The sequence below is a fragment of the Pseudorasbora parva genome, chromosome 1 (assembly GCF_024679245.1).
Source record: "Pseudorasbora parva isolate DD20220531a chromosome 1, ASM2467924v1, whole genome shotgun sequence".
In the NCBI taxonomy this organism is placed as follows: Eukaryota; Metazoa; Chordata; class Actinopteri; order Cypriniformes; family Gobionidae; genus Pseudorasbora; species Pseudorasbora parva.
In genome coordinates this window covers 68,354,117-68,426,205 of record NC_090172.1, presented here as the reverse complement: position 1 = coordinate 68,426,205, position 72,089 = coordinate 68,354,117, and the positions used below count along the sequence as shown (strand labels likewise).

Below are 72,089 nucleotides of genomic sequence, written 5' to 3'. Positions count from 1 at the left end.
TCATATCTCCGAAAAGGTTTTAATTTTATTATATTTCTAAAAGAAAGATAGGCTGTACCGAGTCTTTCCGGAAAAAAACGAGCGGCTGGAGGCGTATCGTGTGGGCGGAGCTAAAGAATGACGAGCGCGCACAGCTACTGCATGAGAGCGTCTGAAAGCTGACATCCTCAAGTGTGGAAAAGAAAACTTTACCCTTTATGTGGCAGTCCCCACTAGTGGGAAACTTGAAAAGAGATACATTTAATGAACCCGACTACGCCACACTGTTGGAGGACCAGGGAAATACTCCTAATAAGGACGCAGATACGTTTTATCACTGAAGGCAAAGAAATGTCCAGAGAGACTTGAGGGTCAATACAAAAAGAATTCAACTTTATTATAAAACATTAAAATGTTCTGTCTGGGGACATGCCCCAAAAAAACACAATTCTCTAGGGCCAGGGGTCACAGGGACAAGGCAGGCCAGCTGCTACTCAGGATAGTTATGCTAACCCACCTCAACTTTACACTGCATTGGCACCACACACACCTTCAAGCAGTTGTGTCAGTACACACACACACACACACACTGTGAAACACGCCACTGAATGGACGCAGCTAGCCTTCCCTCTTCCCCACTTCAAGTCCACACAGGCTCCTGGAGAAAAAGGAAATGTTAGCAAGAAGCACAACAGAATTTACACAAATAACACTAAATAATAAGGAAAAAACAAAACAAAATAATTACAGACAAGGTGCACCAGGATGGCACTAGCAGGAAAATAAATACATTTAAAACAATGATACAATTTAATAACAAACTGTATAATAACAATACACTGCAAAGAAAATTACTAGATTATCTGGAACTGAAAATCAAAACCAGGAATCAAACAGAAAAGAACAAAAGCAATATCCCCCAAAAAAAGAAATAAAAACGAATTAACAAAAATCTAACTAAGCGTATCGGATGGCCCCGCGAACACAAGCTCGTACATGGACAGCAAAGCCAGGCTTAATCAGCAACGCGGTCCATATCAGCACTGATCCACGGGAACAAAGTATAACGATAACCACAAACAAAACAGCAGCGGCATTACGGATAGCGCCTCGGTGAGAAAAGGGAATTTAACGATGATTTCTGACCCTCATTAATCAGGTTAGATAAAACACAAAACGCAACATTGTATGGTTACTCATTACCAGCACAGTGCATCAGTTCATTGACCAGACTTTACACACCTGCCATTGTCGCTATGCTGAGCGAACTCCGCCACTCGCCACAATGTGGACAGTGCAGCCACCAACTCTGCTCTGTATCAAGGGGGTAATCTAGCACTCGAAAAGCGTTCCACCCATAGGGGCGGCCATTGCTAACCAAGCCATCACCTGCTGTTAGCATCCCATTGACTCCCATTCATTTTTGAGTCACTTTGACAGTGAATAACTTTACATCTGAGACGTTTAAAGACTCCATTTGTCCATTTTTTATTTCTAAAGAAACACGACAATGCATAAAAGGCTCCGTTACCTTGTATCTTACACTATCGCCCCGCAGAAGCTGTTTTTGTAAAAATAGGCTAACGATTGCGTCATAACGATTGCGACTCTGTCGCACAGTTGAGAAATTACCATATAGACCTGAGGAGACGCTCGCAGGCAATCTTTAGCTGACTATGAGGCAGTCGAGTCTATACGATCGTGTTGTTTAGTGATGTTTACTCACGCCACGATATCCAACTACACACAGATAGTTGAAGCAGTTTTACTCACTGCCTGCTTCCAAAGCAGGACCGTGAACCTTTATCGTCACCGCTCCATCAAAAACACACTTCCCTGGTGACATTGTTGCTTTGGTGAAGTCCTGAGACAGCAGTGAGTGCAGTGTTTATGGGTGGCGTGCGTTTGCTCTCTCACTGACTCGTTCTGGTCGGGTCGCTCGCGTGCACACCCTTCCGGGAGAAGAGTCCGTACGGCCCATACAAGGACATTCCGCCCGGTTGACGTCAAGCGGACTCATACTCGGAAAAAACTCTCCGAAACTTGTGAGAAACCGGAAGGAGTATTTTTGACACAAAAATACTCCATCAAACGTCCAACTTATTTTTTTTTTAAACTTTGTCCATGTTTAGGATGGGAATCTAAGTCTTTAACAGTGTAAAGCTCAGTATGCATGAAACAGCATTTCACCCCCCCCCCTTTAAGTTATTCCAAACTTGTATGAGCACAAAAGAAGATATTTTGAAGAACGTCAATGACTACCATCAACTGGTTACCTACATTGCTCTCCCCTTTTTTGTAAGTCCCTTGGGATAAAAGCGTTTGCTAAATGATTAAATGTAAATGTAAATGTACATTCTTTACAATATCTTACAGGTCTGGAACAATTGAGGGTGTTATAAAAAGGGTGAAAAATCCCTATAACAAATGGCACCTTATTTTAAAGTGTTTTAAAGTCACATATTTAAGTTTTTTTGAATAAATGTTTTTAGAGAATTTGGCATTGAAAGGGAAAGCTGTCCAGTCGAGCACATATTACCACTGGGGAGCCGCATCCGCCATCGACGGGATCAGATACGCTCCAGGTGAAGCCTCATACTGCTCCATCACATTAAACCAGCTCAACCCGTGGTGGAGGCTGGACCTGCAGGATTATTACTACATCAACAAAGTGACCATCACCAACAGAGCAGACGGCTTTTCTGAGCGCTTGACTGGAGTAGAGATCCGCATCGGAAACTCTCTGGAAAATAACGGCAACAACAATCCCAGGTGAAATGAGTCGCTGAGGGCGTCCGCAGATGGGGATTTGAGCAGGTCACCTGATGTGTCCTGGGTTCTCGTTCTCGTTCTCGTTCTTTCTCTCTCTCTCTCTCTCTCTCTCTCTCTCTCTCTCTCTCTCTCTCTCTCTCTCTCTCTCTCTCTCTCTCTCTCTCTCTCTCTCTCTAGGTGTGCTGTCATTTCTTCAGCCGTTCCAGCAGGTGGGACTGTCAGTTTTTTGTGTGGTTGCAATGGGCGGCCGTTACATCAATATGTTCCTTCCTAACATCCAGACTTATCTCACGCTGTGTGAAGTGGAGGTTTACGGAACAGGTCAATTATTTCTGACATAATTCTACACTAAGATGTGGTCTCATTTACCATTGTTTACAAAGTAAACACTTTCACTTTCACTAGAAAACAGAAACACAGCCTGCGTCTGCTTGGTTTGTGCTTCATATATCACCACACTTATTGAAAATTAATAAATTTGCCTGCTAAATTTCGTTAACCGGACCGCTGTCCCACTAGGACGATTTATCAAACACAAGTTACCCAGAAGTGTTCATTTAAAAATGGCATTTAAGTGCTCACGTGTTAAACTGAGCTGAGAGTATAGCTGAAAGCATCATCAATGATAACAGAGTAACATATCCACATCCTGTAACATATCCTTCTCTCATGGGTCAAAATGACCCGAAGCCCATACGCTACTTATTGTTCGGTTATAATTAGCTAAATCTGATAGTACAATTTCTTTGTTATTTCTTGAAACATAATACGTTTTTTTCTCGAAGCACCACAACTTTATTCTTAAAAAATTTTATTTAGACTTTTCTCTAAATTTAACAAGTTTAATCTTGCACTATAATGACTTTATTCTCAAGAGGGTTTTTTATATATATATATATATGGGATATATTAGGCAGCAAGTAAACTTTTTGTCCTCAAAGTTGATGTGTTAGAAGCAAGAAAAATGGGCAAGCATAAGGATTTGAGTGAGTTTGACAAGGGCTAAATTGTGACGGCTAGAGGACTGGGTCAGAGCATCTCCAAAACTGCAGCTCTTGTTGGGCTGTTCCCGGTCTGCAGTGGTCAGTAGCTATCAAAAGTGCTCCAAGGAAGGACCAGTGGAGAACCGGCCACAGGGTCATGGGCGGCCAAGGCTCATTGATGCACGTGGGGAGCGAAGGCTGGCCCGTGGGGTCCGATCAAACAGACGAGCTACTGGAGCTCAAACTGCTCCAGAAGTTAATGCTGGTTCTGATAGAAAGCTGTCAGAATACACAGAGCATCTCAGTTTGTTCCGTATGGGATGGCATAGCCGCTGACCAGTCAGGGTGCCCATGCTCACCCCTGACCCCGCCGAAAGCACCAACAGTGGCACATGAGCATCAGAACTGGACCACGGAGCAATGGAAGAAGGTGGCCTGGTCTGAGGAATCATATTTTCTTTTACATCACGTGGCCAGGTTTTTATATTTTTTTGAACTAATAAAAAAAAACATTCTCTCAATCCATTCATTCCTATCTGGGTCAAATTGACATGAGATAAATAATTTGTTAACATTTTTATTGTGTAGATGTGGCTCTGCTCAGTTGTGTTTATTTGTGTATTTTGTCTTTTATGTTTTTGTTGTTTTGCATTTTTTTATTTTATAGGGAAAAAATATTTCTGAGGATGAAACTAGTGTCCAGTGTTGATGCAGCTGTAGTGAAGAACACATTTCTGCATCAGGTAAGAAAACGAGCAGATTGAAGAATTCAGGAAACGGACAAAATCAAATATAGGGTCAATTTATGGAATGATGATGGCACTTCCTGTTGTTGATGCTTTTGAATTCCAATCCACATGAACAGTGAACAAAACTACAAATCAATTTTGCTATTCAGTCTTTATCAATACAGATGGACTTTTTGTCTGGTGCTGGTTTTGGTCTCCAGCTGATGTCAAAACCTGATTTTGATTTGTTTCAGCTGCAGTCTGCTATGGGTTTGAGTTTGGTTTGACGAGACTCCCGCACCAGGAAGCAACGCATGAGGCAAAAAAACAACAACAACAAGGTAAACTTTTAGTACAGAGCAGGTTTATTCTGAAAGCTTGTGTCGACTTTAGTGTTGTAGTCAAGGCTACCTAATCAAAGACCAAGTCGAGAACAAGACCAATGTGTGTTGAGACCAAGACAAGACCAAGACTTGGAGGGGTTGAGACCAAGACAAGACCAAGACTTGGAGGGGTTGAGACCAAGACATGGAGGGGTTGAGACCAAGACTTGGAGGGGTTGAGACCAAGACAAGACCAAGACTTGGAGGGGTTGAGACCAAGACAAGACCAAGACTTTGAGGGGTTGAGACCAAAACAGGACCAAGACTTTGAGGGGTTGAGACCAAGACTTGTAGGGGTTGAAACCAAGACAAGACCAAGACTTTGAGGGGTTGAGACCAAGCAAGACCAAGACTTTGAGGGGTTGAGACCAAGACAAGACCAAGACTTTGAGGGGTTGAGAAAAAAACAAGACCAAGATTTGGAGGGGTTGAGACCAAGACAAGACCAAGACTTTGAGAGGTTGAGAACAAGACAAGACCAAGACTTTGAGGGGTTGAGAGCAAGACAAGACTTGGAGGGGTTGAGAAAAAGACAAGACCAAGACTTTGAGGGGTTGAGAAAAAGACAAGACCAAGATTTGGAGGGGTTGAGACCAAGACAAGACCAAGACTTTGAGGGGTTGAGAGCAAGACAAGACCAAGACTGTGAGGGGTTGAGACCAAGACAAGACCAAGACTTAGAGGGGTTGAGACCATGACAAGACTTGGAGGGGTTGAGAAAAAGACAAGACCAAGACTTTGGGGAGTTGAGAGCAAGAGAAGACCAAGACTGTGAGGGGTTGAGACCAAGACAAGACCAAGACTTAGAGGGGTTGAGACCATGACCAAAGGCAGGGCAAGACCGAGTCGAGACCAGCACTTCTTAAATCCATGAAGATCCACATTACCGCCTGAGAAATTACTTAATTTCAATCAATAAATGTAATTAGAATAAGACACTATATAGATCTGTTACCAATCAAATAACATTGGCCAATTACATTAATGATATTAATAAATAAAATTTTATTATTAAATAAATTTCAGTTGTGGTCTTGACTGGTCTTGAAACAAAATCCAGAGTCTTCTTCCAGACCGATACAAGACTGAGTACAAATGTGGTCGAGTACAACACTAGTCGACATATTTTCCAACATACAGACTACAAAAAACAAAACAAAACAAAACTTGCTATACATATGCAAACTTAAGAAAATATATTTTCACATGTAACATATTTTGAAGCATTTAACTGCAAAAAACATGTACTCTGATAATCCACCCTGCTATTATTAGTTTATCTACCCTGTTATTATCAGTTTATCTACCCTGTTATTATCAGTTTATCTACCCTGTTATTATCAGTTTATCTACCCTTTTATTATCAGTTTATCTACCCTGTTATTATCAGTTTATCCATCCTGTTATTATCAGTTTATCCACCCTGTTATTATCAGTTTATCTACCCTGTTATTATCAGTTTATCCACCCTGTTATTATCAGTTTATCCACCCTGTTATTATCAGTTTATCTACCCTGTTATTATCAGTTTATCCACCCTGTTATTATCAGTTTATCCACCCTGTTATTATCAGTTTATCCACCCTGTTATTATCAGTTTATCCACCCTGTTATTATCAGTTTATCTACCCTGTTATTATCAGTTTATCCACCCTGTTATTATCAGTTTATCCACCCTGTTATTATCAGTTTATCTACCCTTTTATTATCAGTTTATCTACCCTGTTATTATCAGTTTATCCATCCTGTTATTATCAGTTTATCCACCCTGTTATTATCAGTTTATCTACCCTGTTATTATCAGTTTATCTACCCTGTTATTATCAGTTTATCTACTCTGTTATTATCAGTTTATCCACCCTGTTATTATCAGTTTATCTACCCTGTTATTATCAGTTTATACACCCTGTTATTATCAGTTTATCTACCCTGTTATTATCAGTTTATCAACCCTGTTATTATCAGTTTATCTACCCTGTTATTATCAGTTTATCTACCCTGTTATTATCAGTTTATCTACTCTGTTATTATCAGTTTATCCACCCTGTTATTATCAGTTTATCTACCCTGTTATTATCAGTTTATCTACCCTGTTATTATCAGTTTATCTACACTGTTATTATCAGTTTATCCACCCTGTTATTATCAGTTTATCTACACTGTTATTATTAGTTTATCCACCCTGTTATTATCAGTTTATCCACCCTGTTATTATCAGTTTATCTACACTGTTATTATCAGTTTATCCACCCTGTTATTATCAGTTTATCCATCCTGTTTTTATCAGTTTATCCATCCTGTTTTTCTCAGTTTCTCCAGCCTGTTATTATCAGTTTATCCACCCTGTTATTATCAGTTTATCCACCCTGTTATTATCAGTTTGTCTACCCTGTTATTATCAGTTTATCCACCCTGTTATTATCAGTTTATCCACCCTGTTATTATCAGTTTATCTACCCTGTTATTATCAGTTAGTCTACCCTGTTATTATCAGTTAGTCTACCCTGTTATTATCAGTTTATCCACCCTGTTATTATCAGTTTATCCACCCTGTTATTATCAGTTTATCCACCCTGTTATTATCAGTTTATCCACCCTGTTATTATCAGTTAGTCTACCCTGTTATTATCAGTTTATCCACCCTGTTATTATCAGTTTATCCACCCTGTTATTATCAGTTTATCCACCCTGTTATTATCAGTTTATCCACCCTGTTATTATCAGTTTATCTACCCTGTTATTATCAGTTTATCCACCCTGTTATTATCAGTTTATCCACCCTGCTATTATTAGTTTATCCACCCTGTTATTATCAGTTTATCCACCCTGTTATTATCAGTTTATCCACCCTGTTATTATCAGTCTATCCACCCTGTTATTATCAGTTTATCCACCCTGTTATTATCAGTTAGTCTACCCTGTTATTATCAGTTTATCCACCCTGTTATTATCAGTTTATCCACCCTGTTATTATCAGTTTATCCACCCTGTTATTATCAGTTTATCCACCCTGTTATTATCAGTTAGTCTACCCTGTTATTATCAGTTTATCTACCCTGTTATTATCAGTTTATCTACCCTGTTATTATCAGTTTATCCACCCTGTTATTATCAGTTTATCCACCCTGTTATTATCAGTTTATCCACCCTGTTATTATCAGTTTATCCACCCTGTTATTATCAGTTAGTCTACCCTGTTATTATCAGTTTATCCACCCTGTTATTATCAGTTTATCCACCCTGTTATTATCAGTTAGTCTACCCTGTTATTATCAGTTTATCCACCCTGTTATTATCAGTTTATCCACCCTGTTATTATCAGTTTATCTACCCTGTTATTATCAGTTTATCCATCCTGTTATTTTCGGCTTATCTACCCTGTTATTATCAGTTTATCCACCCTGTTATTATCAGTTTATCCACCCTGTTATTATCAGTTAGTCTACCCTGTTATTATCAGTTTATCCACCGTGTTATTATCAGTTTGTCCACCCTGTTTTTATCAGTTTATCTACCCTGTTATTATCAGTTTATCCACCTTGTTATTATCAGTTTATCTACCCTGTTATTATCAGTTTATCCACCCTTTTATTATCAGTTTATCCACCCTGTTGTTATAATTTTATCCACCCTGTTATTATCAGTTTATCCAGCCTGTTATTTTCAGTTAGTCTACCCTGTAATTAGTTTTTACTTTTTTTGATGGCCAAAGGGCTGTGACTGAAATGACTCTTGTATAATAGTTTGGACAATGTAAATACATTTACATAGATCAACACGTTTAGTTCATGTTCATGATTATAAACAGTAATGTTATAAAAAGACTCCTAAATTAGAAAAAAAAAATATTTGAACACTAAATAATTGTATGATTTAATCAATATTTATGTTTCATTTACAGGTTTTGTGCTGATAAAAAATAATCTGGATACAGAGACTTGCAAGCAGACGTTTCTTTATTATTGTAATTGTTAATTTATGTAATTGTTCCTGCTTTACATTCATTATTACGACACTGTTCACATAATTGGATTAATCGTTCCATATAAATATGCACAAGTAAGAAGATAAATGTTTCAGTGTACATTTCATATTTCCATATACAATGGTGTGTATGGATATTATAGTAATTTCATCAATACAGTGGATAGATATAATTATTTACAGTCAATGATAACTGCTGACAACATAAGTTTTTTATTATTTAACTGGGTTTGTGTATCCTGTCATTATCTTCATACAATATATGAATGTTAAAGAGTGAAGGACTCTCTTTCTCTGTCTGCAACTATAAGCATTAAACGCTGATACGTAAAACAGAGTATTACAAAGGTGTGTTATAAGCTATTTATGAAGATAATACCTGATCCAAGTGGGATATTAAGCAAAAATAAAAGTGAAGATCTTGCCACACTACCAGACAAACATATAGTGAAAATCAGACCAAGGCATATTATATATGTGTAAAATGTATGTTAATTTTGTTTAAGCACTATTTAACCCTCTGATGCATGATGTCTACTATTGGCAATTTTTTAAACGTTTCAGTTTGTGATGTTACATCCTTATAAATATAAACTTCATATAAATAAACTTGCCTTGCCTTACTCATAAATCTATATCACTGGTCTCTTGTCCTTGTATTTATTTATTTATGACAACATTAAATCAAAATAGCTAATGAAAGTGGTTATTCATCTAGAATTTGCAATATAATATAAAAGTATTATAATATTATATTTAAAATATTTTCTGTTATCTTGATCTAACAATTTTAAGGATTAACAATTTTAGGAAAAGAAAGCAAGAATCTTTTTAATTTTTTATTATTTATTAAAATAATCATATTTTTGTGAAATATCAATAAACTGATAATTTTAATGTATTTAAAGCTTAATGTTGATATTTATTGAATTATTAAAGGACATTGCTTTCCTTTTCTTTCCTGATGTATTCACTCATGTTTCTGAGGGTTAATAAAATGGCATCTTCACTATAAAAAATTATTTAGAAAAAAAGTTACCTGGTTGCCTTAAAATTTTGAATTCATTGAAATTAAAATTTTGAGTTAATACAATGAAATTTTTTTGAGATTCAACAACCTTTATTAAAATATTATTAATATATTTTGTTTTTGGTAATTGTGTGTTTTATTTCTGATGACGCAGCCAAATTGTGCTATTTTCATGATTTATCAAATTTTTTATGTGGTTCAGATACAATAATATTTTGAGTTTCTATTTATTAAACAAATTTCCTTCATTGTATCAACTCAATTTTTTTTAAGGCAACCAGGTTACTTACTTTTTTAAGTTAAACCAACAAAAAACAAAAAAAATTTTTTACAGTGTTGTAGTTATAACTGACATTCATGAATGATGATCATAATGAAGCTCAGTCGCTGCAGAGATCTGCTTCAGGAGTCTAGAAATGAAAATCACAGAGCTTCAGGTCTTCCTCATCATTAATCACATCATCACTGAGGGATTTTACTGCATTTTTAATAGACTCACTGAAGACTCACCGTCTTTGACTTGTCTTCTTCCTGAGGTGTTTGAGACCAGCTCAGCGTCACATTGGTGATTCCTCTCACAGCCAGCGCTGACGTCAGCTGCAGTGAACGCTCATTAATATCATATTAATGCATCAGAACAGGATAAGAGACTCACATCACGCTCTCACCTCTTTAAGCACTTGCTCCGTTACTGTCGGGTCGGTCAGATTGGAGCTGCAGTTAAACGCTAGCTTCATAAACGATCGTCTTATATGATCTAAAGAAACACAAACATTCAAAGATGGCATCAAACACGAGTATCAGTCACAAATACTCTAACTTTATTATTATAGTTATTATGAGACAGCCAGGGGTGTCAAACTCATTGTGTTGGAGCAGGTGGAACTAAACTATGCAAGGCTCTGGCCCTCCATATACTGAGTTTTGCACTCTTTATCTAGGCAGAAGCTTCTACAGAAACATAAATCATGAATGATTGGGTTTGTGTGTGTTTACCTGTCTCATATGCCTCCACCTCGCACACGGATAGATAGCCCCACCATGTAAAAATCGTGACGTACCGTCCCTCATGTTCACCGCATGAGTAGGTGACAGTGAAGGCTGCTTTATTACTTGATATTATGGTACATCTACACAACCACACACACACACAACACACACACACACACACACACACACACAATGATTGAAAGTTTAATTATTCAGATTAAGACACAAGTACTGGGATAAAGTTATTAGTTCAGATGTAAACACTGAAGTCTACGGAAGTGTTCAAAATACATCAGATCACGTTTTAAAAAGTAACTTGATGCTTCAAATACAGACTGTATCGATTATGTATTTAAACTAGTAGGAGGCAACAAGTGGCTGCCAAAAAATAAACTGAATCATTAATTCAAGAGATTCATCCAGTAATGAGGCAAGTGAAGTCTGCTTCCAAAATCACATACTTCCCTATCATTGTTATGTTCAGTTAGTTTCTCTTTTCATGGGCATTCAGTTTGTTTTCCTTTGTCACGTGCCTTACTTGTTCAGTTTCTGCCACTAATTTGGTGGGGTGAGAAAAATAATCTTGTTTCTTGTTTGCATCCCAAACAGAAATACGATTATTTTTCTCACCATATTGGCAGATAATTCTGCTTGTTTTAAGCAAAAACTCAATTTATTTCGATTTTATTTTCAGGAAAACAAGAACAAATAACTTGTGCCATTTTACTTATCAAGTAAATGCATCTTGATTTAAGAATTTTAAGATATTTGGCCTTCCCGGAAGGGGCGTGATGCCAACATTATGATATAATTGAAGTACACTTTGTGTTGGAACCGTACTCTTTTGCATCTTAGTCTTCCTGCCTGCACACGCCGTAACAATTATATAGTAGGCGAAAAACATTATGCAACAAAGGAAGCATGTCAGAACTCACAGTCCTCATAAAGGAGTGTGTTAAAATTTCTCAAATTTAAAAAAAAATGGTGCATATGACGGACACTTTTCTACCCCGTGAGGCCACAGGAGAGGTTTTTATGAATGGAACTTAAGCGCCGCAACTGGTGCTGATAGCTCACATGATAATGACATGACGAATGTAGTACATCAGGATCACATTCATAATCAAATAAACTTGCCTTGCCTTGCCATTCAAAAAAGTACCTACTCATGAAACTATGCGATTTCAGACACAGCCTGCATCATTACAAGTGAGTCACTGAATCATCCATTAAAAAGTGAATGAATCAAAATGAAACATAAAAAAGACTGTAGCAATTAACATTTTGTCAAAACCTTAAGTAAATTACATGTGATTTAGTTTAGTTTACATTGGTTTACTTTTTACTCCTGTGCAATTTTTCTCTATTTGAATTGATTTATTCATTTTGATTTAATTATAGTAACACTTTAAATATTCTACTGACTATAAGAGACTTTGTCAACTTTTCTACTAATCCTAATCCTATCAGTCTATTAAAACTCTCAGTGCCGTTCCTCCCTATGCAAAGCATTCAAGTTGCATAGGGCCCTCAAGCCACCAGGGGGCCTCCTTGCTCTTAATAATGATTTAGGGCTGTGCTTTAATTGTTTAGGCTTCCAATGATTATGAAGACATGATGCCATTACAAAAAATAGAAAAAGAAACAAGAGAATAATCTTTCTGTTGTATTTGTCCTATTGTTCACATTTTTATTGTATTACTGAATGCTTCAACTTATCTGCTCTAAAACAACGGATTAAGGTTGGGGGGTCATTATTTTTTTGTTGTTGTCATTTTTAGGCCTCCCAGAAGTCTAAGTCTGGCACTCAATTCTCTAATGAGAGTTAGTTGACAAGATACTTATAGTACAATGTCTATTCAAAATAAAGTGTATCCAAAGCGCCTCACTTGTTACTGTCATCCCAAAAGTTATTTAGAGAGTTTCCGAAATAGACTGTGATCATTCTACTTATTCCTGGAAAGCTGTCGTCTCTGTAAGTGACAACCACGATGCTCGCTAGATGTGCTGATTGGAGATCCAGCCTCCACCACTGGTAACTGGCCAAAATGGTTGTGGCGCAAGAACTAGAAGATGTAGAGAAATCCTTCCCGCCGTCAATGGCAAGGTCCGCGGACTGACCACTGTATGTTGTTGACTGTGTGGCAGTTCCACTTTGAGCCAGATTCTCTGGAAAAGGCATATTATTTTTATGTGGAGACAGTCAAGGAACATTAATTTAAAATAGCTTTTAATTCCAGTGCATATTAAGGTGAAAAGCAAGCTAAATTAACAAAATAACGTTTATTTAGAAGAAGCTAAACGTGTCATGGAATCGGGGAATAAACAGACGGCAGGCAGAGAAGTGGGATCCAAATGCAGGGGAAATTTAATAACCAAAACAATCAAAAATCAGGAACAAAAAAACACTGAGCAAACGAAAAGAAAACACGGGGAACAGAGAACTGTGAAATACCTGCATAACAGCAAACAATGACCGACCGAGAACAACTGATTCACAGAGGTATAAATACACACCAGGGAACAAGGCTAATAAGATAACAAGGGGAGTGGTAAATGGGAAACACCTGGGAAAACTAATCAACATAAAAAACTACAAGAACTACAAACTCCACAGGAAACAGGACACAGAAAAATGCACAGATACCTTCAACATAAAAGTCCAACAGAGTGTCAGACACTGAACAGATGTGACAAAACGGTTGCTGTAAAAAGTTACTGTACCTTTAGCGCCATCTGCCTGTTCCTGAATACAAAACAGCCCTGCATGTGCAAACAATATATTAATGACAGATCAATACTATAATAATAAACATTTAGACGTACAGAGGCAAATGAGCATCCAAATGACGTTAGATTTGTTTTGTAAAGCAGTGAATGAACAATGAATCATGCACTGATGCACAAAAGTCAAAGTACAATATGCAAAATACAACAAACAGAAACACTTGAATGATGAATGTACATGATTTTATTTATTCTAATAAAAATACATTTATATACACAGATAGATGTGCTTATAAAAAATATTGAATGAGCTCATTATAAACTTTCATATCTTCAGAAAGACCAAAATCTGAAATAAATAAATACATAAATAAAATAAAAACAATACTATGGAAGTCAACAATACCCATCAAATGTTTGGTTACTGACATTCTTCAAAATATATTCCTTTTGTGTTCAGCAGAACAAAGACACTCATACAGGTTTGGAACAACTTGAGTTTGAGTAAATGACGAATGATTTTTAGAACTACATCTTTCTTGTTATAGTTATCGTCCTCAGTGTCAATGGGCCTTTATTATTTTATTGTCATCAATGAAATATTCTTACATTACCGAACAATAACAGCCAGCACTCGATGATCCCCATCATCTCACAGAGATGTCAAAATGTAAATTGCTCTGTAAAGTTGGGACAAAAGACAAAGATGTGAAATATGACTAGTGCTTACAAATTGTAGTCCGTTACTGATTACAAATTACATTACACATTTTTTTATTAGTAACGTAATGTATTCTGAGTAAAATTTCAATCTAAGTTTTCAACTAAACATCCAAATAAAATTAATTACTAATTTAACTGTCAACTATATCAACTATATTACTGATCTGCCCACATTGTCACTATATGATAATTGAAAAGAGCTGATAACATCACCGTTCACCGAAACAATCGTCATTGTAAAAAGAAATATATAAACAAAGTGGACTTAATTTGACTATTTTGACCCAACTCATTTATCATATTTATTATAAATGTATACATTTAATTACTCGTATGAATATAAGTATTGTTGTACCAAATTAATATAAAAATATAAAGAGAAAAAAAAACTATATTCCATTCTTTCTACATAAATTCAAAAACTGTAAGACTTTCCCAATTATAAGCAGTAATCCATCAAATTGTCTGATTGATATGTAATCATGTAATAAAAAATAATTAATCTGATTATGTGTAATATAATCTAATTGCAAGTGCTTATTTTTTCGAATCTGATCATATAATCCAAATAACATATACTCAGTTAGTACCCAGCATTGATTATGACAAAGATTAGTTGTTTTAACACTTATATGCTTTGTAATCATTGACTGTGGTCACTAATTATATCTGCAGCCATATGTGTTTGTATTAAAAATGAACCAAACTAACCTGTCCTGTGAAATCCGTCCGTTCTGGATCAGCAGCTTCTGTCAGCAGATGATGGAGTGGATCTACAGTCAGTTTATAATCTGATGATGATTCCTGACCACGACTGCTTTTCTTTCAGTGTTTGACGTCACAAGGCTGAAAAGATTTGGGCTGGGAGTCGGATTGAGAGATTCTGATCTGAGGGACCAGATTCCAGTAAAAAAAAAAATACTGGAATTATTATTGCATATTCTTGTTTATAAGTATATGTTCTGATTCAAATAGAATATATTCAAAGATATATTGAAGTTTTAAAAAAATATGCAAATTATTTTTGAGTTTTACATGAGAAATCGTTTAGGGAAATTTGCAAAGCTTTAACATTTTCCCATTTGCATGTGCATAAATGAGCCATGTGACCTGTTGGAACTTAAACTCAAGCATCTGAACACAATACGCAGTGAAGTGAGCAAATCAAGGATAAACACTCTCAGAACTTTGTATAATGTTTTGGCAAGGTTCTCTCAAACTTCTGAAAGTTATTCCATTAACATTAAAAAAAAATCTAAGATATCTGGTCTTTAATAATGTTCTTAAAATTTTACCTAAAAAATATTAGGCTATTAAAACTATAGTTTTTATTTTTAAATGTTTAGTTAGACATTCATCTAGCATTTTTTTTAAAATGTTACGACTTGTTTCGGAATGTGCACAGATCATTAAAAAGTAACATTCACATAATATTTGGAATGTTCCCTCAACATTTGCATAACCAAAACATTTTTTTCCCTTTAAAAAAACAACAAACTGGATATTTTGAATGGTCAGAGAACATTCAGAAATATGCTCTAAAACAACAGATTAAGTTGGGGGTCATTATTTTTTTCTTGTTGTCATTTTTAGGCCTCCCAGAAGTCTAAGACCGGCACTTAATTCTCTAATGAGAGTTAGTTGACAAGTAGTTGCAAAGATACTTATAGTTAGTAGAATGTCTATTCAACATAAAGTGTATCCAAAGCGCCTCACTTGGTACTGTCATCCCAAAAGTTATTTAGAGAGTTTCCGAAATAAACTGTGATTTTTCTACTTATTCCTGGAAAGCTGTCGTCTCTGTAAGTGACAACCGTGATGCTCGCTAGATGTGCTGAATGGTAGATCCAGCCTCCACAACTGGTTACTGGCCAAAATGGTTGTGGTGCAAGAACTAGAAGATGTAGAGAAGTCCTTCCCGCCGTCAATGGCAAGGTCCGCGGACTGACCACTGTATGTTGTTGACTGTGTGGCAGTTCCATTTTGAGCCAGATTCTCTGGAACAGGCATATTATTTTTATGTGGAGAAAAAAATATTAGGCTATTAAAACTATAGTTTTTATTCTTAAATGTTTAGTTAGACATTCATCTAGCTTTTTTTTTTATGTTACGACTTGTTTCGTAATGTTCACAGATCATTAAAAAGTAACATTCACATAATATTTGGATTGTTCCCATAACATTTGCATAACCAAAACATTTTTCTCCCTTTAATAAAAAAACAACAAACTGGATATTTTGAATGGTCAGAGAACATTCAGAAATAACATCTTCATGGGAATCTTAGCAAAACATTCTCAGAACAAGTTAGCTGGTGTTACGTTGTGATGTTTTAGTAGGTATTTTTTTCAGAATGTTTAATAGACCATAGTCACATGTTTTCTGGGAGCCAGAGCGCCTGACATCAAAGATAATTTAAGTGCTGACTAATGCTAATCATAACTTCTCGGCACTAATGATGTTAGCCATTGCCAGTCAGAGATCACTAAAATTAACATTAAAGAGGTGTGTGAACTTGCAAGTACAATGTCATACACTATAATATGCTCTGGCCCCCTTCCTATTTGCTGGAGTGATGAGATACAGTCATCACTCGACTTGGGCCAGTGAGTGAGATCCTCTCTTTCTGCCTATTCCATTATTATTGTCTAGTTTTACCAATTTTATCTTTCAAATCTGTGTGTGGTCAACCTCAGTATGTCAACCCTGATAAGGGAAAGGTGAATAAGGTTGGTAGAAAAATCATATTTTTACAAGTTTTAATGCAATTTTCTTTTTCCTTTTTTTTTCTTTTTTTGCTTTTAGGAAAACCCTACTTCAAAGTCATAAAATAAAGTAAAATTGTAACTGCTCGTACATGAGTGACACCCTGTTATTACCAGTATGTCCACCATTATTATCAATTTGTCCTCCCAGTTATTATCAGTTTGTCCATCTGGTTATTATCAGTTTTCTCCATCAGGTTATTATCAGTTTTTCAACCCTGTTACTATCAGTTTGTCCACTCTGTTACTATCACTTTGTCCACCCTGTTATTATCAGTTTGTCCATCCAGTTATTATCAGTTTGTCCATCCAGTTATTAGCAGTTTGTCCATTCTGGTTATTATCAGTTTTCTCCATCTGGTTATTATGAGTTTGTCAGTTTGTCCACCCTGTTATTATCAGTTTGTCCATCTGGTTATTATCAGTTTTCTCCATCAGGTTATTATCAGTTTGTCTACCCTGTTACTATCAGTTTGTCCACTCTGTTACTATCCCTTTGTCCACCCTGTTATTATCAGTTTGTCCATCCAGTTATTATCAGTTTGTCCATCCAGTTATTAGCAGTTTGTCCATTCTGGTTATTATCAGTTTTCTCCATCTGGTTATTATGAGTTTGTCAGTTTGTCCACCCTGTTGTTATCAGTTTGTCCACCTTTTTATTATCAGTTTGTCCACCCTGTTATTATCAGTTTGTCCACCCTGTTATTATCAGTTTGTCCATCTGGTTATTATCAGTTTTCTCCATCAGGTTATTATCAGTTTGTCTACCCTGTTACTATCACTTTGTCCACCCTGTTATTATCAGTTTGTCCATCCAGTTATTATCAGTTTGTCCATCCAGTTATTAGCAGTTTGTCCATTCTGGTTATTATCAGTTTTCTCCATCTGGTTATTATGAGTTTGTCAGTTTGTCCACCCTGTTATTATCAGTTTGTCCACCTTTTTATTATCAGTTTGTCCACCCTGTTATTATCAGTTTCTCCATCCTGTTATTATCAGTTTGTTCACCCTGTTATTATCAGTTTTTCCACCCTGTTATTATCAGTTTGTCTACCCTGTTATATCAGTTTCTCCATCCTGTTATTATTAGTGTGTCCACTTTGTTATTATCAGTTTGTCCACCATGTTTATTATCAGTTTGTCCACCATGTTTATTATCAGTTTGTCCATCCTGTTATTATCAGTTTGTCCATCCTGTTATTATCAGTTTGTCCATCCTGTTATTATCAGTTTGTCCATCCAGTTATTATCAGTTTGTCCATCCAGTTATTAGCAGTTTGTCCATTCTGGTTATTATCAGTTTTCTCCATCTGGTTATTATGAGTTTGTCAGTTTGTCCACCCTGTTATTATCAGTTTGTCCACCTTTTTATTATCAGTTTGTCCACCCTGTTATTATCAGTTTCTCCATCCTGTTATTATCAGTTTGTTCACCCTGTTATTATCAGTTTTTCCACCCTGTTATTATCAGTTTGTCTACCCTGTTATATCAGTTTCTCCATCCTGTTATTATTAGTGTGTCCACTTTGTTATTATCAGTTTGTCCACCATGTTTATTATCAGTTTGTCCACCATGTTTATTATCAGTTTGTCCATCCTGTTATTATCAGTTTGTCCATCCTGTTATTATCAGTTTGTCCATCCTGTTATTAACAGTTATTCACCCTGTTATTAACAGCAAAAAAGCCTACTCAAAAATGAATTGAGTATCAATAATCCAGTAAAAGGTTAACAAAAATATTTTTATTGTGTATCCTGTCATTATCTTCTTACAGTACAATAATCATTAATGCAGTTTTGATGTTCAAGAACTATTTTACTACACTGTATATTTATCTAGCACATACAACTGAAATATGACCATGATTGTTACATTTATTAACCCTGAACGCCCGATATATGAATGTAACTGTGTTGACTACTGAAAACAATGAAGGACTCTCTTCATATGTCTGCAACTATAAGCACTAAACTCTGATACTTCTGTGTTATGAGCTATTTATGAAGATAAATGGCAAATGCCTGATCCAAGTGTGATATTAAACAAAAACAAAAGTGAAGATCTTGCCACACTACCAGACAAATATATAATTAAAATCATACCAAGGCCTAAATATATATATCTGCACTATTCAACCCTCTGCTGCATGATGTCTACTATTGGCTGGTTTTTAAAAGCTTTTTTAAACTTTCCAGTTTGTGATGTTACATCCTTACTCACAAATCTATATCACAGTTTTTTGTGCTTGTATTTATTTATTTATGACAACATTAAATCAAAATAGCTAATGAAAGTGGTTATTCATCAAGAACTTGCAATATAAAATAAAAGTATTATAATATATATTTAAAATATTTTCTGTTATCTTGCTTTTACAATTTTAGGGATTAACAATTTTAGGGAAAGAAAACATTAATCTTTTTAATTGTATATTATTTATTAAAATCATATTTTGTGAAATTTAGATAAACTGATAATTTTAATGTATTTAAAGCTTAATGTTGATATTTATTGAATTATTAAATTACATTGCTTTCCTTTTCTTTCCTGATTTATTCACTTATGTTTCTGAGGGTTAATAAAATGGCATCTTGTAGTTATAACTGACATGCATGAATGATGATCATAATGAAGCTCAGTCGCTGCAGAGATCTGCTTCAGGAATCTAGAAATGAAAATCACAGAGCTTCAGGTCTTCCTCATCATTAATCACATCATCACTGAGGGATTTTACTGCGTTTTTCATAGATTCACTGAAGACTCACCGTCTTTGACTTGTCTTCTTCCTGAGGTGTTTGAGACCAGCTCAGCGTCACATTGGTGATTCCTCTCATAGCCAGCGCTGACGTCAGCTGCAGTGAACGCTCATTAATATCATATTAATGCATCAGAACAGGATAAGAGACTCACATCACGCTCTCACCTCTTTAAGCACTTGCTCCGTTACTGTCGGGTCGGTCAGATTGGAGCTGGAGTTAAACGCTAGCTTCATAAACGATCGTCTTATATGATCTAAAGAAACTGCATCAAACACACCTTTTCAGAGACACATACTCATTCGTTATTGTGCTTACTTTATTATTGTTTCTAAAAACTAAAATAAAAACTAGCATGGAATAATGGTGGGAAAAACTACATTTTCATGTCCTCAAAATTAATTGGTCATCAATTAGTTATAGTTGTAATATACACATGGTCTGAAACATATGAACAATAATACTAGTTCTGAGACATATAAGCATATCAGTTAGCTTATTAGCTTTGGACAAAAATAAAGACACTAAAACAATGATAAGTGAAAACTAATGACTAATAAGGTACAGCGAGGCTAAAGGTGCCCTTGATTTCATATTCCTCTAAACCACTAGATGGCTCAAAAATGTCTCAGCCATTTCCAAAATTTCAAGATTCACGTGGAAGTGTGTCTGATCCTTGCTGATTGTCAAAAGAAAAGCATAGTTGCTTATGTGCTAAACTGATGTTTTTTCAAATGTTGTAGATTTAAGTACTGAATGAGAATTACTAAAATTATTGACTATATCTTGTTCTTTTTAATGATTTACAGTTTTGTTCAAGCTAATTATAGTTCAAGCACCATTTTTTAATAACCGAAGAGAGCTGTATCTGCACAAAAAACAGGTTAATTCGTGTTCTGTGTGATTTATTACCTTCTTGTATCGTCTTGTATACTTCCACCTCACACAGCTGGAGGAGGACCAATGATCCATGAAGGAGGACGTTTAGGTACTGTCCCTCCATACCACCGCAGGAGTAAGTGACGCTGCTGGTTACTGGATTAACTGATCGCACAGCACATCTGCAAGGCCACACATGCGCAATCAACCAGTCTTTTACATTATACACATTAAATTCCCCTTGTTGTCAATGATTTTATCCATTTAAACTAATCTTTAAATCACAAAAATTACATATTTAAACAGGTTTTTACCTCTTTGACACAAATTATTCATGCCTTAAAATAGCTTGAAAGTAACACCCTTGCTTAATTCAGAATTAGGGGTGTGCGATATTGACAAAAAAGGATATCTCACTAACGATAATTAGACAATATTTTGCTGAGTTTGTTTATTGTGTTGGCAGGTTTAGGACTGCCACGAGACTCCTAAAGTTTTTGATGACACCATTATGCACACCATTTTATTGTTAAAAGGCCATTTGGATGGAAACGAAAAATTGTATAATCTTTTTTTACGCATATTCAATTTGTTGATAACAAAATGTGTATGGAAATTTGGCTAGTGACATTTGGTGTTGACCCTGTGAAATGTACAAATGTACAAGTATGTAAGAATTAACGTGATTAACTGGGAAATACATACAAGTTATGATTTGTTTAATGCTGATGCTATAAACATCCATGTAATATGCTGTTTTATTTATGATTAAAGATGTACGAATGTACAAGTATGTAAGAATGAACATGATTAACTGGGAAATGTTTAACATCCTATTCCCTTTAAGAAAATTTAGAACGTTCTGGAACCAAACATGGTCTGCTGAATGGACGTTACTTTAGTTGACCTTGAAGCGGTGCCGAACTTGGCCTCTAGGTGGCGAACTTTTCCGTAGCTAACCTATTGTTATCATGCACTAAAAAATTCATGTTACCTAACCTACGGGTACATCACTCATGCCTAACCTGGGATTGTCGTTTCCGTTGTTCTCCAGAGAGTTTCCGAAGTGAATCTCAACACCATTCCATCTATCAGGACAGCAGTCTAGTCTGTAAGTGACGACCACGATATCCACTTGATACGAAGCCTGGAGATCCAGCCTCCACCACGGGTTTGCCCCAATGCGGCTTACGGCACAAGAATTAGAAAATATAGAGAAATCCTTCCCACCATCGTGGGCTCGGTACGCAGACTGACCACTGAATGTTGTTGGCTGTGTGGCAATTCCACTTCGCGCCAGATTCTCTGGAAAAGGAAAATTAATTTGATTTTAAAATTTCATTTAAAATAGCATTGGGTCATAATGTAAAAAAACAAGCTAAATGTAACAAAACTTTAATTATAAAAATTGCATTTGTGTGTGTATTTGAAAATGTCTCAGTTACGTATGTAACCCTCGTTCCCTGAGGAGGGAACGGAGACGTAATGTCAGTGACTGATGAATGGGGGTTTCGCTTAGAAGCCTATCATCTCTGAGAACTAGAAAATGCCCAATGGCAGTGCCAATGCCATGGGCATGCGAGATTTGCATGTGTAACTCCGCTTACCCACGTGGGTATATAAGGAAGTAGCTGGCATGATCGCATTATGTTTTACCACCTGAGGAGCAAAGTTGAACTCCCGTTCCAGCGGTACAGCGGATGTGGCAGCAGGAAATTACGTCTCCATTCCCTCCTCAGCAAACGAGGGTTACATACATAACCGAGACGTTCCCTTTCGTTCAGTCACTCCGACGTAACGTCAGCGACTGATGAATGGGGTTCCCAATGTAATCACACCACTCGGCTCTCTTCCAGTGCCCTGTGCAAGCGTGAGTGCCCTGATGCAAGATAGTATGGTTGAAGGTCTTCACTTAACACAGAAATACCAAGGTACCCTGGGAGGCATATTCCAGGTGGAGATATGCACCATAGTGCCTACTCGTAGGGAGGACTTAAGAATATATATATGACCCTCTAAGGGCTGCATACGGAAAATCCCTGGGGTAACAGCCGCAAGTGGATTTTTAACCCCAGGAGGTAGCAGGCTTGCCAAGGGAAGACACCCACTCAGGGAGGCTTACGGTGGAAATACACATGTGGGGGTCACCGGAGGGGACCCATGCACATGGGGCACCTGGCCGGACACGAGTGTCTGGGCTGAGTAGGGAGTACTGGAGTCGGCGTCCTCAGTGCTGGAGCAGCTCAGGGCTTTCGGAGAAGCTCACCTGAGACCAGTATCCAGTCCGTGGAGTGGAATGGCGAGCAAGCGAAGACACCTGAGCCAATCCATTACCGGCCACTTGTAGAGGCGAGTACATAGTCGGATACATGCTCCACTCAATCGACAGACCAGCAGGCAGGAAGTATGTGACCACTGAAACGCGCCGTACACCAACACCGACTGGAAAATCCTGATCGTCTCGAAGAACTGACACTAACTCAGAAAGGCTTTAGTAGTGAAAGGTATGTAACCTTTGGCTCCGAAGCTTAAAAACATAATGCGGTCATGCCAGCTACTTCCTTATATACCCATGTGGGTAGGCGGAGTTACGCATGCAAATCTCGCATGCCCATGGCATTGGCACTGCCATTGGGTGTTTTCTAGTTCTCGGAGATAGGCTTCAAAGCAAAACCCCCATTCGTCAGTCACTGACGTTACGTCGGAGTGACTGAACAAAAGGGAACCTTAATTTTTGCCCAAGCTATACAGTTACTGTACCTTTAGCACCTTCTGCCTGTTCCTGAAAACAAAACAGCCCTGCATGTGCAAAAGACATTTAATGACAGATCATGATTCAATGCTCATTCACTGCTTTACTAAACAAATCTAACCTCATTTGCCTCTTTACATCTGATTGTTTATTATATTCATGCTCTGATGTACAAGTCAAAATAATATGCAAAGTACAACAAACAGAAATACTTGAGTCTAATTAAAAAAAAAAAAACATTTATATGCACTGATAAATATACTCATAAAAATATTGGATGAGCTCATTTTAACTGTTGTTTTTAAACTTTCATATCTTCAGAAATACCATACAAGTCTGAAAATAAATAAATAAATAAATGAATAAATACATAAATACATAAATAAATAAATAAATAAATAAATAAATAAATAAATAAATAAATAAATAAATATGTAAGTCAATGGTCCCTCTCAACTGTTTAATTACTGACATTCTTCAAAATATCTTATTTTGTGTTCAGCAGAACAAAGAAACTTATATAGGTTTGGAACAACATGAGGGTGAGTAAAAGATGACATAATTTTCAATTTTAGGTGAACTATCCCTTTATTGCAGGTTTACAAACAAGAATAACTATAACTATATTAGCATCCACATTAAATACTCACACTCATTAAAGCGAGAGTCATTCTGATTGGCTGTCAATGTTTTTATCATAAAACATAGTTCTGAAAGTGATTCCAACAAAATATTTCCCTCTGTGCTGTTATCGGTAAAGTTGTGGTGTTGACTCTGCTATATAAGAATGATTTTTAGAACTATAGCTTTATTGTTATAGTTATCGTCCTCGATGTGAATGGGCCTTTATTCTTTTATTGTTATTAATGAAAGTCTTACATTACCGAACAATAACAGCCAGCACTCGATGATCCCCATCATGCTCTGTAAAGTCGGGATAAGATTACATGACAACAATTGCAGTTAGTAACTTAATGGGGTTATGTATTCTGACTACATTTGACAAAACTCATTTATCATGTTTGTTCCACACACACACACACACACACACACACACACACACACACACACACACACACACACACACACACACACACACACATATATATATATTCGCGATTAATCGTAGTATGCACAAAATTCAATAATGAATACAAAAGAGCTGCTAAATGAACAAAAGTGCAATAACATATGGTTTGCAAACACTTTAAACAAATAAGGTGCTTTTTACAGCAGTTAAAAGTTAGTAACAGTTACAATATTTCTTGTAAATATATTTCTTGTAATATTTTAAAGGGGCATTTTTAAAGGGGGCATCAATACATTTGTTTGATTTGTTGATTGTAATCATGTAGTCAATAATAAAAACAAATAAATCACTGTAATCTGATTATGTGCATTTAAAATAATTGTATAATCTACAAATTCTTCAGTTTTTTTTATCTGATCATATAATCCAGATTACATATAATTGGTTAGTACCCAGCATTTACTATGACAAAGATTAAAGCCATGTAAAATCTCTGACAGTAATGACCGAGGGCCATCTGTAAGTGTTTCACATGACAGTTATGTCACAGTATCATTGAAAACCCATTAAAACATGTAAAACTTTCTGTAATTCAAGACATGGAACCACAACAACAACTATGAGAATGAAACATTTTTGCAAGTTTAATGTAGTTTAATGTTTTAACCATTTTTAACAGCTGCATTGATAAATGCTTGTTTATTTTATGGGTTTGTATTGACACTCATTAATTACTAATTATATCTGCAGCCATATGTGTTTGTATTAAAAATGAACCAAACTAACCTGTCCTGTGAAATCCGTCCGTTCTGGATCAGCAGCTTCTGTCAGCAGATGATGGAGTGGATCTACAGTCAGTTTATAATCTGATGATGATTCCTGACCACGACTGCTTTTCTTTCAGTGTTTGACGTCACAAGGCTGAAAAGATTTGGGCTGGGAGTCGGATTGAGAGATTCTGTTCTGAGGGACCAGATTCCAGTACCACACAAACAAAGTTAAATAAAATACTGGAATTATTATTCAATATTCTTGTTTATAATTATATGTTCTGAATCACAAATATATATTGATATTAAGAAACATTTTATATATGTAAATAAATTAAAGTTTAAAATATGTAAATGGATTTTAAAGTTTTACATGTGAAAATGTTTAGGGAAATTTGCAAAGCTTGAACATATTTGTTCCATTTGCATGTGCATAAATGACTCATGTGACCTGCTTGAACTTTAACTCAACCATCTGAACACATTTCAGTTGGACGTTCATCTAGCATTTTTTTTAAAACATCACAAATGTTCAGAAAACATTTAAAAGCAATATTCACATGATGTCTGAAGAAGGACACAATGGAATGTTTCCTTAACGTTGGCATCACCCAAAAACTTTTTCCTATTTTGTTTATTTTTAAAACTGGATGATTTGAAAGGGCAGAAATAACATTTTCACAATCAATCAATCAATCAATCAATGAATCAACTTTATTTATATCGCGCTTTTACAATTACGATTGTTTCAATGCATCTTCACAGTGTTAAACAGGATAATATTGCAACAAAATTTGATTGGGCTAGTTTGATTTGGATAGTTTATAGAATAAAATAAGACCTAATTAATACATTTAATTTGTATATTTAGTTGAATAAAATATTAAATATTAGATCACAATTTTAGTGTCCCCAACTGAGCAAGCCAAGCCAAAGGCGACTAAAGGAACCAAAACTCCATCAGGGCGTGATGGAGAAAAATAAACCTTGGGAGAAACCAGACTCAGTCGGGGTGCCAGTTCTCCTCTGGCCTATTATTAAACAGTGTATAATTCTTATTCTGGCAACCTTGCAGGTCATAAATCATATTAGATCGGAATATTCAAAATTTTGGGTATCACGCAAGAGATGGGTTCATTTAGGATGGGGCGTCGATTACACAAGAGTATGAATACTTGAAAGATCGGAGTTATTGCGCCGGAGACGGGTTTATTGAGGAGGACGTGCCGGTGAGGCAAATTCAGAGGACATACCAACTGACACAGCTCAGCAGACACACCAGGATGCGTTGGTCTTGTCCAGACGCAGGTCCGAGTACATCAGGTGTTATGGGAAGTGTTCCCGGTTCCGGCTGACCTAGTTGATGCAGTCTAACAATCAGTCAATTGATTTGAATAATGAAAGTTAAAAATGTTCATGCCATAGTAAAGAGATGTGTTTTTAGTCTAGATTTAAACTGACAGAGTGTGTCTGCTTCACGAACAATGCTAGGAAGACTGTTCCAGAGTTTAGGAGCTAAAAAGGAAAAGGATCGACCGCCTGCAGTTGATTTAGATATTCTAGGTATTATCAACTGACCAGAGTTTAGAGACCGCAATCGACGTGATGGAGTATAATGTGTTAAGAGCTCGCTTAAGTACTGGAGCTAAACCATTTAGTGCTTTGAGTAATTAGCAAGATTTTAAAATGTATGGGATGTTTAATAGGGAGCCAGTGCAGTGTTGACAGAACTGGACTAATATGATCATACTTCCTGGTTCTAGTAAGAACTCGAGCTGCTGCGTTTTGGACCAGCTGGAGTTTGTTTATTAAGCGAGCAGGGCAACGACCCAGTAGAGCATTACAATAATCTAGCCTTGAGCTCATGAACGCATGTACTAACTGTTCAGCATTTGGCATTGAGAGCATGTGCCATAATTTAGATATATTTTTAAGATGATAGAATGCAGTTTTACAGATGCTAGAAATGTGGCTTTTAAACAAAAGATTGGTATCAAAGAGCACACCCAGGTTCCTCACTGACGACGAGGGCTTGACAGAGCATTCATCAAGAGTTAGACAGTATTCTAGATTACTACTTGTGGAGCTAGTAAAGTGCTAGTAAAGAGAGAGTCAATAGTTTCTGTTGCAGCATCAAGTTCATCTTGGCTATCTGTAATGCTGAGGAGATGGAACTGATGAGGAAGATTATGTACAAAGCAATCTTTAGTCGCAGCGGTTATCGTCCTGCCATATTTGAAGCGAGGGGATGGCTTTGCAGCCTTAGGTAAATTAAGTATACATGATATTAGGTAATGATCTGAGATGTCATCGCTCTGCTGCAGAATTTTTACAGTATCAACATTTATTCCATGTGACATTATTAGATCTAAAGTATGATTAAGGCGATGAGTGGGTCCCGATACGTGTTGTCTAACGCCAATAGAGTTTAGAATGTCTCTAAATGCCAGTCCCAATGCGTCTTTTTCATTGTCAACATGGATATTAAAATCCCCAACAATTAGTACTTTATCTACAGCTAATACTAACTCCGATACAAAACCAGGAAATTCTTTGATAAAGTCTGTATTGTACCCTGGTGGCCTGTATACAGTAGCCAACACAAATGTCAGAAGGGATTTATCATTTACACTACACAGCGTTACATAAAGCACCAAAACTTCAAAGGGTTATATTAGAAACTAGACTTCTGAGTAATACTGAAGATACGGTTATGGTCTATAATCATATCATTAACAATAAGCGATTTTGGCGAAAGGGATTGAATATTCAGCAACCCAAGCTTTATCAATTGTTCATCCATATTATATCTGTTGTTTATTTTTTGGACATTAATTAAATTTTTACTGTTGAATGGTTTTGATGTTTTTTGTATTTACTAATTCGGGGAACAGACACAGTCTCTTTCTCAAAGTCACAGGAGATTTTTGATGGATGAGATGCTCTAGAAAACAGGAACTCTCCAGAAAATATATATTTTTTTTCATCAAAACTATTAGATTAACCCTTAAATGCGTGACTGTTTCGCCAAACATTCTTACATATTTGGGTCGTTAGCGACCCAGATCTATATTTAACGTGGATATACCTCTACCTGTCATGATAATATATAAAACTCCTGATATTAGAGTAACCCTTGCAGAAGAATAAAATCAAACCTATTTCGTTACCTTTTGGAGCTTGGAAGGATTCAGTTTGAGCAGATGTTTAATACCATCATCATGTGTCCTCGTCAGAGCTCGTTTACCAGTATATTCAGCATCTGCCTCATATTCGCGATCTCCAGCATATTCTCCAAACTCATTTTCAATGTCTTCAAAATCAATATTTTGATCACTGTCTCTTGATGATGGATGTGTTCAAGAAGCTGTCAGTGACACTAATATATGATTGTGTTTAGTTCTTCCTCTCTGCTGTAAATCACTGAGCCATTTCAAGTTTTGCAGATTATAATTATTGTTTCGTTTTCTGTCAGAGGTAACTATGAGTGAAACATCACTTCATCATTGGGTATCAGACATTGCCAACTTGTGGAATAAAGGTGAATTGCGCCGTATTTCGTCATTATAGATTCATTTATTATTGTGTAAAAAATATATACGTACAATCGTACACACCTCGGGTCGAGAGCCTATTCTATTATTTTTCTTGTTATATTGTTTAAAATGGATTGATTGAGGAATACTAAGAAGGTTGATGTCTAACTTTAAAAAATGAATGAGGAGCAGGATAGTGAATGACGTCTTGGGTCGCTAACGACCCGAGGTATGCATTTAAGAGTTAAATAATGTAAAATAAAGAATAATGTTCCTACTCAGTCCATTCACTCTAAAGCAGCATATTCACAGTGATGCAAAACATTTTTGGTTCAACAAAGAACCTTCAGTGATTAGATCTCAAAATAACCATTTTTTCCTAGTGGGAAGAACATTTTAATAATACAAAGAACCTTTTTTTCCACCGATAAAGATCATTTTGAGCAATGGAAAGATTCCTTGGATGTTAATGGTTCTAGTTTTTAATATTTTAAATGTAAAAAGCAACAGCAACGAATTCATATCATATAACAAGTTAATTTTAAAAGAAAAAATATATAAAAGTAAAATATAAACTATTAATAAGAATAATAATCTGTAATACAAGCAATCTCATACCTGTAATGTTATCTATGGAAATTCCTCAGCCGTTTTTACTCTTTTCTGTGTTTCCTTTATGTAGATGTGAGGTTCACTTTGCATGGCCATTATCCTGTGGCTGGATCTTCTGCTTCGCTTTGCTTTCACATGCAAAACTTCCCAGTCTGGATGGAATGGATAAATGTTTCAACCTGTATTGAAAATGAGGTGCTTTAATGAAAAGAAAGGATGCAAATGGGTTACAGTCCAGCGGATGATGCACAAACAACTGACATTGTTAGCTAGTTGACGAGTTCATTTCCAAACCAATCAACAGAAGATTTCAGCTGATTACCAATCGTCTTAGTTGCATTCACTGCATGAAAAGTGGGATTTTCGTCAGTAAGCGGCACTGTAGATTGTCGTGGAAGATCAGGTTTACGACTGTACACGGCAGTTTGCAGGCGACACCGAAAACTGCCGTGAATTGTCAGAAATTGACGTGGGCCTTGCTTGGCAGTTGTCCCCCCCAAGACCCCCCTTCCCTTAACTCCAGGGGAGGCTTTAACATGTAAATGAACATGCTGTGAGCTATACAAATGCAAATCAGGGTAGCAGGAGTTTTAACCCATGTGACATTTTTCTAAAAGGTATTAACTTCCTTCTAAGAAAATCTCTTAGATAGATCAGGCTCAGTATAGCCTAATTGTAAAATCTTAAACTTAAGCTTGAATTTATATATTTGATGAAAGTATTCTAGATTATTTATTGTGTGTCATTTGCAATCAGTCCCCGTGAATTCAGTGCGACTCGCAATTTTGACCAATCACCGCAACTTTTACCAATCATTGCGGTCTCCTGCTAATAAGCGGCGTCATACATCAGCAAACTTTATATATCATATATCATTGCCTGTCAAAATTAACGTGTTAACGCAAATTAATTTTAACGGCACTACACACACATATATATATATATATATATGTGTGTGTGTGTGTGTGTGTGTGTATATATATATAGGGGTTGACATTAACTTTTTTGCTCACCGGCCACCGTGGCTAGTGGTTTTCCAAAGTTACTAGCCACTCAGCATTTTCACTGGCCACAATTTTGCTGTTTGGAAATTACATTGTATATGTTTAAATTGAATTTGGCATATATAAATTACTTGATTTTGAATCATTTTACTTTATTTAGAAGATTTAAAACCCTTTCAAACTTTCAAATGCAGAATGACCCCCCAAATCTTGTATATCAGCTGGGATGTGCAGGTGGGCAAGGGTGGGCAATATAATAGATTATAATAGAATATAATAGGCTAATATGAGAAAGGTAATATGACAGGCTATGAGTTATTTTAGTTAGGATATATATATATATATATATATATATATATATATATATATATATATATATATATATATATATATATATATATATATAATTTAAAAAATACCCTAAGCAAATTACAAAAACAATAGTTATTAAAAAATAAAATAAAAATTCCGATACTAATACGACACAATGTAATTTAATGAATGTAATTGTCATTGGATACGACTTTCATCGAAAAGAATGTAACAAAATGTGGGCGTGGTCTGTGTTGTGAAATGAAACCAAATTAAAATTTCCCTTAAACTGCGTTTGAAACATACAGCAAAGCAGCGACAGAGGAAAACACAGAGCCTGATATTATGCAAACATTTACCAATAATGTGGAAAGCGTTTTAAATCTGTTCAGTGGAAAATCCGCTGTGACGAATCTGTCCTCGTCTAACATCTGCTGTAAATCCAGGTAAAACTAGCTGCGTGCACACGCCCGTCCCCAGATAACATGATCCCCAGTTGATCCGTAACACCGGCGGGAAGAAACAGCTGAATGCAATCAGTGGGCTATCTCGTCAGCTTGCTCAGTTTGCTACCGATTTTAACGAGCAGTTAACTTTAGTAATCTCCAGGTTGCTGTCCATAGATGATAGGTTGCTTGCTTTGGAGTCGAAAAACTGTGTGGAAGATACTAACTTTAAGAAGAGAAGACGAGTGCCTAAGAGAAGACCAGTCCTAAGTTTGCGGTAAGACTGTTATCTAAGCTAAAGTAACCTAAAGCAACGCTTTTTAAGTAGCACAAGCTGAAATTAGCCTTGTAAAAGAACAAATGTAAGTTGCTTTATAAAAGTGTTTTCTTTTTCTGGTCATTTTACAGGAAGCAGTACGCCGTCTTCACAACTTCGTCATAACACTCATTTAATTGTTTTCCAGCTGCATGTAAGACATAGAGACAGTACGCAGGAGGTACAAACATCCAGTTCTTGAAAAGCTGTGAAGAGTTCAACTCGGAGTCGATTGAGAAGAAAGGGGGTAAGATTTATTAGATTAGATCCGTTTTTGGTCAGTGTGACTATTTTTCAGGTGCATTTTACGCAGTACATCGCGCAATACTGATTGTCTTTATTGTTTGTTTTTACAGCTGCTACAAGCAAGAAAGAGTGTGTTAGCTGAGGATGAGGTGGGCCTTTGGAAGTGCGCTACCATAGACCTGATGTCTGATGATGAAGACGGCATCGTTCGCGCGGTGTCTGGATGGACTGTTCGCCGAGCTCTGTGCCACGCTGCAATCGAGATTAGAGGCGATTCCAAAGAATAGGGCAACGCACGACAGACGTCTGAAAAAGGACTTAAAACAGACAGAATGGCGCTAGTTACCTACAGCTCTGAAGCGGAAAACAGAGACTTCATGGTGCTGTAGGATTTTGGGCTTCTCGTGAGCTTCCTATTGTTGTGTGGGCAGATCTCAAACGTTTTGCATTTGGTTGTGTGTTTGTGTTTGTTCTAATAAAGCTCTTTCTTTGAATAAACTGCACGTCCCTGGCATATTTTCCTTTCCTCAATAAATGAATGTCCTTGATGGTTATAATAGCGTAGTCCATAGGATAACAATGACATGAATATAAAACATAATAGCATATCACATGAATATGAATATATACAATTAAAAAATAATATGCAAATCATAATTATATATATATATATGGGTGTAAAATTATTATAATTTGGGGGTTTAAATTTATTAATTTATTACCCAGGTTGACCAATAGTAACAGATCTGCCAACCAATCACGAGTGATATTTCTTGTTTCAATGTAGTAGTTTCAACCAATAGTGAGTGAGGAAATTCAAGCCATTCCGGCAAGGTGCCGCCCAGAGCTGCTATTCATATGCTAATTAGAGCCATTAGCGCCGGCGCCAGCATGCCTCCGCAAGCTCCACATACGTCATGGTTCGTTTCCGTCAATATGTGGCACAGACGAACGCGACGTTCACAGGCTGTAAACTGACGTTAATTGTCGAAAATCAGGGAGATTTCCGGCCGTTTACGGGGACGAAAATCCCACTTTTCATGCAGTGATTATCAATATACTTTTATCCAAAGCCAGATTTATTAAAAACATGGCAAAGAGCAGAACAGATGCGTGCATTTGGGGAAATATTCATGCATTAAAATGATCTGTATAGTTCCTTGTGTTTTCTTATTATTAATAACTATATGAACCCTCAGGCTGATTTTACAGTTCTTCAGGGCCTGTAGTTTGTCCTGTTTTACACTCCATCTGCATCAGCTCGATCACTGATAATTTTCCTGTTGTTTTGTGTGGATTTGAATGATGTAAATCAGAGCTGGAGCTCCGGCGACCATTAGCATCAGGAGACTCGTCTCAAACAGGATCTTAATCATTAGAGCTCCAACCTCTACACCGGTGAAGAGACAGACAGAAGACCTGATCTGACTGATATAGAGCACAAAACACTGCACAGATTCTGCAGTCTTGCAGCATTCCCCTTGGCCAATCAGATCCTGCCAATAGAGAAAGATTTGGTTTGGTGATTGACAAGATGGAAATAATGTGAATTCAGCAAGTCTCCAACTTCATGTGCACACACACACACACACACACACACACACACACACACACACACACACACACACACACACACACACACCCTAAACCTACCAATCACAGGAAACATTCTGCATTTTTCCTTTCTAAAAAAACTGTATGATTTACAAGCCTTTTGAAAAGTGGGGGCATGGGTAATGTCCTCATACTTCACCCTCTCCTGTAATACCTGTGTCATACCCATGGCATTATACACATTTGTGACCTGATATTTCACAAAAACAAGCACACACACACACACACACACACACACACACACACACACACACACACACACACACACACACACACACACACACACACACACACACACACACACACACACACACACACACATGCACTGTTCAGTATAGGCTACATATTATATAGTATTTGATATGTTCTTTCCCAAGGAACAATTTTATGTAAGATTTCTTAGTTGTTGTTTTTTTTGTAGCAAATATAAATTCCAGTAACCGATCATTTGAAGTGGAAAGAGAAACATGTGACGTCTGGCTTGAGCTTGTGTGTGTGTGTGTGTGTGTGTGTGTGTGTGTGTGTGTGTGTGTGTGTGTGTGTGTGTGTGTGTGTTTATGTTTATAAGCTCACCTCCACCTCACATCTCTCCATATAATCACAGGGGAAAGTAAATGGTGCCCACTGCTGGAGGACGGAAATATATACACAGAAATACACACAATGAGAGAGAAGGCGTGTTTTGAGAACATTATTAAAAGACCAGATAAATCTGAACCTATTCAAATAGTTACTGTGAGAATGTTTGTTCACAACTTTTAGAGAATCTTGCTAGAACATTCTGAAAATCTTTCGTTTGCTGGGAAACCAATGCCGTCTTTTTAGAAGAAAAAAAAAATTTATGAATGAAAATTAAGTTTCCATTAGCACTGAGAAATGTAACGTTGTAAATTAATTTGGACTGTTTAATATGCTAAAACATAGATCCTTCCTGCTTTGGAAGGACATGAGCATAAATACAGTATAACAATTTCGACTTTTTTGTGAACTATGACTACTTTTTTAAGAGCAGAACTTGGTACAGTGCACTAAATAATTGGAGATTTCTGCATACATTACCAGAAAGAAGTCTGACGTTTCACCAGCTGACATTTTTATTAAACATTACGAGGTAAAAAGGCTTTTCACAATAAGATCTTGCATGCATTTAGAAAATAGCTAGGATTTGTCCATGCACAAACAATGTGTTATATGAGATCACAGAAGTTAATAAAACGTCTCGGTTATGTATGTAACCCTCGTTCCCTGATTCTTACCGTCTTGTCCAGTCGCCATTTCCTCCTATTTTTTGTTTTTGTTTTGTATAATTAAAATGTGCAGTATTTTATTTAATTCATTGTTGCTAATAAACAAAGCATCATCTGAATGATATTGACATCACTAAACATCTGTGTGATGAGCAAATTGGAGGAAACATCTCAGGTTATGTATGTAGCCTATGTTACCTGAGAACAGGGAACAAGAAACTGCGTCCTAGAACGCTTTGGGGAGAACGCTTCAGGTGTCTGAAACTACTACCGAATCACAGCAATCCTATGGACCAGCAATCCTATTGTATGATGTCATCAACATGCAACCTGGATAGAGGTTAACTTAATATAGGGCGCAACAGGATAAACTATTTCCTGACACGCAGGCTCTTTTTTTAACAGTAAATGAGCAAAAAAAATGCATACTCCGAGAGCTCTCCACAAGACATGTTTGATTATACCATCTGGATGCTGAAAATTGATCGGGAGAATGCACGCTGGACCCAGTTTATATTAGGTGGCCTTAACTACTATGTATTAACATTGTAATTAATCATTTGATACAATGCACTTATTGTGTACATACATGTTTATTCATTGTACTTACATTTTAAAAAATACCTGCATGTAATTACGTCTGTAATTAATTTCTGTAGTTACATTTGTAATTACACAGTTGGCACTTCCCTTACACCTAACCCTACCCTTAAACTGACCCTCACCACCACACCTGACCCTAACCCTACCCTTAAACTGACCCACACCACCACACCTGTCCCTAACTCTACCCTTAAACTGACCCACACTATCACACCTAGCCCTAACCCTACCCTTAAACTGACCCACACCACCACACCTGTCCCTAACCCTACCCTTAAACTTACCCACACCACCACACCTGTCCCTAACTTTACCGTTAAACTGACCCACACCACCACACCTGACCCTAACTCTACCCTTAAACTGACCCACACCACCACACCTGTCCCTAACCCTACCCTTAAACTTACCCACACCACCACACCTGTCCCTAACTCTACCCTTAAACTGACCCACACCACCACACCTGACCCTAACTCTACCCTTAAACTGACCCTGACCACCACACCTGACCCTAACCCTACCCTTAAACTGACCCACACCACCACACCTGTCCCTAACCCTACCCTTAAACTGACCCACACCACCACACCTGTCCCTAACTTTACCCCGAAACTGACCCACACCACCACACCTGTCCCTAACTTTACTCTTAAACTTACCCACACCACCACACCTGTCCCTAACTTTACCCATATCCCACCTCAATATCAGCTCAAGTGTTTTGCAATACAATTTGAACACAGTAAGTACAGTACTTAAGGCCACCTAATATAAAGTGGGGCCTGCACGCTTATTGTACAGGTAAGTTAATCATTGCGCTCAACTAATGCGTGCTGCATTGCAATGCACACACATAGCCGATCGCACATCACATGGAGATCGCACACGCCTCACACACTACCATTTAGTAGCGCAGAAATGGATTATTATCAACCCTGTTCTGTGATTCTTCAATAAAATAGATTAGAAACGTCTCAGGTTACTCACATAACCTATGTTCTCTGAATAGGGAACGAGAAGCTACGTAATGACGCATATGGGATATGCCCCTGGGCGTGCAGATTGTCTGAAGCCCTTCTAGAATCACGCCAATTCATTGGCTGATGGTGCAGCGCCGCCCCTCTAGCTCATCACCTTTGAGCTATACTGGCACGTGTGCCATCTTCTCCCCAGATTTCTCTGCCGAGCAAGATGGCTTGTCGGCAGTGTGGGGAGCTTGGCAGCATGCGCAGCGTCTCGTTCCCTATTCAGAACATAGGTTACGTGAGTAACCTGAGACTTTCTCTTTCGTAGGTTCACTTCGACACTGCGTAATGACGCATATGGGGAACGGTATACCACACACGTCAAGCTAAAGCACTGCCGCATCTGACACTAACGTCAGGTAGACCTGAACGGCTGGATTAAGCTGATAGAACATGCGAACCCGGTGACATGTCAAGGTCTAGACTATAAAACCTGACAAAAGTGTGCGGTGAGGACCATCCTGCCGCGACACAAATGTCCTCCAAGAGAGCCCCCTTGGAGAGTGCCTGAAAAGAGGCCACACCTCTAGTAGAGTGTGCTCTAATGCCCAGAGGTGAAGGAACTCCACGCACCTCATAAGCTAAAGAGATAGCCTCCGTCACCCAATGTGAAATTCTCTGCTTCGATGCGGCAAGCCCACGGCGGCCGGCCCCGAAACACACCAGCAACTGGTTAGACTTCCTCCAACCACCCGAACGATCAACATACAGCTTCAATGCCCTAACTGGGCAGAGCAAAAGTAACCTCTCGTCCTCCGGGGACGTAAAAGGCGGAGGTTGGAAAGAATGGAAGATGGTGGCCTGCGAGTGGAAGGATGTGGACAAAACCTTCGGCACATAATCCGGCCTGGGTCTAAGAGAGACCTTAACTTGGCCTGGAGCAAAATCTAAGCAAGCCTCGCTAACAGAGAGGGCTTGAAAGTCCCCCAATCGCTTCAAAGAAGTTAGAGCCAATAAAAGAGCCAACTTAAGAGTCAGAACCCGCTCCGGAGCTGACTCCAATGGCTCAAAGGGAGAACTAGTCAAACCCTCCAGGATGATAGATAAGTCCCACGAGGATACACCAGGGGAGCGAACTGGCCTCAAGTGCTTAACCCCTCTCATAAAAGATGAGACTAAAGAATGCTTTCCCAAAGGGGTCTCATCTAGCTCCCTGTGAGCGGCGATAGCCGCTACATACACTGTGTGCAGTAGCCGCCGCCCTGGGTTGTAAACTTCTCCTGCAGAAACTCCAGAACTGAACCAATAGGGGAGTTGACTGGACTTCTATTGTGGGCCGAACACCATGCCTGAAAAACCTTCCACTTGGAAGAGTAAAGCTTCCTCGTAGAGGGGGCTCTGGCATTAGCAATGGTCTCCTGCACATCTGCTGGTAGACCGGCCCTTAAGCTTGATTGCCCCTGATAGGTCAATCAATCAATCAATCAATCAATCTTTTTATAGCTTTATTTATATAGCGCTTTTACAATCACGATTGTGTCAAAGCAGCTTCACAGTGTCAAACAGGGTAATATTGCGACAAAATTAGATTTGGCTGTACAGCCGTACTGGAGAAAACAGTGATGTTATCAGCTTATTTTAATTTATCATATAGCGACAATGTTGGCAGATCAGTATTATAGTTTATAGAATTAAATAAGACCTAATTCATATATTTTATTTGTATAATAAGTTGAATAACTTTAATCATATTTTTAGTGTCCCCAACTAAGCAAGCCAAGCCAAAGGCGACAGTGGCAAGGAACCAAAACTCCATCAGGGCGTGATGGAGAAAAATAAACCTTGGGAGAAACCAGACTCAGTCGGGGTGCCAGTTCTCCTCTGGCCTATTAACACACCGTGTAAGATTATTATTCTGGCAACCTTACAGGTCGGAAATCATATTAGATCGGATTATTCAAAATTTTCAGGGTATCACGGAAGAGACAGATTTATTTAGGATGGGGCGTCAATTACACAAGAGTATGAATACATGAAAGATCGGAATTATTGCGCCGAAGACGGGTTTTGAGCATGTCGTGCCAGTGAGGCAAATTCGGAGGAGACACCATTTGACACGGCTCAGCAGACACTCCAGGATGCGTTGGTCATGTCCAGGCAGGTCCACAATCCGATCCGGACAGGGCCCAGATCCGGGATAAACCTCGGGATAAACAGAGAGACTAACATTACCGTAGATGTCACTCTTTTTATGATGTAACGAGTACATCAGGTGTTATGGGAAGTGTTCCCGGTTCCGGCTGACCTAGTTAATGCAGCCTAACAATCAGTCAATTGAATTGAATAATGAAAGTTAAAAATGTTCTATGTGTATGCCATAGTAAAGAGATGTGTTTTTAGTCTAGATTTAAACTGACAGAGTGTGTCTGCTTCCCGAACAATGCTAGGAAGACTATTCCACAATTTAGGAGCTAAATAGGAAAATGATCGACCGCCTGCAGTTGATTTAGATATTCTAGGTATTATCAACTGGCCAGAGTTTTGAGATCGCAATCGACGTGATGGGGTATAATGCGTTAAGAGCTCGCTTAAGTACCGGGGAGCTAAACTATTTAGTGCTTTGTAAGTAATAAGCAAGATTTTAAAATGTATGCGATGTTTAATAGGGAGCCAGTGCAGTGTTGACAGAACTGGACTAATATGATCATACTTCCTGGTTCTAGTAAGAACTCGAGCTGCTGCATTTTGGACCAGCTGGAGTTTGTTTATTAAGCGAGCAGGGCAACCACCCAGTAGAGCATTACAATAATCTAGCCTTGAGCTCATGAACGCATGTACTAACTGTTCAGCATTTTGCATTGAAAGCATGTGCCGTAATTTAGATATATTTTTAAGATGATAGAATGCGGTTTTACAGATGCTAGAAACGTGGCTTTCAAATGAAAGATTGGTATCAAAGAGCACACCCAGGTTCCTCACTGACGACGAGGGCTTGACAGAGCAGTCATCAAGTGTTAGACAGTATTCTCGGTTACTACTTGTGGAGCTTTTCTGTCCAATAATTAAAAATTCAGTTTTATCTGAATTAAGTTGCAGAAAATTACTATTCATCCAATTTTTTATATCAGCTATGCATTCTGTTAATCTTGTGAATTGGTAGGTTTCATCCGGGCGTGAGGAAATATAGAGCTGAGTATCGTCAGCATAACAATGAAAACTAACGCCATGTTTCCTAATGATATCTCCCAGTGGTAGCATATACAGGGTGAAAAGCAACGGTCCTAACACTGAGCCTTGCGGTACCCCATACTGAACTTGTGATCGGTGTGACATCTCTTCATTTACTGCTACAAACTGATAACGGTCAGATAAGTACGATTTAAACCATGCCAAAGCAGTTCCACTAACGCCAACATAATTTTCGATTCTATTCAGAAGAATATTGTGATCGATAGTATCAAATGCAGCGAGTAACACTAATAGAGAGATACAACCACGATCAGATGATAAGAGTAAATCATTTGTAACTCTAATTAGAGCAGTCTCAGTGCTATGATACGGTCTAAATCCTGACTGGAAATCCTCACATATACCATTTCTTTCTAAAAAAGAACATAATTGTGAAGACACGGCCTTTTCTAGTATTTTTGATAGAAACGGTAGATTCGAGATTGGCCTGTAATTGACTAATTCTTTAGGATCAAGTTGCGTTTTTTTAATAAGTGGTTTAATTATAGCCAACTTAAAAGTTTTCGGTACATATCCTAATGTCAAAGATGAATTAATGATATTAAGCAGAGGATCTATGACCTCTGGAAGTATCTCTTTTAATAGCCTAGTCGGTATAGGGTCAAGCATACATGTTGTTGATTTTGATGATTTTACAAGTTTAGCCAGTTCTTCTCCTCCTATAGCAGTGAATGAGTGTAATTTTTCCTCAGTGACCCTGCAGTGCTCTGTCTGAAGTGATACTGTAATAGACGGCTGCATGGTTATAATTTTATTCCTAATATTATCAATCTTACTAGTAAAGAAGTTCATAAAGTCATTACTGCTGTGTTGTTTACAAACATCAGAAGCTGAAGCTTTATTTTTTGATAATTTAGCCACTGTATCGAATAAATACTTAGGGTTGTGTTTGTTTTCTTCTAAAAGAGATGAGAAATAAGCAGATCTAGCAGTTTTTATGGCCTTTCTGTATGCAATCATGCTCTCTTTCCACAAATTGCGAAAAACCTCTAGTTTTGTTTTCTTCCAGCTGCGCTCCATTTTTCTGGCTGCTGTTTTAAGGGCCCGAGTGTGCTCGTTGTACCACGGCGTTGGATTATTTGCTTTAATCTTCTTTAAGCGCCGGGGAGCAACTATGTCTAAAGTGCTAGTAAGGAGAGAGTCAATAGTTTCGGTTGCAGCATCAAGTTCATCTTGGCTATCTGTAATGCTGAGGAGATGGAACTGATGAGGAAGATTATGTACAAAGCAATCTTTAGTCGCAGCGGTTATCGTCCTGCCATATTTGAAGCGAGGGGATGGCTTTGCAGCCTTAGGTAAATTAAGTATACATGATATTAGGTAATGATCTGAGATGTCATCGCTCTGCTGCAGAATTTTAACAGTATCAACATTTATTCCATGTGACATTATTAGATCTAAAGTATGATTAAGGCGATGAGTGGGTCCCGATACGTGTTGTCTAACGCCAATAGAGTTTAGAATGTCTCTAAATGCCAATCCCAATGCGTCTTTTTCATTGTCTACGTGGATATTAAAATCCCCAACAATTAGTACTTTATCTACAGCTAATACTAACTCCGATACAAAACCAGCAAATTCTTTGATAAAGTCTGTATTGTGCCCTGGTGGCCTGTATACAGTAGCCAACACAAATGTCAGAAGGGATTTATCATTTACACTACACAGTGTTACATAAAGCACCAAAACTTCAAAGGAATTATATTTGAAACTAGACTTCTGAGTAATACTGAAAATATTATTATAAATTACAGCCACACCTCCCCCTTTACCTTTCAGACGTGGCTACACGTGGCTACGTGGTTTGTAACAATAATCTCGGGGGGTGCACTCATTTAAAGTAATGTAATCATCAGGTTTTAGCCAGGTTTCTGTCAAACACAGCACATCTAAGTTATGATCTATAATCATATCATTGACAACAAGCGTTTTTGGCGAAAGGGATCGAATATTCAGCAACCCAAGCTTTATCAATTGTTCATCCGTATTATATCTGTTGTTTATTTGTTGGACATCAATTAAATTTTTACTGTTGAATGGTTTTGATGGTTTTTTGTATTTACTAATTCGGGGAACAGACACAGTCTCTATGTGATAATATCTAGGTGAAAGAGTCTCTATGTGCTGGGATTTAGCTGACTTTGGTGACGTGAGACAGCTAGCAGACGGTTGGTTTAGCCAGTTTGTCTGCTTCCTGACCTGGGCCCCAGTGAGTCAAGGTTTAGCTCTAAGACTATGTGCCAAATTACTAGAGAGAAGAGAACTAGTCAAACCCTCAGGTCACACCCACAGTTTCCAGATCTCGGGACGAGGATGCAAGATCCTGCCCTGGAGCTGTAATAGCAGGTCCTTCCTGACCGGCATCTCCCAGGGGGAGGAGTCCAGGAGGAGAACCAGCTCCAAGAACCACGTCTGGTATGGCCAGAACGGTGCCACCAGCAGAAGACTGGCCTCACTCTCTCTCACTCTGTGCAGAACCGCCGGAATCAGCTTGATGGGCGGGAACACATAGAGCATCAGCCTCTGCCAGGGATTAGCAAACGCATCCACTCCCAGCGGTGCAGGAGGACTTAGAGAGAACCAAAGCGGGCATTGGAACGTCTCCCTCGTAGCAAAGAGGTCCACCTCCGCTCTGCCGAACCGCTCCCAGATCTGGGCTACTGTGAGAGGATTTAGCATCCATTCCCCTGACTTGAGTTTCTGCCTCGAAAGGAAGTTTGCCGCGAGGTTCAGAACTCAGGGGACATGGACTGCCCAGAGGGACAGGAATTTGCCCTTGGCCCACAGGAGACGGTGTGCAAGCCTGTCCAGGGTGCACGACCGACAGCCCCCTTGGCGATTCACATAAGACACCACCGCCATGTTGTCTGTCCTGACAATGACATGGTGCCCTGTGAGAAAAGGGAGGAAATGTCGAAGGCCCAGGAAGACTGCTCTCAGCTCTAGGCAGTTTATGTGCCAGGCTTGAGTCTCTTCCGTCCAGATGCCGCATGCTGGACGGCCTTCAAAAATCGGACTCCAACCGGTGAGTGAAGCATCCGTCATAATCATCTGCCGACGGAAACCGACCCCTGTGCCGACACCTCTTTGGAGAAAAAGAGGGTCTCGCCACACTGATAGGGCTCGAAAGCAACCTTGTGACACCCTCAGAAGGCGGTAGGGGGATCCTGTAACCCGGATCCCCTTATACTTCATCCACCAAAGGAAGGGCCTCATGTGGAGCAGCCCCAGAGGAAGGACCTGGGAGGCTGCGGCCATGAGACCCAAGAGCCTGCGGCATGTCCCTACAGAAACATGATGGCCGGGCTTGAAGCGGGCCAAACATGTCCTGATACTGGAAATCCGGGCAGGGCCTGCATTGACATGGAATCCAGACAGACCCCCAAAAAGGTGATCTGTTGGGATGGTAAGAACACACTCTTGGCGATGTTCACTCTTAGGCCAAGGGAACGGATATGACGAAGCACAGAATCCCTGTGGGCAATTTGCCATCTCCCTGGACTGGGCTTACAAGAGCCAGTCGTCCAGGTAGTTGAATATGCAGATGCACTGGAGCCTCAGCGGGGCCAGTGCATCATCCACACACTTCATGAACGTCCTCGGCGCCAGAGCAAGGCCGAAGGGGAGCTACCTGTACTGGAAAACCTTCCCTCCGAAGGCAAACCTGAGGAACTTCCTGTGTCGCTGAACGACCTGAATATGAAAATATGCATCCTTCAGGTCTATCGACACAAACCAATCCCCTGCACGAATCTGGGCTAAGATAAACTTCGGGGTCAACATCTTGAACCTCACTCTGAGGAAGGAAAAATTTAGATGTCGGAGGTCTAATATGGGCCGCAGAAAAATCCTCCCTCTACATCCATAGGCGGGACTTCCTCTATCGCTCCTTTGAGAAGAAGGGAGGACAGCTCCTCCTGTAGAACAGAAGCCTCTGAGGTGCTGTTTACTACAGTATGGAGGACCCCACTGAAATGGGGGGTTGCGTCAAAACTGCCACAGTGTGTAGCCCAGTCAAATCGTGCGAAGTACCCAGGGTGACACACCTGGAAGACGTTCCCACTGTTGGACGAACTGAGACAGAGGAAGAGGAGTAGAGAGGTGTAGTGGGCATACCTGACTTAGGGTGCCAGTCTGAGACTCCATGGAGGGATCGTCCGGCCGCAATGGAGCGCCGACTGCGTCCATATGCGGAGAGGAGGCTGCGATGACCTGAGTGGGAAACGAAAGGTCTGCCAACCACTGGAGACAACATGTCGGGTCTCCAAAAATACGGGTGGCGGAAATAAGCTCCAACGGACTAAGAGGGGGAAAACATGAGGCGTCTCCATTCCCTGGCGTGGGAGTGGCGAGAGGTTGAGCCGACCTCGCCCCTCGATACGCGCTGGGGGGCAAGTGTGATGAGGTTGGAATCAGAGAGCGGCCAGGGGTCTAACTCAGCCCCGAACGTATGTCGCAACTCTCTTTTTCCCAACCAGAGGGTCTGGAACGACTCGGCGGGGCGGGAGCGGCAGGGAAGAGCGGCCTCTTCTTCTGCAGGCGCCGATGAGGTCTCTGTCACGGAAAGGGGTGACCACAAGCTCCCCAAACCGTGGTAGGTGGAGGATGACTCTGGTCACTCCTACTTTTGGAGTGAAACTTTTAAACGGGGGACACTCTCTGGGCTGAGACGAAGAGGTACTAGAAGATTCCCTATTTCTCCTAGGCATAAACTGCCTGAAAGCCGCCGACTTAGACTTGGCTGCTCCAAACTTGTCCACCACAGTTTTGAAGGCCTCGCCAAATAAACCCTCCTGAGAAACCGGGCGCGTCGAGGTGGAAAACCTTCTCCTTGTCGCAAATCTCAGTAAGGTTCAACCAAAGGTGGCGTTCAGGGCCATGCAGAGCTCCTTAACATCCTCTGGCATGACCACGACCCCTCGTCCATTTCTTTAAGAACGTCAGCTTGGTAGGCTTGGAGAATGGCCATCGTATGGAGGGCCAAGCCAGCCTGACCGGCCGCTACGTAGGACTTACCGATTAAAGCGGAAGTGGTCCTACACGGCTTAGAAGGGAGGAGGGGGCGAGACTTCCAAGTGCATGCCGAAAACGGAGAGAGATGAGAGGGTAAATAGTCCTCAACCGCCGGAATGGCGGAATAACCACGCTCCACAGAACCAACGAGGTTGGTGAAGTCAGCGGCTGCCGCGTTAGTAAGGCGGGAGGAGAAAGGCTGTTTCCAGAATCTGGAGACCTCGTTGTGCAGATCACTGAAAAACGGCAGTTTCCTTCTCACCGTACAATTAGTACCAGCACCACTTAAAAATCTCTCACCGAGCTTGGAAGATTGCGATTCTTAGGACTCTTCAGGCCAATCGATCGCAAGCTTCTCGGTCGCGCGCGAAAGCACGTCAATGAGCTCGGAGTAGGCCACAGAAGGCAGTGCTTCATGGCCACTAGGCAGGAGAGCGTCATCAAACGGAACAGGCCCGAAATCCTCAGAGTCGGACGCTGTAGCGTGTATGTGAAGGAGCAACGGCTAGGGGTGAGAAGCTGACCGAGCTTCTCACCCTATCTCTAAGGGAGCACCCAGCCACCCTGCGGAGAATGCTCATTTCAGCCGCCTGTATCCGGGATCTTGTCCTTTTGGTCATGACCAACAGCTCATGACCATAGGTGAGAGTAGGAACGTAGATTGACCGGTAAATCGAGAGCTTCGCCTTACGGCTCAGCTCCTTTTTCACCACGACAGATCGGTACATCGCCCGCATTCCTACAGATGCTGCACCGATCCATCAGTCTATCTCCCGTTCCATCCTTCCCTCACTTGTGAACAAGACCCCAAGATACTTAAACTCCACTTGAGACAAGAACTCTCCAGCAACCTGAAGTGAGCAAGCTACCCTTTTCCGACTGAGAACCATGGCCTCGGACTTGGAGGTGTTGATTCTCATCCCAGCCGCTTCACACTCGGCTGCAAACCATCCCAGTGGATGCTGAAGGTCCTGGTCTGAGGTTGCCAACACGACAGCATCATCTGCAAAGAGCAGTGACGAAATCGCGTGGTCCCCAAACCGGACACTCTCCGGCCCTTGGCTGCGTCCTAAGCAGGGGGCCCCGGATCCCATACTCCAGGAGCACCCTCCACAGGTTGCCACAAGGAACACAGTCAAATGCCTTCTCCAAATCCACAAAGCACATGTGGACTGGTTGGGCAAACTCCCATGAACCCTCCAGCACCCTGGAAAGGATATAGAGCTGGTCCAGTGTTCCACGACCGGGACGAAAACCACACTGCTCCTCCTGAATCTGAGGTTCCACTAATCGGCCGAATTGTCCTCTCCAGTACCCTGGCATAGACTTTCCCAAGGAGGCTGAGAAGTGTTATCCCCTGTAGTTGGAACACACTCTCCAGTCCCCCTTCTTGAAAAGAGGGACCACCTGGTCTGCCAGTCCATAGGTACTGTCCCCAACCGCCACGCGATGCTGCAGAGGCATGTCAGCCAAGACAGTCCCACAACATCCAAAGACTTAAGGTACTCAGGGCGAATCTCATCCACTCCCGGCGCCTTCCCACCGAGGAGCTTATTAACTACCTCGATGACTTCAGCCCTGGTGATGGACAAGCCTCTCTCTCGAGAAGTGTGGTTCCAGAGCCCAAGCTGTGCGTGTAGGTGAGCCCAACTATTTCTTGTCGGTATCTCTCGACCTCCCGCACAAACTCAGGCTCCTTCCCCACCAACAAGGTGACATTCCACGTCCCTAGAGCCAGTTTCTGTGTCCAGAGATCGGGTCGTCAGGGGCCTCACCTTCGACTGTCGCCCGATCCACCCCATGGGGCAAGGCCCGGCCACTAGGCGCTCACATAGGAGCTTCAACCCCGGGCCTGGCTCCAGGGTGGGGCCCCGGCTGCGCCATGCCAGGCGACGTCTCAGGCCTTGATTTTAATCATAGTGGGCTTGTGAACTGCTCTTAGTCTATCTAGTTTATTTTCATATCAAATAATTTGTATTTATGCAGTAGACTTAGAAGCAGCTTTTGTTTTGTTTAATCTGAAACAGGCCTTGCAACAGAAAGGGCTTCTGCTAGCGCTTTAGCGAATATGTTGTTCTATATGTTGTTTTCTATATGGAAATTACCAAATATGCACAGCATGAAAATGTGAGGAATTTAATAAAAAATGATTCCTTTTACAGTGCATAGATATTTGTCACAAATTGGTTGCAATAATGAGAAAATTATCTAAATGCAGAAGTCTTCATTTTTATTAACAAAAGGAATTCAGAAACAGAACAACCAACTCAGGCAAACGCAAAGCAGAACTGGTAATAAACTGAAAGAAACACAGGGCTTAAATAGACAGAACAAACCAGTCAACGAAACAGGAAACAAACCATTTGTGACCTAAGAGAATATCTGAAACACAGAGAAGACTGAGGCACAGAACTAAAACACCCATCCACAGATAAACTCAGATTATCCCTGACAAAATTACAACAAACTGGCAAATAAAATAGCAATATAACCATGAATAATAATTAAAAGAATGTCATACGTTTTATCAGAACTATGGGTTTCATTGTAAACAACCATTTATCACATTGTATATACATATTGCTATATTTATTTAATGCTATATGCTTACAATGTTGTGTAGCTTTTAAAGGTTTGAATCAACAGAAAGTGAAGCAGAAGTGTTGTAAACATGTAGTTATATAGAAAGTTCTGAATTTTAGTGATTCGAAGAAAGTGTTGAATTCAGGGTCATTATTTTTTATTATATTCTTTATCACCGAAACCTGCAAATGAAACAGTTTTGCTCATTACAATAATTGTTTAAGTCACTTTAATTTGTGCAGCTTATTGCCGGTGTGTGAACGGACTCACGTTTATCAGTGTTCTCCTTCTGGATCACCTGTTGAGGGGTTTGGGACCATCGCAGTGTCATATCCGTAAATCCTCTTTCAGCAAGAGCAGATCCCAACTGAAAATAACATTCACACTAAACTGATTAGATCAGAATATGACAATACACTTCTCTTGTGTCATATCTCAAAGAAACTCTACAGTATCAACCTAATTTTCATTACTATGAGGTCATATAACAATAATGTGAATACAGAGGTTCAGGATTTGCACTTTCAAACAACATTTAAAAATGATTTGAAATATTTCAGTGTAAATGAATTTCAGTGTAAATGCATTCGCAGCGATGCAAAAGAACAGTGGTTTCCAATCTGAAAAACTTCCAATTAAGAGTTTTTGCTTAAAATAAGATAAATAATCTGCCAATGTGGTAAGAAAAATAATCTTAATTCAAACAGAAAACAAGATTATTTTTCTTACTCCATTGGCAGATTATTTTGCGTTCCAAGGAGTTATTTGTTCCCAAAACAAGACAATAATTTGTACTTGTCTAGTAAATGTTCTTCAATGTAAGACTTTTTAAATATTTTGAATAGAAACAAGACAAAAATACTAAGTAAGAAGAGCATTTTTTGCAGTGTAGTCAAAATGTGAGGAAAAAAATGTGGGAAAAGTGAACAACTGTGGATACTTTCCAGATGCAGTATAAGCATCCGCCCCCTCTAGTGTACAAAAAACAAAAAAGGTTAAATCTATGACATCAAATCAAATTACCCCATATTTTTCTTTTTTTTTACCCCAAATCAATGACCTGAGAATAATTGAGCCTAATATTGAGTATTTCTGCTCCTCACTGTAATCATGAGGGTTGAATATGTTTCTTTCACTCACCTGGTTCAGAAGATTTTCTCTCATTGAAGGGTCAGTCAAATCATTGATGGAGTTAAACTGCATTTTTACAAATGACTTTTTTAAACAGGGACCTAAACAAACACAGTCATACATGGAAACACATTCAACTTTGACTTCAATGGACAATTAAATATTGGAGCCTACACATTTATATTTATTAAAACATATCCATGCTCTTCTGTGGAGGACCTAACCTGAAAAAATTATAAATTAAATGAATTAATGAATGAATAAATTAATATGTATATATTTATATTTACATTGATTTATTCGTGCATTCATTTATTTTTAGATTTATTTATTCCTACATGTATTTTTTATATTTATTTATTTATTTATTTTTACATTTATGACTTATTTTATTTATTTATGCATTCATTTATTTGTACATTTATTTATTCCCACGTGTATTTATTTTTTAGATTTATTTATTTATTGATTTATTTATTTTGACCTACAACATGGAAATGGAGGGCGGTCCTTGTGTCGTTTCAGTGCATCATTGGTTGAGAGCTCATGCATATAATCAGCAGACCAGCGATAGAGAAGAGTTATTTAGACACCAAACAACTTAACAATGTTTCCAGCAGTTTGACCCGTTGAGAGATAGGTTTCAATGGTACTTTTCGGAAGCAAGTACTATGGTCATCCCACCGTAGTGCCGTCTGACTCGCACAGATTTTGAATGTGCTGGGAAATATTTAGCAGAGTGTCTAATTCAGTCTGCACCTCCACCTTCATATCGCAATAAAGCAATCCAAAAACACCGATAAGCACATCTAATCTAAACAACAGTCATTTAATGTATTGTTTTCAACTTGATTTGCTGAGTTGCGCAACTCAATGTCAGCTATTTGTGGAGCGTCCGACATATTATACATGCAAGAGCTACAACCAGTCGAATTCAACATTTGTGTTATTCAGATGGCACTACGGTGGGACGTGATGTCCATTGTGCTTGCTTCTGATAAGTACTATTAATACTTATCTCTCAATGGGTCAAATTGCTAGAAACATTGTTTAGTTGTTTGGTGTCTGTGAAAAGAACTATCAGGCCGCCATTTACCTTGATATCTCTTCTCTATCGCTTAGCTCACATGGTCTGACAATTCTGTCGACGAGTTCTCAACCAATGATGCGAAGCTACACAAGGGCTACACAAGCTACTCCTCCTCGTTTCCATACTCACAGAAAAGTAAAAAAGGAATCAATAAATAAATACATCTAAAAATAAAAACATGTGGAAATAAAAAAAAGGAATGTATAAAAATTAATTTAAAAAAAATGTAAAATGTATTAACAAATAAATAAAAGTTAAATAAAAAAATGTAAAATGTATAAAATTATGAATACATTTTATTTTATTAAAAATGTATCATTTATTTTATCAAGTTGCTTATTCTGTTATTTATTTCCAATTATCACATTTATTTATCTATTTATTAGTTTATTTACTTATTCATTCATTCATTTAACTTTTAATTTCTGGTCCTCCATACCAGTTCCTCCAGTTCACTGTCTTGGTGACAAAAATATATGACTACATTTGTGAATACATTATTACTATTATCTGATATCATAAACCTATATGACTGATGTACCTTCTCCATAGACCTTCACCTCACAGAGAGTGAGTATCTTCATTTCTCCAGGAATGATCAGATTCACATAACGTCCCTCCATCCCATCACATGAGTAGCTGTAGGACTCGCCTGCTGGAATAGCAGGAATAACAGCACATCTACAGACAGAGAGAGAGAGAGAGAGAGAGAGAGAGAGAGAGAGAGAGAGAGAGAGAGAGAGAGAGAGAGAGAGAGAGAGAGAGAGAGAGAGAGAGAGACAGATGAATGAGATAGAGATACTGTCATATATTCACATTCACACTTGTACTCAAGCTTTCCCATTCCTTCAACCTCAAGAGTCTCACATGGGATTGTTGTTGCCGTTGTTCTCCAAAGAGTTCCCGATGTGAATCTCGGCTCCATTTATTCGTTCTGCACAGCATTGTTTTCTGTTAGTGACGACCACTTTACTAACTCTGTACACATCACGCAGATCCAGCCTCCACCACGGGTTAGTCTCAATAAGGGTTGAGGAGCATCCTGTGTACAACTGCTGGAGACCTCGGTCAACAGCCTTTTCAGCAAACTCATCCCCAGATGTTGATGATTGTGTAGCAGCTCCATCTACTGCAAGATTTTCTAGAAAATGAAGTAAAAATGCATTTACATTGATGCACAAAGTTTGCAGCAGAAGGGAAGATTATTAGCGAACAATGACTTGAAGTGAGTCATTTCTGTGAGGCATTGGATCAACACAACACAGATGGTCAAGCTGCTGTTAGTTTTGTCACATGTTCCTTGTTCAGTTTCCCGCCATTTGTCTGTTTCCTTGGTTACCCTTGTTAGTCTAGTTCTGTTCAGCTGTGTCTTGTTAATTATCTTGTTTTGGTTCTCTATTTAAGGTCATCCTCTTCACTCAATCTTTGTCTGGTCACCATTGTGTTTAACAGTTATGTAAAGAGTGTGCTTATTCCTAGGTAATGCCTATTTTGAGAAACCTTGAGTAAATATCATTTGAGCAATGTATTTACCTGTCCTTTTCTTCCTGCCTGAGCTACACATGAGAATATTATGCATGACAAAGACTTTACAAATTGTAAAAAAAAATAAAAAAATAAAAAGGCAGGGCATCTTCTAGTAAAGCTTATAAAACTGAGACCAAGCACTAATATTATTGCAGCTCTTAAGATTCCAAAAGTTTTTTACAGGTGCCCACTAGGTCTATTAATAAAACAATGGCAGACTATTATCAACAAATATCCACAAACCCTTGAATTGAAATAAGTTACTTTCCATTACCATGTTTACTGGCAGACGATAGGGAGATACATCAACACCCATAATGCATTGGGCATGTTGCCATCCAAGGCCACTCCCACCAGTTTGCAATGGATACGCTTACCATTGTCAAATATCACATTGCTTTAGTCATATATTTAAGTCATAAATATCAAACTTTTAGTCATAGGCCCCATTTACACTGCATGTTCAAGTGACCCAATTCCGATTTTTGGCACAGATCGGATATGACGTGAACGTGTAAGCAGTAAAAAAACTTATGAATTACGATATCCTCAGATCGGATTCAGGCCTCACTCATATGTGGTAATAAATCCGATATGATTCGGATGCATGCATTAGCGTCTGCCATGTAAGTGGTCAGATCAGATATTCCCCAGTAAATGCGAGTCGTACGTCATTGAAAAAAGGACGAAGGCGAATGACGTCAACTCAGGTGGACACAAACTGTGATCCAGTGTTGCCAAGTCCGTGGTTTTCATGCGGAATTGGGCTACTTTAACACAGTTTTGAGTTGCAATTGGACGGGTTTTGTTGTGAAAACCTGGCGACCCCGTCAAGGGCTCTCCTCTTTTTCTCCGCCTTACGAGAGAAATGTTTTGCCGACTTTAAAGATGTGTGGAACAGTGCAGACAGCAAAACATTGTGCAATCATTTTGTCTGCATATCACGCTATTTTACTTCCTTTCACCGGTAAGAACGTCTTGGGCTGTTTTGCCAGTGTACAGTGTAAATGCAAATATCGGATACGGGTCGCTTTTGCAAAGATGATGTAAGCGGGTCGTCAAAAAAAATCGGATATAGTCAGCAAATCGGAATTGTGCATCAAGACCTGTAGTGTAAATTAAGCCATAATGGTGTCGACTTGTATTGTTCAACTTCATTCAAAGAAGAATCAAGCGTGTTGTAGGCAGCAGCTAAAGTCTGGAAAGAACTGAAATTGATAAGGGAAAGATAAAAATTATTAAATACTCTTCCAGAGTGAGTTGGACTCTTTAGACAGTTTGTTCATTTTTGGACAGGATGAACCTCTACCTCTGCTGATCCCACCCAGTCCTGCTCCCCTGCTGGTCCTGTCTACCATGAAGTATTCCGTGTCCCCAGAATCGTCGCCCAGACTCCCTCTCATTTGGACTGTCGCACCTTTCCAAGAAGGGACGTTACCTTGTTTCATTAGGGAGTTGTCCGGCCTCAATGTATACGTGTTGGTGAGATTTACCTGCTTTCATCTGTGTTTGCCTTGTAGATTATACACATTATTGCCAAAAGTGTTGGACACCCCTCAAAATTATTGAATTCAGGTGTTCCAATCATTATAGCCAGAGGTGTATAAATCGAGCTCTAAGCCTGCAGACGCTTCTACACACATCTGTGAAAGAATGGGTCGCTCTCAGGAGCTCAGTGAACTCAAGCGTGGTACCGTGATAGGTTGCCTCCTGTGCAATAAGTCCATTCCTGAATTTCCTCACTACTAAATATTCCACGCTCAACTGTTAGTGGGATTATAACTGTGAAAGAAATTGGGAAGAAAGCAATTCAACCAAGAAGTGATAGGCCACGTAAAACCACAGAGCGGGGTCAGCGCATGCTGGGGATCACAGTGCGCAGAAGTCACCAACTTTCTGCAGAGTCAATAGCTACAGACCTCCAGACTTCTGTGGCCTTCAGATGAGCTCAAGAACAGCGGAGAGAGCTTCATGGAATGGGTTTCCATGGCCGAGCAGCTCATCCAAGCCTTACATCACCAAGAGCAATGCAAAGCGTGGGATGCAGTGGAGTAAAGCAGCCGCCACTGGACTCTAGAGCAGTGAGACGTGTTCTCTGTCTATCTTAATGCTTCATCATACCAAGACAATATATTTATTTCTTTAATTGTACCGCTTGTTTCTGCCAACTCTGTATACACAATCTGTTTATGACAGAGTCCAATGCTTACATTTAGGGCAAACTGGTGAATGCAAACAAGGAATTATGTTTGTTAATTAATTGTAGTGATCAACTTTACATAATGTGGGTTATAAGTAAGACATTTTGATCTCAAGAAAGAATGAATCAGGACTCTGCAAAAAAGGCTTCACCCTTCCAACCAATTCTACAATATTGATATGGTATTACATATCATGTACAGTAACGAATCACCTGCTAAATACCCATAGACTTCAACCTCACAAAGAGTAAGAATCTTCTGATCTCCAGGAATGATCAGAGTCACATAACGTCCCTCCATCCCATCACATGAGTAATAGTAGGACTCGCCTGCTGGAATAGCAGGAATAACAGCACATCTACAGAAAGAGAGAAAAACAGAGTAATGAGATAAAGATACTGCCCTATTATCTTCACATTTCTACTCAAGTTCTTTCAACCTCAAGAGTCTCACATTGGATTGTTGCTGCCGTTGTTCTCCAAAGAGTTCCCGATGCGAATCTCTGCTCCATTTATTCGTTTTTCACAGCATTGTTTTATGTTAGTGACGACCACTTTACTAACTCTGTACACATCACGTAGATCCAGCCTCCACCACGGGTTAGTCTCATTAAGGGTTGAGAAGCATCCTGTATTCAACTGCTGGAGACCTCGATTACCATCAATGGCCTTTTGAGCAAACCAGTCCCCAGATGTTGACGACTGTGCAACAGCTCCTCCTATTGCCCGATTTCCTGGGAAATTAATAAAAATGTGACCCATCTGCAAAACACAGCAGACACATTTTCTGCGCCATTGTCTTAAGCGCCTAAAGATCCTAAATCGAGTTAACTTTTTATTCTGTAATACAAATGTGAAAAATCCTAAATCAAGTTCTCATATCTTAAGTTAGAAAGCTTCTGTAATTTTTTTTCCACAAATATGCAATTTATATGATGTACAAAAAATGTGTTCTAGCAACACAACAACCACTATGACAATATTACCTTAAAAAATATGATTTTGAATAAAACAAAGACATGAAAGAATTGTCAGATGAGCGATCAATAAACAGCTCTGTTTAAGTAGATATAGTTGCAGAATGGAGGTCTCCAAAAAATGGGCAGAACTTCCAAACATGAGCGAGGTCTCCACACACAGAGACTATGGCTTCAACCAACTGAATTACATTTCAAAATAGAAAATGTGTAAATTAAACAGTTTGCAGTTGATCTAAAATAAAAGGTTTACAGCAACATTAATAAAAAAAATCCTTCAGACGATAGCGATTTCAACAGACCCACGGCCAGCAACCCACTTTACATGCGCCACACATTCCCTCATTCACCCATTCATACACCGACAGTGGTGTCAGCAATGCAAGGCTCGTTGGGAGCAGCTGGTATCTTGCTCATTGAAACCTGGATACTTGGTCATGTGGATCTGGGGATGGAATCACCAATCTTCCGGTTTGTAGACCACCTACATGACCCACTGAGCCACTGCCGCCCGTGCTAGCTTTAGCACACTATTCATTTTCAAGCATGCATGTCCCGTTCCCGTCTGTCAATGGGAGGAAACCATGTCCTATTTTAGAGCTCCCACCCCCATTTGGAGATCTCCAGGCTGCAGCTATATCCTTCTCGCTCTACTGCGACTGTCCAATCAGGTTAAAGCATTTCAGACAGCCAATAACGAAAAATGCTCAACAATGAATTACCCGCCAAATACCCATAGACCCCAGCTTCAACAATACAAAGCATCTTCCCATCTCCAGGAATATGAACAACCACGTAACGTCCCTCCATCCCGCGGCATGAGAAAGTGGCCGTGGCACCGGCTGCTAGAGTATAAATTACACCACATCTACAGACAGAGAGATCATCCGTTATTGGTTTCTGTTCATCTGCAGTCGCAATAAACAAAACAGATAAAGAAAGCCTCACATGGTGTTGCTGTAAATGTCAAGGAAGTTCCCCACACGAATCACTGCCCCGTTTATCCTCAAAGCATAGCTGTTTCTATTAGTAATGGTCACTCTGTTTACTCTGTATATCTTCAGAAGATCCACTCTCCACCACGGGTCGGTCTCTGCGTTAGTGTGGGTCCAGGTGTTGAGAAAGCCATCGAGCGCAAGACTCGAGTAAGCGTCTTGGTAAATTGATGACTGAGTAGATTTGCCCCAAAGTGCTGCATTCTCTGGAAAATGTTTCAAGGAAAAAGGCAAAATCTTGGTCAAACAGACAAAACAGAACAAAGATTTAAATAAAATAGATGATTTTTACCTTCTTGTCCATTTGCCCTTTCCTCAATCAATGAAAACGCTGTAGAATCGAGATTCAAAGTATCAGAGTGAGTATCAGAGAAGCAGGTTGTTGTATTATTGCTTTAATTTACTTTGAGAATGAAAAAAATATCTGTGTAATGAGCATGTTTACAAGAATTGGTAACACTTTTCGGTAACACTATTTTAAGGTTCAGTTATTAACTATTAACTAGTTGCTTATTAGCATGCATATTACTAGGATAGTGTCTGTTTATTAGCACTTATAAAGCTCATATTAATGCCTTATTCTGCATGACCTTATTCTACATCCCTTGATCTACCCAATACCTAAACTTAAATGCTACAAAATCTACCTTAATAACTATTAATAAGCTGTAAATTAGGAGTTCATTGAGGCAAAAGTCGTAGTTAATAGGTTAAAAGGTTCATTAGTTAATATTAGTTAACTACATTAGTTAACATGAACTAATGATGAACTGGACTTATAAACCATTTTTTTTAATCTTTGTTGATATTAAAGGGTTAGTGCACCCAAAAATGAAATGTCTGTCATTAACTCCTCTCCCTAATGTCGCTCCACACCCGTAAGACCTCCGTTCATCTTCACACACAGTTTAAAGGGGGGGTGAAACACTGAGTTTCAGTCAATCTCATGTCAATCTTGAGTACCTATAGAGTAGTATTGCATCCTTCATATCTCCGAAAAGTCTTTAGTTTTATTATATTTATAAAAGAAATATAGGCTGTACCGAGTCTTTCCGGAAAAACCTGAGCGCCTGGAGGCGTATCGTGTGGGCGGAGCTAAAGAATGACGAATGCGCAAAGCGGTGATGTCCTCAAGCGTGGAGAAACCCATGGCTATCGAGCTCAGCTAATAGATATGATCCAGAATCTAATTCGGAGGCTGAAATAGAAACAGCAACAGCAGGACGTCCGTCTCTGTGGTATGTACTGTCAACATTTGTCTTTACTCTCAGTTTATGAGGACATGATTCGGTTTATGGACTATTGTATGCGACCAAACCTTAGTAGCAAGCAAAACGGTTTTGCACGTCAGACTAGTGTAACGTTATACATAGAACAGCAATGAAGTCCGTTTGCGCATTTGAATGACGAAGTACGCGATCGTGTCGTTTACTGATGTTTAGTCATGCGATGATAAGCAACAGCACAGACATTTGAAGCAGTTTAACTCACCGGCTGCTTCCAAAGCAGGACCGAACCTTTATCGCTGGGACCGCTCCGTCAAAAACACACTTCTTGGAGTATGGAGATCCACTTTGCGATGCGACTGAAGCATTTCTGCGTTCAAATCGGTTCAAATGCAGCGCTGCCTTCCCGGAATGCTGTGCTGAAGCATTGAAGTCGCTTAATGTCAAAGTTGAGGAATGAATTGGAGCGCGGCGCGGACTATAACCTACATTAGTGTTCAACGGACGACTGGATCTGCAGCTGAGAGAGTGTTTACGGCTATGCATTTCCTCTCTCGCTCTAGTCACGTGCATGCTCACCCTACCGGGAGAAGAGCCCGTACGGCCCATACAAGGACCTTCCGCTCTATTAACGTCAAGCCGACCCATACTCGAAAAAAACTCTCTGAAACTTGTGAGAAACCGGAAGGAGTATTTTTGACACAGAAATACTCCATCAAACGTCCAACATTAGTTTTTGAAACTTTGTCTATGTTTAGGATGGGAATCTAAGTCTTTAACAGTGTAAAAAGCTCAGTATGCATGAAACAGCATTTCACCGCCCCTTTAAGATATTTTATATTTAGTGCGAGAGCGTATGCAAGTGTATGGACACTATACTGTCCATGTCCAGAATGGGATTAAAAACATCATCAAAGTAGGTTATGAAGCAGAGTATTGATTCATGATTCAGATCGCCCAAATTGATTGCTGATTCATAACCGTTTTAATCTTTATCTGAGGTTTGAAAACAGACGCGGAAGAGAAGACAATGCTGAATAAAGTCGTAGTTTTTGTTATTTTTGGACCAAATGTATTTTGGATGCTTCAAGAGATTCTAATTAACCCACTGATGTCTCATATGGACTACTGTGATGATGTTAATATCAAATATCTTAAACTGTGTGTGAAGATGAACGGAGGTCTTACGGGTGTGGAACGACATTAGGGAGAGGACTTAATGACAGACATTTCATTTTTGGGAGAACTAACCCTTTAATTTCAACATTATTAATTACACAATTAAAATTTTGTTAGAATTAGTCAATGCACTGTGCACTAACATGAACAAACCACGAACAGCTAGATCTGAACTAAAGTTAACAAAGATGAACTGATGCTGAGCAGACGTGTTGTTCATGGTTAGCTCATGTTAACTAATACAATCTTATTGTAAAGTTTTACCCAAAAAATTAATATTGAGAAGAATAATAATCTGCAATGAACAGACGTTTCTGTGGAATCACCACCTGACAAACACAAACATCAGGAAGACTGTCAAACTATTTACATACACAAATGAGAAAATACTTAACATAAGATTTGATTGGTAAAGTAGATCTAAAGAGTAAACTGAGAAATACTATCCCAGAGATCAAGTGACAGACAACCCTGCAAGTCTGAGATCAGTAAAAAATAAAAAATAATATAATAATACATAAAAATTGAGAACTTCAGTTTGGTTTTGAAAGTATGCATTAAATTGTTCAAAAGTGACAGTAATGACACTTATAATCTTACATAAGGTTATATTTCAAATAAATGCTGATCTTTTGAACTTCTGAGTCCTGAAAAATAAAATGTTTTGGTTTTCAACTATTTTCAACACTGATAATAATCAGAAATGTTTCAAGAGCATCAGATGATCATATTAGACTGATTTGTGAAGGATCATGTGACACTGAAATAATGATGCCAAAAATTCAGCTTAGATCATAGGAATAAATTACAATCTAGGTAACATTAGTTTAGGGTCCAAAACTCGCTATAAGCATGAATATTATTAGCACATTGGCTGTTTATTAACACATAGTAACAGCCTTATTCTGCACGACCATATTAGCATCCTTAATCCGATCTCACACCTAAACTAAACAACTACCTTACTAACTATTAACAATCAATAATTAGGAGTGTAAGGCTAAAATCATAGTTTATAGAATTGTGACCACATTTTACAATATATTCAGACAGAAAACATATTTTTTAAATTGTAATAATATTTCCCAATTACTGTGTTCACTATTTTTGATCAAATAAATGCAGTTTTCGTGAGCAGAAGAGACTTTAAAACAAAGCAAGAAATGAAAACTCATGCCGAACTAATATACTATAAATCCACAGTACAGAGAGAGATGAGTGTAAACTAAACCACAACTAGAGCAAACAGAAAAAAATGGGAATATTGCAGAACCCTCAGTTAGTATTAGTGTGAATCTAGTCAAATAGCAGATGCGTGTGTGTTGTACTTTACCCAGTAAGATCCACAGGCACTTGAAGAGCTTCATCATGGATGATTAAAGGCGTCTGTCTTTCTTTTAGGGATGGAGAGCGAGAGTTTTATATGTTTTATGGAGGACGACACATTTAAATGTGCATCACATGATCAGCTGTGTCTCTCCTCCCTTCCATCTCCATTTTCTCATCTCTCTCTCTCTCTCTCTCTCGCTCTCTCTCTCTCTCTCTCTCTCTCTCTCTCTCTCTCTCTCTCTCGTTTTACTGAGATGTGAGTTACTGAAACGTGAGCCATTGATGCGCTGATGTTTGACGGGGGAATTACGAATTATGTTGTGTTGAGTCAAATGACCCAAATGATACAGTGAAATAAGAAATTATAGTTGATATGAGTGACTTGTATGTTCAAGCCTTCTGAATCATCATGAATTCGGACACTCGGGAGGTCGTGAGATATTCCAGATGCCAAGAGTTATTTAATTTCCTGACTCTCTGTGGTCATTAAAAATCCCATGGCACTTCTCGGTAGAGTAGGGATGTAACCCCGGTGTCCTGGCCAAATTCCCTCGATTGGCCCTTACCAATCATGGCCTCCTAATAATCCCCATCCACTGAATTAGCTCTATCACCCTCTCTCTCCTCTCCACCTATTGCTGGTGTGTGGTGAGCGCTCTGGCGCCGTTGTACTGTGGCTGCCGTCACATCATCCAAGTGGAGCTGCACACTGGTGGTGGTTGAGGAGAGACCCCTGACATGAGTGTAAAGCGCTTTGGGTGTACAGTAGTACATATGAAAGCACTATATAAATGCCTCATTCATTCATTCATTCATTTAAAAAAATATATATATAATCTACAAATTCTTATTTTTTTAAAATCTGATCATATAATCCAGATTACATATAATTGGTTAGTACCCAGCATTTACTATGACAAAGATTAAAGCCATGTAAAATCTCTGACAGTAATGACCGAGGTAAGCCATCTGTAAGTGTTTCACATGACAGTTAAGTCACAGTATCATTGAAAACCCATTAAAAACATGTAAAACTTTCTGTAATTCAAGACATGGAACAACAACAACAACTATGAGAATGAAACATTTTTGCATTTTTAATGTAGTTAAATGTTATAACCCTTTTTAACAGCTGCATTGATAAGCTTGTTTATTTTATGGGGTTGTTTTATACCTACATTATACCTGCAGTCATATGTGATTTAAATTTCAATCTAAGTTTTCAACTAAACATCCAAATAAAATTAATTACTAAATTGAGTGTACACTATATCAACTATATTACTGATCTGCCCACATTGTCGCTATATGATAATTGAAATGAGCTGATAACATCACCGTTCACTGTAACAATCGTCATCGTAAAAAGCAATATATAAATAAAGTGGACTTAATTTGACTATTCTCAGACTATTCTATCTATGAAGATCGACTCGGTCGCCATGGGCGCGCAGCTTACAAGTGAGCGCACACAGTCACTGCTGACTTGCCTCCGTCAGATCGAGAACTGAAACTATTTCAGAGGCTCCTGAGGCAATATGGCATCCGAGGCCGCAGTCACGCCGCTCGGATTGCTTCATATGAGACCGCTTCAGCACTGGCTTCCAGTCATCAAGGTAGTTAATAAGCTCCTCGGTGGCAAGGCGCCGGGGTTGAATGAGATTCGCCCTGAGTATCTTAAGTCTCTGGATGTTGTGGGGCTGTCTTGGCTGACATGCCTCTGCAACATCGCGTGGCGGTTGGGGACAGTACCTATGGACTGACAGACCGGGGTGGTGGTCCCTCTTTTCGAGAAGGGGGACTGGGGAGTGTGTTCCAACTACAGGGGATCACACTTCTCAGCCTCCCTGGGAAAGTCTATACCAGGGTACCGGAGAGGAGAATTCGGCCGATAGTGGAACCTCGGATTCAGGAGGAGCAGTGTGGGTTTCATCCCGGTCGTGGAACCCTGGACCAGCTCTATATCCTTCACAGGGTGCTAAAGGGTTCATGGGAGTTTGCCCAACCAGTCCACATGTGTTTTGTGGATTTGGAGAAGGCATTTGACTGTGTTCCTCGTGGCACCCTGTGGAGGGTGCTCTGGGAGTATGGGGTCCAAGTCCCCTGCTTAGGGCTGTTCGTTCCCTTTACGACTAGAGCAGGAGCTTTGTTTGCATTGCCGGCAGTAAGTCAAATTTGTTCCCAGTGTGTGTTGTTCTCCGGCAGAGCTGCCCTTTGTCACCGGTTCTGTTCATAATTCTTATGGGCAGAATTTCTAGACGCAGCCAAGGGCCGGAATGTGTCCGGTTTGGGGACCACGTGATTTCGGCACTGCTCTTTGCAGATGATGTTGTCGTGTTGGCAACCTCAGACCAGGACCTTCAGCATCCACTGGGACGGTTTGCAGCCGAGTGTGAAGCGGCTGGGATGAGAAATCAGCACCTTCATGTCCGAGGCCATGGTTCCAGTTGGAAAAGGGTAACTGCCAACTTCAGGTTGGTGGAGAGTTTAAGTATCTTGGGGTCTTGTTCACGAGTGAGGAAAGGATGGAACGGGAGATTGACAGATGGGTCGGTGCAGCATCTGCAGTAATGCGGGCGATGTACCGATCTGTCGTGGTGAAGACACGGCGCTCCCTTAGAGATGGGGTGAGAACCTCGGTCACTCGGGAGGAGCTCAGAGTAGAGCTGTTGCTATTTCACATCGAGAGGAGCCAGCTGAGGTGGCTCCGGCATCTATTTCGGATGCCTCCTGGATGCCTTCCCAGGGAGGTGTTCCGGGCACATCCCACCGGGAGGAGGCCCCGGGGGAAGACCTAGGACATGTTGGAGGGATTATGTCTCCTGGCTGGCCTGGGAACGCCTCAGGGTTCCCCCGGAGGAGCTGGAGGAAGTGGCTAGGGAGAGGGAAGTCTCTGCTTAGACTGTTGCCCCCACAACCCGGCCCTGGATAAGTGGAAGATGATGAATGGATGGATGTTCTGTGATTTATCAATAAAATAGCTTAGAAATTGAAAAGTTCTAGCATATCTTTCTTGATAACTAAAACTCACAGCTTCGCTATTAGTAGAGAGACGCTGGCAGGTAGAATGAATTCACACACAATCACTCACTAATGCATTCTTATCTTTAATGTGTTACTTTATCTGTATCTTATTCAGAACGAGCTGAAATCTGTGAGAAATATAATGACCATAAGGAGTGATAACCTCATGGGCAGCGCTGTGTTATGTGCTATAGCTGTCCTGGGCACAAGAAGACCCGTGTTCGTGTCTCAGCTCGAGGCTCAGGCTTATTTGTTCATTAATGACGTCATCAGCAACTAGTCGACGTCGACTCAACTTTCATCACATAAATGTCGACTTCAAAAAAACAGAAGGTCGTTCAACCCCTAATATCTGCAATGTACTTGTTCTTTCCAGCTGTGAGTGCATCCGTCATCTGTATTACTGTTAAATGCACAAGCTTTTAACTGTGGTCGATTTGTATTATTCTATATTTTTACTTTTTATTCTTTTTTGTTGTTGTAATTTTTCCCTTTTCCGTTGTTGCACTTTGAGATTCTTCTGAATGAAGCAGCTCGAGTGTGTCCTCCAGTATCTAGAACATGGGTCAGCACAGTTCTGAAAACACTTGATCTGCTCTGTGCATTTTATATTGTATTTGTATTAATTTAAAGCGTTTCAGACAGAACTGTCCCAAAGAAGAAAATAATTAATTGTTTGCAAGGTGCCATTATATACTTCCAGGTTCGCATGTTGATGACATCCTGGGCTGTCGCTGGTCAAAAGGATTACCTTGATTCGATAGTCGTTTCAGACACCTGTCATGCTGATTTATTACAGGAATAAATTACACATTACTATATAGAAAACAGCTATTTTACATTATAATTGACAATATTAATGTTTTCATTATTGGTTTGCTTGCCAGTTTGAGAGGCGGGACAAATAGAGTTTTGACTAATTTCTTCCACTAATGCAGTTAATTTTCTGTTTGCATTCACTCATTTCCCAAAGTCATCTTAAATGCTGAATCACATAAGCTGACTTCATAAACTGATGTTGATTTCCTAAAATGTTTTTGTTTGAAGTCACCATTATGGAGATCAGTGTTCCCTTTAGTCTGGCTCTTGATCTTAATTTATATTAGTGTAATTCTCTTCCTATTGATACAACAAGAAATCAGTTATTTGATTTTCAAAGAAAGGGAAGTATAACATAGGTTGCTTTTAAAAGGGGACATAACTTCTAACTAAATCACTATCTAGTTTATTTTCATATCAAATCATTTTTATTTATTTATGCAGTAGACTTAGAAGCAGCTTTTGTTTTGTTTAATCTGAAACAGGCCTTGCAACAGAAAGGGCTTCCGCTTGTGCTTTACGTATGTTGTTCTATTTGTTGTTTTCTATATGGAAATTACCAAATACGCACTGCATGAAAATTTAGCATGGAATTTAATAAAAAATTATTCCTTGTACAGTGCATAGATATTTGTAACAAATTGGTTGCAATAATGAAGAGTTCGGCATTTAGATCATTTTCTCATTTTTATTAACAAAAGGAATTCAAGAAACAGAACAACCAACTCAGGCAAACGCAAAGCAGAACTGGTAATAAACTGAAAGAAACACAGGGCTTAAATAGACAGAACAAACCAATCAAAGAAAAGGGAAACAAACCATTTGTGACCTAAGAGAATATCTGAAACACAGAAGACTGAGGCACAGAACTAAAACACCCATCCACAGGTAAACTCAGATTGTCCCTGACAACTGGCAAATAAAATAGCAATATAACCATGAATAATAATTAAAGGAATCCATGAATATACAGAACAAATGTCATACGTTTTATCAGAATTATGAGTTTCAATGTGAACAACCATTTAGTTCCATTAAATACGTAGTACTATATTTATTTAATACATTATACAATGTTTTATAGTTTTTAAAGGTTTGAATCAACAGAAAGTGAAGCGGAAGTGTTGTAAACATGTAGTTATATAGAAAGTTCTGAATTTTATTGATTCGAAGACAGTGTTGAATTCAGGGTCATTATTTTTTATTATATTCTTTATCACCGAAACCTGCAAATGAAACAGTTTCGCTCATTACAATAATTGTTTAAATCACTTTAATTTGTGCAGCTTATTGCCGGTGTGTGAACGGACTCACGTTTATCAGTGTTCTCCTTCTGGATCACCTGTTGAGGGGTTTGGGACCATCGCAGTGTCACATTTGTTAATCCTCTTTCAGCAAGAGCAGATCCCAACTGAAAATAACATTCACACTAAACTGATTAGATCAGAATATGACCATACACTTCTCTTGTGTCATGTCTCAAAGAAACTCTACAGTATCAACCTAATTTCCATTTCTATGAGGTCATATAATAATACATTAATGTGAATACCAAAGTTCAGGATTTGCACTTTCAGACAACATTTGAAAATGTTTTGAAATGCTCTACTGCAAATGAGATCAAATTATTATTTTCTTCTTTAGTCGGAGGCAGCCCTACATTTAACATATTTTCGAACCACCATGGCACAAAGGGCACTCAAGCGGAATGAGTGAACCAATTAAATGTTTGCTTATAATGCTAACCCTAATAAAGAAGCAAATTCAGCTTTTTTGTTATCAAAAGAATTGACAAGACAATCAGTCTAGGTTTGATGAACGCATAGTTGTCTTTCCATTCTTCTTTGTATGTACCTCACCAGTTAATGTAACACGGGTAATCCACTGAAAGCGAGGTTGATGAACCCAAGTGCATTTTATTAACATAATCCAACCATGAACAAAAGACTTGGCAAAACAAAATAAAACTTTACTTGACTTAACTTAGACTTGACTTAGACTTGACTTAGACATAAACTTGACTATGCAAAACACTCACCAACAGTGCGTTACAACATCAACAATAACTGACAAAGACTATGGCAAACATGAGGGCTTAAATACACAAGGGCAAGTGACAAAACGAGGGACACCTGTGAACAATGATTAACCAATAAACCAATGAAAACAAGACACAGGAACACGAGGCAGGAACACATGAGGGCATGGAATCACATGACAAAAGATCACATGACAAGACCAGGAAGTGCATGACAAAACATGACAGTGAACATGGAACCTTAAAACATGAAACATGAACCTACACCAAAACACCTTTGTGACAGTTAACATCACCCTGCACACAACATAATAGCGTACTTCCAGCATGCAAACAACAACAAAAAATCCAGTCTAGTACGTGAAGATGCCAAGGAATAATTGTAAAAATAGGCTATGTCAAATATTTATTACAGTAAGTTAGGTTCCACTGTGTAACAAGCAAATTAAAAGGATACACATTTATTATTCACAGTATGGAAATACATTTTTCACAACAACAAAATTGGGTCCTCAACACTTACCAGCATAAATGACAAAAGAGTTAAGGCTGCTACATACTCTGCAAGAACAGAGAAAAAAGTTCTCGCTCCCAGGGCTGCGAGAACAAAATGGCGTTTTGGTTTGGGAGTTCTCGCAGCTTGTTCTCGACACATTGCCTGAGCAGAACTTTTTTCTTGCGGGAGAACTATTGTGTGATTGGTCATAGATTTAAAGAAGGCGTGATTAATGCGGAGAAACGCAAATGATTGGCACCTGCTTTTCTCGTGAAGTATGGGATGTACTGGCAAGAACGAACTTTATTCTTGTTCTTGCCACCTCGAGAAAAGGAACATTTCTTTTTTCTTGCAGAGTATATTCCAAGCTTTAGGCATGTCATGTCAAGCACACCCATCTCATTAATCTGTGAGTAAGCTATTTAAAATATATACTATATGCGATAGGTTGTATACAAATTATGTGTAAACGTAAAAGAAAAATTAAATGTGTTACATGTGCACTTTAAAAAAAAATTATTTTGTGTATTCTAAGAGTGAGAGAGCGGGTGAAACTATAGAAACTATATTTGGTTCCCCAAAGAACATTTTATTGATCACTTCTTAAAAAAATTTTTTCTTAGTGTGAAGAACAAAAACCTTTTGTGGACTGGAAAGATTCCATGAATGTTAAAGTTTCTTAATGGCACCATCAATGCCAATAAACAACCTTTATTTTAATGTTTACTATGAAATGCAGCACACACATACACACACACACACACACACACACACACACACACACACAAATCAATGATTTGAGAATAATTGAGCCTAATATAAAGTATTTCTGCTCCTCACTGTAATCATGAGGGTTGAATATGTTTCTTTCACTCACCTGGTTCAGAAGATGTTCTCTCATTGAAGGGTCAGTCCAATCATTGATGGAGTTAAACTGCATTTTTACAAACGACTTTTTTAAACAGGGACCTAAACAAACACAGTCAAACATGGAAACACATTCAACTTTGACTTCAATGGACAATTAAATATTGGAGCCTACACATTTGCATTTATTAAACCATATCCATGCTCCTCTGTGGAGGACTGAACCTAAACTCAAAAATGAATGAATGAATGAATAAATAAATAAATACATAAATAAATAAACAAATACATTTGATAGGAAAATAAATAACTTTACATTGATTTACATAATTTACATTGATTTATTTGTGCATTAATTTATTTTTAGATGTATTTATTCCCACATGTATTTATTTTATGCTGTGCTGAAGCGTTGAAGTTGCTTGATGTCACCCATAGGAATAAAGTGGAGCGCGGCGCGGACTATAACGACGACTGGATCTGCAGCTGAGAGTGTGTATGGGCGTGCATTTCCTCTCTCGCTCTAATCACGCGCGTGCACCTTACCGGGAGAAGAGCCCGTACAGCCCATACAAGGACCTTCCGCTCTATTAACGTCAAGCCGACCCATACTCGAAAAAAACTCGCCGAAACTTGTGAGAAACCGGAAATGCATGAAACAGCATTTCACCCCCCCTTTGATGTGTTGTTTTCAACTTAATTTGCTAAGTTGCGCAACTCAATGTCAGCTATTTGTGGAGCTATATATATATTTTTATATATATACATTTATTTTTTTATTTTTTTATTTTTTAATGTGTAAAAGCAAAGAAAGTATAAAATAAAAAAATATATATTAAAAATGTATCATTTATTTTATCGAGTCGTTTATTCTGTTATTTATTTCCCAATTATCACATTTATTTATCTTTTATTCATTTATTTACTTATTCATTCATTTTTTTAATTTTTTTTTTATTTCTGGTCCTCCATACTCCTCACTGTTATGTTGACAAAAAAATATATGACTACATTTGTGAATACATTATTACTATTATCTGATATCATAAACCTATATGACTGATGTACCTTCTCCATAGACCTTCACCTCACAGAGAGTGAGTATCTTCATGTCTCCTGGAATGATCAGATTCACATAACGTCCCTCCATCCCATCACATGAGTAGTTGTAGGACTCGCCTGCTGGAATAGCAGGAATAACAGCACATCTACAGACAGAGAGAGAGAGACACAGATGAATGAGATAAAGGTACTGTCATATATTCACATTCACGCTTATACTCAAGCTTTCCCATTCCTTCAACCTCAAGAGTCTCACATGGGATTGTTGTTGCCGTTGTTCTCCAAAGAGTTCCCGATGCGAATCTCGGCTCCATTTATTTGTTCTGCACAGCAGTGTTTTCTGTTAGTGACGACCACTTTACTAACTCTGTACACATCACGCAGATCCAGCCTCCACCACGGGTTAGTCTCAATAAGGGTTGAGGAGCATCCTGTGTACAACTGCTGGAGACCTCGATCAACAGCCTTTTCAGCAAACTCATCCCCAGATGTTGATGATTGTGTAGCAGCTCCATTTACTGCCAGATTTTCTAGAAAATGAAGGAAAAAGGCATTTACATTGATGCACAAAGTTTGGGAAGAAGGGAAGATTATCAGCGAACAATGACTTGAAGTGAGTCATTTCTGTGAGGCATTGGATCAACACAGAGGGACTCACATGTGTTGTCACGAGTTCCTTTTTTCAGTTTCCCGCCTTTTGTCTGTTTCCTTGGTTACCCTTGTTAGTCTAGTTCTGTTCAGCTGTGTCTTTTTAAATATATTTTTTTGGTTCTCTATTTAAGGTCATCCTCTTCAAAGTCTTTGTCTGGGGCCGATTGCACAAAACTAGAATAAGGGATTAAGCCGGGATATCTTGGTGATCTTGTCATGTGTATGCAAAATTTAGTACAATACTGTCGTGTAACCATATCCTGAAGGCACACTCACACCAAGAATGATAACGATAATGAAATATAACACTTTGTATTAGCATATAAACTGAGCCAGGATCACCAAGATATCCTGGCTTAATCCCTTATCCTAGATTTGTGCAATAGGCCCAAGGTCACCATTGTGTTTAACAGTTATGTAAAGAATAGGGATGCACCGAATCCAGATTTTTGAGGTTCGGCCGAATACCGAATCCACTGGTCAAGATTCTGCCGAATCCAAAACCGAATACCAAATCCAACTCCCATCCTCAGTCCATTATCACAGTAAACACATTAATGACATAAACAACGTCCACAGCAGTGTATTTTATATTTAATTTTAATTTAAAAAAAAAGGCAACATTATGCCAGGATGACTGTGCCGTTTTGCTGTCTGTAGATTCCTTCATGCACAACTCTTATTCTCTCGGATGGGAAGTTCGGTTCTTTTCCGCGAAACGGTTCTTTCCGACAGTTCGTTTCAATGAACCGGTTAAAAAAAAACGATCACTGGTTCTTTTACGTCCTTACGTAATGACGTCATTAATTGCGTAAATTGCCTTCTTGTGACTGAAAATACTGCCAAACAACACATTTTCTGTTCACAAGATCCATTTTCACTCTCTCACAGCCTACTGCATTCGAACGGTCCACCTAGTAAACACGCTGCCATAATCAACCGCGGCATCATCGACCAGTATCGCAGTGCAAGCCTAGGGTTCGATATTAAAGCCCAATATCCGTCTGAATCCGAACCCGAATCCTGGATTCAGTGCATCCCTAGTAAAGAATGTGCTTATTTCTAGGTATTGCCTGTTTTGAGAAACCTTCAGTAAACTTAATTTGAGCGATGTATTTACCTGTCCTTGTCTTCCTGCCTGAACTACACGGGTCAATAATATGCAAGACATTTACCAAACTTTACAAATTGTAAAAATAAGGCAGGGCATCTTCTAGTAAAGCTTATAAAACTGAGACCAAGCACTAATATTATTGCAGCTCTTAAGATTCCTTTTTTTTTGGGGGGGGGGGGGGGGGTGAAAAAAAGGTGCCCACTAGTTCTATTAATAAAACAATGGCAGACTATTATCAACAAATATCCACAAACCCTTGAATTGAAATAAGTTACTTTCCATTACCATGTTTACTGGCAGACGATAGGGAGATACATCAACACCCATAATGCATTGGGCATGTTGCCATCGAAGGCCACCCCCACCAGTCTGCAATGGATACGCTTACCATTGTCAAATATCACCTTGCTTTAGTCATATATTTAGTCATAAATATCAAACTTTTAGTCATAATGGTGTCGACTTGCTTGATTCTTCTTTGAATGAAGTTGAACAGTACGTGTTGTAGGCAGCGGCTAAAGGCTGGAAAGAACTGAAATTGATAAGGGAAAGATAAAAATTATTAAATACTCTTTCAGAGTGAGTTGGACTCTTTAGACAGTTTGTTCATTTTTGGACAGGATGAACCTCTACCTCTGCTGATCCCCCCCAGTCCTGCTCCCCTGTTGGTCCTGTCTACCATGAAGTATTCCGTGTCCCCAGAATCCTCGCCCAGCCTCCCTATCATTTGGACTGTCGCACCTTTCCAAGAAGGGACGTTACGTTGTTTCATTAGTGAGTTGTCCGGCCTCAATGTATACGTGTTGGTGAGATTTACCTGCTTTCATCTGTGTTTGCCTTGTAGATTATACACTATATTGCCAAAAGTATTGGACACCCCTCAAAATTATTGAATTCAGGTGCTCCAATCATTATGGCCACAGGGGTATAAATCGAGCTCTAAGCCTGCAGACGCTTCTACACACATCTGTGAAAGAATGGGTCGCTCTCAGGAGCTCAGTGAACTCAAGCTTGGTACCGTGATAGGTTGCCTCCTGTGCAATAAGTCCATTCCTGAATTTCCTCACTACTAAATATTCCACGCTCAACTGTTAGTGGGATTATAACTGTGAAAGAAATTGGGAAGAAAAGCAGTTCAGCCACGAAGTGATAGGCCACGTAAAATCCCAGAGCGGGGTCAGCACATGCTGGGGGTCACAGTGTGCAGAAGTCACCAACTTTCTGCAGAGTCAATAGCTCCAGTTATGGGGTGGGTTTTTCAGAGGTTGGCCCTTAGTTCCAGTGAAAGGAACTCTTAATGCTTCATTATTTTATACAACATTTTATATTAAAGACTTTATTGATGATTTATCTTCTGCATTGTGTGTGTGTATACACAACCTGACAACCTGTTTATGACAGAGTCCAATGCTTACATTTAGGGCAAAATGGTGAATGCAAACAATGAATTATGTTTGTTAATTAATTGCAGTAATCAACTTTACATATGTGGGTTATAAGTAAGACATTTTGATATCAAGAAAGAATGAATCAGGACTCTGCAAAAAAGGCTTCACCCTTCCAACCAATTCTACACTATTGATATGGTATTACATATCATGTACAATAACGAATCACCTGCTAAATACCCATAGACTTCAACCTCACAAAGAGTAAGAATCTTCTGATCTCCAGGAATGATCAGATTCACATAACGTCCGACCATCCCATCACATGAGTAGCTGTAGGACTCGCCTGCTGGAATAGCAGGAATAACAGCACATCTACAGACAGAGAGACAAACAGATGAATGAAATAAAGACACTGCCCTATTATCTTCACATTTCTACTCAAGTTCTTTCAACCTCAAGAGTCTCACATGGGATTGTTGTTGCCGTTATTACTCAAAGAGTTCCCGATCCGAATCTCGGCTCCATTTATTCGTTTTTCACAGCATTGTTTTATGTTAGTGATGACCACTTTACTAACTCTGTACACATCACGCAGATCCAGCCTCCACCACGGGTTAGTCTCATTAAGGGTTGAGAAGCATCCTGTATTCAACTGCTGGAGACCTCGATTACCATCAATGGGCTTATTAGCAAACCAGTCCCCAAATGTTGACGACTGTGCAACAGCTCCTCCTATTGCCCGATTTCCTGGGAAATTAATAAAAATGTGACCCATCTGCAAAACACAGCAGACACATTTTCTGCGCAATTGTCTTAAGCGCCTTAAGATCGTAAATCAAGTTGACTTTTTCTTCTGTAATACAAATGTGAAAAATCCTAAATCAAGTTCTCATATCTTAAGTTAGGACCTAAGGTCGAAAACTTCTGTAATTTTTTTGCATAATTTTGCAATTGATATGATATGTACAAAAAATGTGTTCTAGCAACACAACAAAGACTATGACAATATTACCTTAAAAAATATGATTTTGAATAAAACAAAGACATGAAAGAAATGTCAGATGAGCGATCAATAAACAGCTCTGTTTAAGTAGATATAGCTGCAGAATGGAGGTCTCCAAAAAATGGGCAGAACTTCCAAACATGGGCGAGGTCTCCACACACAGAGACTATGGCTTCAACCAATTGAATTACATTTCAAAATAGAAAATGTGTAAATTAAACAGTTTGCAGTTGATCTAAAAAAAAAAAGTTACAGCAACATTAATACAAATTCCAATGGACTGATAAATGGTAAATGGACTGCATTTATATAGCGCTTTCAACAGACCCATGGCCACTAAAGTGCTTTACATGCGCCACACATTCCCCCATTCACCCATTCATACACCGACAGTGGTGTCAGCAATGCAATGCTCGTTGGGAGCAGCTGGTATCTTGCTAATGGACACCTCGATACTTGGTCATGTGGATCTGGGGATGGAATCACCAATCTTCCGGTTTGTAGACCACCTACATGACCCACTGAGCCACTGCCGCCCGTGCTAGCTTTAGCACACTATTCATTTTCAAGCATGCATGTCCTGTTCCCGTCTGTCAATGGGAGGAAACCATGTCCTATTTTAGAGCTCCCACCCCAATTTGGAGATCTCCAGGCTGCAGCTATACCCTTCTCGCCCTACTGCGACGGACCAATCAGGTTAAAGCATTTCAGACAGCCAATATCAAAAAATGCTCAACAATGAATTACCTGCCAAATACCCATAGACCCCAGCTTCAGCAATACTAAGAATCTTTTCATCTCCAGGAATATGAACAACCACGTAACGTCCCTCCATTGCGCGGCATGAGAAAGTGGCCGTGGCACCGGCTGCTAGAGTATAAATTACACCACATCTACAGACAGAGAGATCATCCGTTATTGGTTTCTGTTCATCTGCAGTCGCAATAAACAAAACAGATAAAGAAAGCCT

At 39.1% G+C, this 72,089-nt stretch overlaps 4 protein-coding genes across 5 annotated transcripts in view; 1 reads left to right on the top strand and 3 right to left on the bottom strand.

The window, feature by feature from the left end:
- LOC137075645 (fucolectin-5-like) overlaps nucleotides 1-4,749 on the top strand; it is a 6,731-nt gene extending 1,982 nt beyond the window's left edge. The window contains exons 3-5 of the mRNA XM_067444516.1: nucleotides 2,472-2,751; nucleotides 4,402-4,477; nucleotides 4,717-4,749. Of these exons, the coding sequence (XP_067300617.1) occupies nucleotides 2,472-2,751; nucleotides 4,402-4,477; nucleotides 4,717-4,749 (389 nt within the window). The remainder of the gene's footprint in view (nucleotides 1-2,471; nucleotides 2,752-4,401; nucleotides 4,478-4,716) is intronic.
- Nucleotides 4,750-19,642: 14,893 nt separating this feature from the next.
- On the bottom strand, nucleotides 19,643-23,058 carry LOC137075595 (fucolectin-like). The gene is made up of 6 exons (XM_067444388.1): nucleotides 22,966-23,058; nucleotides 21,725-21,972; nucleotides 20,733-20,881; nucleotides 19,988-20,085; nucleotides 19,830-19,916; nucleotides 19,643-19,729 (listed from the first exon to the last, which is right to left on the bottom strand). Exons 1-6 carry the CDS (start codon nucleotides 23,056-23,058, stop codon nucleotides 19,700-19,702), a joined length of 705 nt encoding a protein of 234 aa, XP_067300489.1. The 3' UTR covers nucleotides 19,643-19,699.
- Nucleotides 23,059-29,462: 6,404 nt separating this feature from the next.
- LOC137081519 (fucolectin-like) lies at nucleotides 29,463-53,278 on the bottom strand. 2 transcript variants are annotated; one of them, XM_067447656.1, is made up of 6 exons: nucleotides 53,162-53,278; nucleotides 50,089-50,362; nucleotides 49,763-49,902; nucleotides 48,141-48,232; nucleotides 47,271-47,367; nucleotides 29,463-29,578 (listed from the first exon to the last, which is right to left on the bottom strand). In XM_067447656.1, exons 1-6 carry the CDS (start codon nucleotides 53,247-53,249, stop codon nucleotides 29,574-29,576), a joined length of 696 nt encoding a protein of 231 aa, XP_067303757.1. In that variant the 5' UTR covers nucleotides 53,250-53,278; the 3' UTR covers nucleotides 29,463-29,573. The 2 variants fall into 2 exon arrangements, with proteins under 2 accessions (XP_067303757.1, XP_067303756.1); XM_067447655.1 differs by lacking the exon at nucleotides 29,463-29,578 and adding an exon at nucleotides 47,043-47,182.
- Nucleotides 53,279-63,171: 9,893 nt separating this feature from the next.
- Nucleotides 63,172-72,006, bottom strand: LOC137081359 (uncharacterized). The gene is made up of 8 exons (XM_067447645.1): nucleotides 71,867-72,006; nucleotides 70,584-70,863; nucleotides 70,343-70,488; nucleotides 67,217-67,490; nucleotides 66,967-67,106; nucleotides 65,909-66,000; nucleotides 63,812-63,908; nucleotides 63,172-63,723 (listed from the first exon to the last, which is right to left on the bottom strand). Exons 1-8 carry the CDS (start codon nucleotides 71,952-71,954, stop codon nucleotides 63,692-63,694), a joined length of 1,149 nt encoding a protein of 382 aa, XP_067303746.1. The 5' UTR covers nucleotides 71,955-72,006; the 3' UTR covers nucleotides 63,172-63,691.
- Between the last annotated feature and the right edge of the window lie 83 nt (nucleotides 72,007-72,089).

Excerpts from the sequence above, each read along its gene's own strand:
- LOC137075595 (XM_067444388.1), bottom strand. The coding sequence starts at position 23,058 with ATGTACTCGCCTCTACAAGTGGCCGGTAATGGATTGGCTCAGGTGTCT. Across the intron at positions 20,882-21,724 it reads AACGGAAACGACAATCCCAG|ATGTGCTGTGCGATCAGTTA; the intron begins GTTAGGCATGAG and ends GTGGCCTTGCAG. Across the intron at positions 19,917-19,987 it reads CGGAGCAAGTGCTTAAAGAG|CTGACGTCAGCGCTGGCTAT; the intron begins GTGAGAGCGTGA and ends CGTTCACTGCAG.
- LOC137081519 (XM_067447655.1), bottom strand. The coding sequence starts at position 53,249 with ATGGAGGGACGTTATGTGACTCTGATCATTCCTGGAGATCAGAAGATT. Across the intron at positions 48,233-49,762 it reads GGTGAAGGTCTATGGAGAAG|GTCCCTGTTTAAAAAAGTCA; the intron begins GTACATCAGTCA and ends GTGTTTGTTTAG. Across the intron at positions 47,183-47,270 it reads GAAGGAGAACACTGATAAAC|GTTTCGGTGATAAAGAATAT; the intron begins GTGAGTCCGTTC and ends TTTCATTTGCAG.
- LOC137081359 (XM_067447645.1), bottom strand. The coding sequence starts at position 71,954 with ATGGAGGGACGTTACGTGGTTGTTCATATTCCTGGAGATGAAAAGATT. Across the intron at positions 70,864-71,866 it reads GGTCTATGGGTATTTGGCAG|GAAATCGGGCAATAGGAGGA; the intron begins GTAATTCATTGT and ends TTAATTTCCCAG. Across the intron at positions 67,491-70,342 it reads AGTCTATGGGTATTTAGCAG|AAAATCTGGCAGTAAATGGA; the intron begins GTGATTCGTTAT and ends TTCATTTTCTAG.